Source organism: Teleopsis dalmanni, chromosome 1 (assembly GCF_002237135.1).
Source record: "Teleopsis dalmanni isolate 2A chromosome 1, ASM223713v2, whole genome shotgun sequence".
Lineage (NCBI taxonomy): Eukaryota > Metazoa > Arthropoda > Insecta > Diptera > Diopsidae > Teleopsis > Teleopsis dalmanni.
The window spans coordinates 134,170,302-134,235,095 of record NC_051846.1 but is presented as its reverse complement, the minus strand read 5'-3'; the positions used below and the strand labels follow the sequence as shown (position 1 = coordinate 134,235,095).

Genomic DNA, 64,794 nt, shown 5'->3' with positions numbered 1-64,794 from the left:
AATAAACAAAGTGTTATATCTGTATAATTAGATATTTATTTATTCAAAAAACTCCAAGTTATTATTATTTCACAAGTTCCAAAATAACTGACAGAATTAAAAATGTTAAAATGTAAATGTTACTTTATCTGTCAACTGTCATCTTGGCAGAGTTGCCAACACCTCCCCTTTTGAGATTAAATCTCCAATGCGGTGATTCTAGGGTCTATAACGGTCAATAGGATGTCTAGTACGCCTTGGTCGGGTATACGGAACAACTGCCTCATTGTGCTTCTCAGTTTGAGGGATTGCAATCTCGGTTACTTTGTTGAAAGATTGATCTGGAGTCGAAACCATGTTGTTGTTAGTTATTTCGACCACATCTTTAGGTGTTGTTTCGTAGAGGCCAAATGCATCAACTAAACACTTTTCGTTGGCGATATCTTCGGAAGTACATATTTCTAAAGATAACTCATTTTCTTGATCTTTTCGGTCACCGCACTTGTTTTTAAACTTGGCATTTGGGTCTGGTAAAGACACCAGCGTTGGTTTAATTAAGTCAAGTTTAATACGGATATTTCTTTTTAGTAAAACTTCAGCTGGCGATTTACTGTCCTCATTTTGCTTATTCGGAGTTGATCGGTAAACTTGTAGAAATGTTTGAAGATTTTCAGCAGTTACCCCCTTCCCATTTAACTTTTTGAGTGCTCGCTTTAAAGTATCCACAAACCTTTCGGCTTGTCCATTTGACATGGGATAGTACGGACTGCTTCGTATATGACTAATGCCGTTTTCCGCTAAAAACTGTTGAAATTGGTGACTCACAAATTGAGTACCATTGTCTGAAACTATTGTCTTCGGTAACCCAAATCTAGCGAAAATTTCTTTCAAGCTGGAAATTGTTTGAGTTGCTGTTATAGATTTTGTTTGTATAATTTCTGGCCATTTTGAGAACGCATCGATTACGACCAAATAGTAGTATGAATCTATTGGTCCTGCATAATCAATATGGAGCCGTTCCCAAGAATCAGAAGGTTTTGGCCAAGGATGTAAAGTTGTTTTTGTGGGCATTTTAGCTGCTGCGGCACAATTTGAACAACTTTTCACCATTGCTTCAATATCGTAATCGATATTTGACCAATAAACGTAGTTCCGCGCGATGGCTTTAGTACGACCTATGCCTTGATGACCTCGGTGAATTTCTTTAAGAATGCGCTTTCGGAAAATTTGAGGTATAATAATGCGTTGTCCGAACATTAAACATCCGTCAACTATACATATGTCGTTTTTTCGGTTAAAGTAAGCTTTTAACTCACTGTTGTTGCAGTTTTATGGCCATCCTTCAGTTACATATTCGAGAATTTTAGCTAAAACCTTGTCCTTAGCTGTTTCGTAAGTAATCATTTTGCTGGTAAGCGGCAGCTTATCAAGTGAGTTATGTAAAATTTGTTTACTTTCAATTTCAAACTCTACTGCAGCGATGACATAGTCTTCTGAAGGATTGATTGTGTTATGTATGAGTCGTGATAAAACGTCTGCATACCCAAAACTGTTAGTTGAAATAAACTTTAATTCGAAGTCGTATGCAATCAGTTTAATTGCCCAACGTTGAAGTCTATTTGCTTGATGCACCTTAATTCCAGTTTTATCACCAAATATAGCTAGAAGAGGCTTATGATCTGTTTGAAGTTTGAATCTTCTCCCAAAAACCATTCTGTGAAATTTCGTAACCGCGAAAATAAGCGCAAGAGCTTCTTTTTCTATTTGGCTATATTGTTTTTCTGTGGGCGTTAGTGATCTGGATGCATGACATATTACTTTCATTGAACCGTCGTCAGCTTCATGAAAAATGCAAGCTCCGAGCCCATAGTTAGATGCATCTGCAGCGACTACTATGTTTTTTAGTGGATCGTAATGCGCTAATAATAACTCTGATGACAAAATTTGCTTGAAACCATCTAAACAGCGTTGATGAAGTTCCGTCCATTGCCACTGCTTGTTGTTTTGAAGTAGTTCGTCTAATGGTCCTCGGTATTTGCGCATGTGATTTATGAATTTTCCATAAAAATTGATAGCACCTAAAAGTGATCTAAGTTCGGATTGATTGGTTGGCGCAGGCATTGTCTTGATTGCTTCAATGTTTTTTGGATCTGGGCGAATGCCGTCTTTACTGACAATATATCCCAAGTAAGCAATTTCAGGAACTGAAAAATTGCATTTTGCGATCTTGAGTTTAAACCCGTATTGATAAATACGTTGTAGAACTTCATGTAAGTTGTTGTCATGCTCTTGTTGGTTTCTACCTGAGACAAAGATATCGTCGATGTAAGCAGCTGCGCAATCTAAGCCCGCAAGCATTTTATCCATAATTTGTTGGAAAATTGCCGGAAAAGTTTTAACGCCAAAAACCATACGCTTGTATTTGAATAAACCTAGATGCGTGTTTATTGTGAGAAGTTCTTGCGATTTGCTATCAACTTCGATTTGGAGAAAAGCGTCCGAAAGGTCTATATGACTAAATACTGTTGCATTGCTAATTTTTGCAAAAATATCCTCTGGAAGCGGTAGTGGATACTTGTAAGATTCAAGCGCGTCGTTAAGACCAGTTGAGAAATCAGCGCAAATACGAATGCTACCATTTGGCTTTTTGATAACTACGATTGGTGCGGCCCAGTCAGAGTAATTTATGGGTGCGATAATGTCGAGATCTTGAAGTCGCTTGATTTCTTCTTCAACCAAATGTTGAACTGCGTATGCTACCGGGCGCTTAGGTCGAAAAACAGGTTGACAGTTTGGTTTAATAATTAAATGTGCCTTAGTTTTATTACAAAGACCCATAGCATTATCGAAAAGTTCTGGAAATAATTTTTCCGGAAGAAATTTGCAATTTGACGACTTTATTGAAACATTACTTGCCTGTTTTGTTGTTGAAATTTGGCTACAAATAGCATTAAGCGTCATATCGCTAAGTTGAAAAGCAGTTATCCAGTCCAATCCGAATACGTTCAAATCGATCGTTGTAACGAAGCACGTAAGTGTTCTAATTGTGTCTTTTAACTGCACATCACATGTAAATTTTGCGTACAATGGTAAGTTTCCAGTTGCACTTTTAGCAGATTCTGGTTGTACTTCCATTGTATTTAAAATATTTAATTTGTCGAAATTAAATTTTGAAATGATAGTTATGTCCGATGCAGTATCAAATTGCAATTTGATTCGCACATTGTTGATTTTAACGTGGACATATTTACGCTGTGAAGCTGTGATGCTGTTCGTTGTGTATATACTGTTGGATCGTAGCTGTGAAAATGTTTTTGCTTTACCATTGCTATTATTTTTGTTGTTGTTATTGCATTTTGATTTTGATGAATTTTTCGCTTTGCAATAACCTTTTTTATGGCCTATGTTGTGACAGTCTTCGCATTTATAATTTTTGTATGGGCAGTCACGCACATAATGCATTGCTCCACAAAACCAGCATGGTGTTTTCGGTTTGTGATTGTTCTTAAGCTTATTTGCTTGTACTCGATTCACCTGATTTTCGCGTGATTTATTTTCTACCAGCGCTGTGTCGGATTTTAAATTAATAATACGCTGACACTCGTTTGTAAGTTTTTCCAAGTTGATGGTATCAGCTTCTGTGTCCAGTTTGGTCAATATTCGGGTTCTTATTTCGAAGTCTGCTTCCGATTTCAGCCCCAATACGAACATTAAACATTTGAACTGGTCCAGTGACAGGCTATTCAATTTAAAATTTTCACATTGTTTATTAACCTCGGCTGCGTACGTAGTATAGTCGGTATCTGGTGGTTTGGTTAACTGTAAGCAGCTATAGCGTAAGCTGAATTGTGACTTTTGGAGTCCAAACAGTTGTTTTAATTTCTCCACTGTTGTAGTGAAATTATATTCACGTGGATGCTTAGGCAAAATAAAGTCCATATATTTATTATGCACAGTTGTACTGAGTTTTCTTAATAGAAGCCTGACCTTCGCTGCGTCATCAAGTTTGCTACCATCTACTAAGAATAAATCTTCATACCTCGTATACCACGTTTCAAATGTTAAGTTATTTTCTGGATCATAAACAAATTCCGTGAGACTCGATGCTAAAATCTCCATTGTTTGCTCCGGTTTTTCTGTGTTCGGAACTGCTTTCATTTGCAAACACTCCTTGAAAAGTTCACGCATTGCTTCCGTGTCTTTCGCACGTTGGTTTTGCATTTCTTGGAAAAATAACTTGAATTCTTGTGGATTCATTTTTTTTTGTGTACATATATTTTTCATGTAATGCAAAAAAAAATATATATCCTCGTCGCCACTGTTATATCTGTATAATTTAGATATTTATTTATTCAAAAAAACTCCAAGTTATTATTATTTCACAAGTTCAAAATAACTGACAGAATTAAAATGTTAATTCTACTTTATCTGTCAACTGTCATCTTGGCAGAGTTGCCAACACTAACAAAGAATTTTAATCAACAATTATAAAGAATTTAATCAGAAATCACGCAAGTTCACTTATCACGCATTTCGGACAGGTTGCGACCAAAGATCACAAGGTTTTCGCCGCTTAAGGCGACGTGTTGGCTCTATTGACGCCAGTTCGTTAGCTTCATCATTCGGATGAGAGTACAGTCGATGCAGGTGCATTCTTGCATTTCGCTGTATTTCTTCCACCACCGTATTTATCCCTAGATCACGATGCAGATCAGAGTTCCTTACGTACCATGGTGCATTTGCCACACCCCTTAATATAACGTTTTGGAATTTTTGTATGGTTTCAACATGTGTGCTGCTAGCGCATCCCCAGAGCTGAATACCATATGTCCAAATTGGTTTCAATATTTGTTTGTAAATTAAAAGCTTGTTATGAAGTGACAGTTTCGACTTCTTTCCAATAAGCCATTTGATTGATCTGTATTTTATATTCAGCTCATCTCTCTTTTTTTTACATGTTCATTCCATCTCAGCTTTGCATCCAATGTCATACCGAGGTACTTAGCCGTATTAGAATGTGGAATTTGTATTCCATCAATGTAGAGGGGCATAAATCTGATATTTCGGTTTGTAAAGTTGACGTGAACTGATTTATAGTGGTTAAGTTTTATTTTCCACTTTTCAGCCCAAGCGATAATGTCATTGACAGAAAACTGCAGACGCCTGGCTGCTGTTAGTTCATCATCTACAATTGCTTGAACAGCTGTATCGTCAGCGAACGTCGCTGTAAACGTCGCTGAGCTCGTTGGCAAATCATGTGTGTATATTAAATATAACAAAGGACCAAGTACACTGCCTTGGGGTACCCCAGCGTTGATTTTTTGGAGTTCACTGTAATCGTTTCCATGCTTAACACGGAAGTAACGATTGGTCAAATGAGAAGAAACCATATCGAAATACTCCAACGGAAAAATGTCTCTTATTTTTGTTAGTAGACCTGTATGCCAAACTTTGTCGAAAGCCTGGAATACGTCTAAGAATACTGCTGAACATACTTTCTTTTCCTCAAGGGCAGTTTCGATTACGTTTGTGATTCTGTGGACTTGATCAATGGTCGAGTGATTACACCTGAATCCAAATTGATGCATAGGTATGGTCTGCTGTTGTTCAAGTAAAGGCAACATCCGTTTGAGCATAATTTTTTTAAATACTTTTGAAAGCACAGGTAGGAGAGCTGTTGGCCTATAGAGCTAACCTCGTTTGCATCTTTCCCCGGTTTAAGGACCATAATAATTTCTGAGACCTTCCACAGCACAGGGAGATATTTCAATCGTAGAACAGCATTGAAGATGTTAGTAACTTTAACTATGCAGTTAGCTGGGATTTCTCTAAGAATTTCTGCAGTTATGAGATCATATCCTGGTGTTTTTTTTAGCTTAAGTTCGTTCTTTATTATCATCATTACTTCAAGCTCGCTAGTTGGCGGCAAATTGTTTATGCTATTAGTACCCAGAAAACAAGTTTCAACACTATTCTCACTACCAGAAATAGAGAATAGTTTTGTTAAATGTTCAGAAAAAAGTTCAGCTTTTTCTTTATCACTATTGGCCCATTGGCTAGTGAAGGTCTTTATTGGTGCGTTATGAGAGGCTGGACGTTTTATATTTCGAGTGCATTTCCACAAGGAGTAATCTGTGCTGCGATCATTGGTCAAATCAGACAAGTATGAATGGAATTGTTTATTTTTAAAGCGCTTGATCTCAGAGGTAAGTTCTTTAGTCAGCCTATTTAAATTAGCTTTAACTGCTGGGGATCTCGAATATTGCCACTTTTTCCTTATTTTACGTTTTTTTTGTAGTAGTTCTAATATGGCCATTGGATATCTATGCGGACAGTTTGATTTCTTCCATATAGGAGTGCTTAACCACGCGGCTTGTTGAAGCTTTCTTGTAAGGTCTGTAATTTCGAACTCCACATCGCCTTCACCGGAAATTTCAGTCGAAGCCGAAATATTATTAGAAAGGAATGTTCTAAAGTAATTCCAGTCAGTTGACTTATTGACAATTTTAGTCGTCACGTTGTTAACAATAGGAGAGCCATATGTAGTAAGGTATACCGGGGAGTGGTCAGAGTTAAGTTCGGTTCCGTCTTCTATTTTAAGATTGTATGTCGAGACTTGCTTTATGATGAAGAAATCAAGGAGGTCTGGTATTTTTACAGTATCAGTTTTTACAGTATCAGCCAATACGTAGGGTTTCTAAATGACATGCATTCACAGCCAGTTTGTTGTATAGCTTTTAGAAGTTCTCTCCCCTTGGTTATGATTAGACGAGAACCCCAGTGCGTATGCTTTGCATTGAAGTCACTGCCCATGATGAAGCGGTGTTTGTGCATTTCAATAAGCTGTTTGTACTGCTCTGTTTTAATTTTGTGCCTTGGCGGGCTGTAGACAGAAGTAATTTGTAATTTACATTGCAGATCAAGCGTAATGGTTATCGCCGGAAATTCTTCTTTGGAGATTATTTTGGATACGAAATACTTAAGAGATTTCCGAATTAAGATTCCACTTCCTCCTCGAGCGCAATTACTGGGATGTACTACGTGATGAAACTTGTAGTTTTAGAATTTTAGGTATGAATGATGTGTGAAATGCGTTTCAGTAATAAGGCAAACATCTATTTCTCTGGCTGCTAAAACAAGTTCAAGCTCTCTAAAATGTTTGAGTAAACCATTAGAGTTCCAAAGCATTATTTTTTGTAAACTTGACATTATTAATTAAGTTATCTTTTTTTGTTCTAACTTAGTAAGCCTCTTATCTAACATTTTATAGTAGCTTTCTTGTAGAGTTAATTTTTCTAATATTTGGTTAAGAATTTTATGATTTTCATCAGGCTGGGCGTTGGATCGCACCATTTCAGCGTACGTTGGATTGTTTTTGTTAGTAGGTTTTAAGTTTTTGTTTATTAAATCAGATGGTTTATTATTATGTTGATTTTTGGTTACTTTATTTCGCTGGAGATTTCCATTCTTCTCTTGAATTATTTTATTTCTTTGTTTTTGGAGCTCCTTAGCCACTACACAACCTCTGTAATTGGCCGGATGTTCTTCTCCGCAGTTGCAGCATTTAGGTTGTTGCTGATCAGGCTTTTTGCATTCTATTGTCTTATGGTTGCCGACACATTTAACACATCGGGCTATTTTGCCACAATAGTTTTGAGTGTGACCATATTCTTGACATGTTTTACATTGTGGTATTTGTCTCGACCGCTTTATTGTTTCTATTTTAATTACACAATTCAATACAGTTTTGATTTCGTGTATTTTCTTAATATCTTCGGACGCATCAAATGTGAGCATAAACATGTCGAGTGGCTCTTTTGAGAAGGGCTTCCACTTATTTATCGCATTTAGAATGTTCAATCCTTTATCTTGCACATCAGTTACAATCTCAGACGGGTCACATGACTTTGGAAGGTGTTTAGCTATTACTTTTATCGGACGCAGTTGTTTATTTTCATAAGAATACCAAGCAATTTTTTGCGTAGATAGTGCTTTTGTTATTGATCTGTAGTCATTAACCTCAGATGTACTGATTTTGTACAAAGTACTATTTAAAAGTTTGATAGAAAATTCTTCTTTACAGTTGTTTTTAGCAATGAGAAGGAGATCTGAGTAGTTCATTCCTTCTGAGACCATAATTGGCGGTGGACGTGATGATTTTTGGTCTGCTGAGGCATTCTTAATTACATAAACTGATGCCATATTTTTGTCCTTGGAAGGAGATATGGAGTCAGGAGAGCGATCAGGTTTTCTCTTCTTAGCGGGCCTTTTCTTAAAGATCCACTCCGTTTCTTCCGCAAGTTCACCTTCATCAGTTTCGTATACAATTTGATTGTGCACATTCTCAGACTTTTGGGTAACAGGTAATGGAGAACCTTTAAGCAACTCATTTTCTTTTTTAAGAACTTCTATCTCATTTCTAAGTTGAAGACATACCTGCTCCATATTGTTTATTTTTTCTATATATTTAGATATAGCACTACTTTCGGCTTTCTCTTTAAATTTTGATACTTTTCCTTCACCATTAAGTGGAGGTTGCTGCGGATTCATATTAGATTAAGTTCTTTGCGTAATTTTTGTTAGTTGATATATATATAAAAAGAAAATAACTTACAACTACGCTATTAGAGCTGACAAATTGAATTACACAATATTATTTTTTTACACGATGTAAAGCCAAAAATTGTGCACTAGGTTAGTAGTTTTGCAACACTATGCTGTCTATATCAGCTGATTGTATATGTGTAATAAAATATCAAATAACAAATATTAGGTGAATGTTATTTTTTGTTTTATGTTTTTGATTTTCCGTTCGGAATATTATAAAAAAAATCTAATCAATTAATAAAATAACACCGCGGGCGCGATATTTCCGCACTTTCGGCAAGTTCTTTAACTAATTATGATATTATATTATATTTTTTGGTACTTTCGTATTTAATGACAAGTCTTTTACTAGGTTTCACTTCGAAAAAACACGGAGCGCACCACGAACGCGACTTACTTTTTCAAACACAAAATACCGATCCTCACTCTTGGATAAAGTTCTAGACACCATTGTTATAGGCTTACCATTTTGAGATAATACTGCTCCCAAAGCAACAGACGAAGCATCAGTTGTTAACTCAAAAGCCTTGCTATAATCGGGATGTTGAAGGAGAACATCTTCTGACGCTAAAATGTTTTTTAATCTTTCAAATGCATCCCTGGCTTCACAATCAAATGTTATTTTAGTTTGTTTTGAATATCTCGTACCTATGTGACCATTTTCACCACTTAGATATTTTGTTAGGGGTTTAGCTAGTCTGGCATAGTCCCTAATAAATTTTCTATAATATCCAGACAAACCCAAAAACGAGCGTAGCGCTCTCAATATCGTAAGCATTTTATAGTTAAGAACACTCTTAACTTTTTCTGGACATACTTTAATGCCCTCTTCAGTAACAACAAAACTCAGAAACTCTACGGTGTTTTAAAGAATTTTGATTTTTCTGAAGAAACTCGCATTCCCGCTTGTTCAAGTTTTTTTAATATCCTATCCACATGTTCGATATGCAGTTTTTCATTAGGTGAATAAATAATTATGTCATCCATGTAAACGTGACATATTTTTCCTATATCTTCTCGCAGGATATCATCTATTGCTCTTTGGAATATACTAGGATCATTCTTTAGCCCAAATGGCAAGCGACAAAATTCATATTTGCCATTATTAACACTAAATGCCGTCTTTTGGCTATCGTTTTCCGCGAGGATAATCTGGTGAAAGCCAGATTTTAAATCTAATGTCGTAAATATCTTTGATTTCCCTAAGTTCGCGAATATAACTGAGGTGTCTGGTATCGGGTATCGGGTATCTATTCGATATAGTTTTTTCATGAAGTTTTCTGAAATCAATCACCATTCTTTGTTTTTGCTTGCCATCATTATCGAGGCCTTTTTTGCTAACAACATGAATAGGTGAGTTATATGGAGAACATGACTTCTGAATTATGCCATCTTCTAATAAGGATTTAATTTCTTTTTTTATAAATTCAGTGGCTGACATGGGGTATGGATAACCCCTGGTATAAATAGGAACATCAGTAAGCAATTTAATTGTTGCTTTAACATTTGTATTATAAGGCAAAGTCTGATTAGGGTCTGCAAAAGCATTATTTTTATTTGGAATTATATCGTCTAATGCGGGTATCAATTGATTGGGAAAGGAATTTTGTTTATCTGTATTGAATTTACTTGTTCGCACGTTAAATGGTTAAGTATATCTTTTCCTTTTTGGTGGAAAAGAACACCATTTTTTGTGTCAATTTTTCCTTTCATTGCTTTGGGGAAATCATAGCCAATGATTCAGTCAAAACTACTTACGGCTGGTACTATGTAAAAAATTGTGGTTTTGCCAAAAATATTTATCTCGCAAAATTTAGTAATCTTATTTGTTCCATTGATAGATTTAACAAGGAAAGGAACATCAAGAAGTCTAATACCCTTAAGAAAATTGTGATTTTTAAAATAATTTTTCGAAGTTCCCGTGTCAATCAATATGCGAAGCTCCTTGCCATCTAGATTTCGTCGCGCAATAAATGGCAGGAGCGAGTTTACCCCAAAAAATTAACATCATCTGAAATTTCACCATAAGGGTGGTAATCTACATGAGCAGAATTCTGCTGATCTGCCATAGCATTAATTTTCTGTAATTTTTGGACTGGTGAACGATTTGAGTTATTATTATTATTATTGCCGTTTCTGTATGTGATTGCCTGAGTAATTTATCTGTGGTTGTGTCATATCCAGGGTCCACCTCCATAGGTGTTGGTATGTTACCTTGGTAATTAAGTGTATTTTGTTGTGCTGTCTGAGATTCGTTATATCGGGAATTAATTTGTCTGTTAGGCCAATAATTTTTCTGATAGTTGGGGTGGGGGCTACGCTGAGCCACTTCCCGAAAATTCCTAACTCTAACATTTTTAGCAACAGCAAACGCATGAAGACACGAAATGAAGACACGAAGTGCATTTTCTCTTGCTCGGTCATTAAGCGCACTAATCAAGTATTACTACCATATTGTTTATCATTATATTTTTATTTATTATTAAAGTTAATTGCTTATCCACCACTTCATAATATTCGATAATAGTCATGCGTCCTTGTCGACGAACACTCAGCTCATTTTCTAGGACATGCAGTGGACGCTTGTCTGAATATCTTTGATCGAGCCTTGCTATTATTGCCTCGAAATCTAGTATCGTACTAAAGGCACTGAGGGCCGTATTTGCCGTACCTGCAATTTTATTTCTAAGAATCCTTATGGCCACATAATAGCATTCTGATCTTTCAGTGTAATAATTCATGGCGAAATGTGCCGCTTCTCTCCATGCAGGATATTCTACTGGATTACTCTTAAAGATTTGCAAAGACTTTATTAAGTCTAAATATGTGTGTAAATTTGCTACACCTTCTCTTATTGTAGCCGGCATGAGCGGCTCTATTGCTGCGGGTTGAAGTGACCAAATTGTATTGTCAGGTCGCTAATCTGCCTAGACAACTCTTTCCTAGATACCTCTAGCGCGGCCTCTACCAAACTCATTACTTTATTCCTATCCATGTTATTTATTTTATTTAACAAATATTTTAAACAAATTAATTTGTATTAAATATTACGTTAACACTTTGCGAGCACTATTTCACAAAATTTTAATGTAATGGAACGTTATTTTACAAAATTTTAATATTCTAATATCTATTTTATTATTATTTTTATAATTTATTTTTCTTAGTATTAGCACTTATCAGAAATACAAATAAGCTTACGTTAGTCCAAAACCTTTTGCGTTGTTCATCTCAGTTTAACATTGTTGTTCTTCACAGTGAGTAAGTTGATCCCACGATGGCTACGCTCGCCGTACGTGAAGCCTTCTTTCACTTAATGTTTCACTTCAATATTTTTTTATTGTTGCGCACTATGTTGCGCTAAATTCTTATTTAGTTACTAATAAGTTTTTGTTAATTAGATTTTTTTTAATTGGTTTTAGTTTTTTGTTTTAAATTTACTTAATGTTTTAATTTTTTTTTATTTTATTGCGTTTCACGTCGCGCTAAATTTCTATTCAGTTTTTTTATTTACTTTGTTTTTTTTTATTGTTGCCTTAATATCACGTTGGGCGCCAGTTATTTGTATTCGATTCGCGGAGCGTTTTAAAATAAAAGACGTTTCGCTTTCGGTTGAGAACTAAATCTAAATTTCTTTATTGAATATTTTATTAATATTTGAAGCAATTTAGTTTCCAAGCGTTTACTACAGCGCTATTTAAACACTGTATCCATAATGGCCACCAGCCCTTTTTGCTTCTATTCTTGATACGATAGTTAGCAACTCCAGTGTCATATAAATCAACGCCGCCCATATATCGGTTCTACCTGTTGATAACTTGAGGCTACGGGACACCAACCTTTTTTTTCTCTGTGCTATAGTGTTGCACATTTACTATGGGTTCAACGGAATCATACAGTATATTGCAATGAATACTCAAAATTGCTCAATAATTCCTTTACAACAAATGCACCGACTTCCAAATGTTTGTTGTGTTTACCAGTTGCACTGGAATATGGCAGAAACTGGAAGATTTGCCGACTCTCCAAAGAAAGTGTTCATAACTTATAACTGAAACGTATTGGTTTTACAAGTTCCAATGTGAATAGTTGCGACTCAGGCATTTCTACAAGACCAACATAATCTTGTGCATTTGATTCGTATACAACTTCAATAGTACCTAAATACCATCTCACAATTAGACACGCGGAATTCATAAAAGGAGAACAAAATTTTAAAGTCGCATGTAATGTTTGTTGATATTTCATCATCGTCAATGATTTCATTGTCCGATTCACCAGCATCATTATCAGGTGGCAAACATTATTATTCAATAGGTAGTGGATTGTCACTTGGTACTAATGAGTCATCTCCGCTCCAATTGTCAATAATATGCTATAGTTTCTGATTTCTTGGATAACTTAAGCGCGGTATTATTATTTTATTTACAGTAAAAAATTGAAGACAGAACTTTTGGCAAGAACAAATGTAAGCCCTATATAAAACAATCAAACTCAGACTAACTCAACCAGCAATTAAATATCAAAATAGACTTATTACTAGCATGCATAGTAAAAAACACAAGTTTAAGTAGATCAGAAGAGTATGATATTTATTAGAGCGATTACTCTCATTTTATTTCATTACTTAACGACTTAAATTTAAATTGCGTTGTTTCATCATAATAGTATTATGGGACCCAGCGTGTGGTTCACCACACGTTTCTTTTTGCCGGCGTCTGGTGGCACGTAACTGTTACTAAGGCGCCGGCAAAAATTACGAAAACTACGAAATATTTGTAAATTTGTGAACACATCTTATAACAAATATATTAGTTTTTATTTCTGTTTATTTTAATTTTTAATTGATTAAAAAAAGCATTTTTTTGGACACTTTTTATTTTTGACCTGGTAAACTCATGAACAGTTGAAAACTGTTCGAAATATGTATTTTTACATTATTAAGATATCAAACTAAGTAACAAAAATAAAAAAAATTGAATTAATTACTTTTATATATTTTTAAATAATTTTCAAAGTTCAAAGTTAAAGCCGTAACAAAAATAAAAAAAATTGAATTAATTACTTTTATATATTTTTAAATAATTTTCAAAGTTAGCCGTGTGGTGTACCACACGGAGGTACGAAATGGGTTAATCTCACTCTTTTTAAATACATGAATTTTGTAACGACACTTTTGGGTGACGTTCAAAAATCTTTAGTTTTTGCTGGGGTACCCTCAGCCGTCGTCCAGAGTCGAGACAATATATTTATATTTTTGCTGAGACGTAGTTTTAGAAGAAAAGAACGTTGATTATATATATTAATTATATATATTTTATTTACTTCATAAAAGAAACTTATTATAACAAAGTGTAATTAAATAATTGCTGAATAAGCTATTCAGCATATGATAAATTATAATTCAATTAAAGTATTCCTTTTGTTTAATAACTAAAGAAAAAAATGTGCATCACCGTTGACGACGGGCACACAGAAATTATTACTGCTGTGGGTGACTATGACCTTAATGTAGATTAACGTTTTCTGCTCACTGTATTACTCGTTGACGAGGTTTTTTTTTTACTTTTAGCTTCGGTTCGTTTTCTCAAAAGACTCCTGGCAGGACAGCGTGATGTCCTGGGTTCCCCTCCTCTGTTGTAAAAAAAAAACCGGTTACTCTGTGCTGTGGAAAATAATCATTTGGCCGAATGAGCCAGGTTAAAACAAAAAATTCAAAAGTAAAACATATGACAAGGATAATTTCTAACTACATTTAGCTGAAGGAGCCAGGTTTTGGCAAAATGTGCCAGAAGACCAATAGGCCAGTGTACTTGTCTTTGTATAAGTGAAAATTTAAGTCCTTGGTAAAATTTACCAGAAGGCCGAATGAGCCAGAGTACTTGCTTCTTCACTAGTCAAAAACCAAGTCCTCTATCATATCAAATGTTTCTTCTTTTATACCGAACATACCGGAGCTTTTTGGTGTAGCGCACCGGTATTAATTGCTGTTGTTAACTTCGCCGTAAAGTTGAACTTTTTGTGTTATATTTTGTGCTTCTTGTGTCTTTTCATGTTTGCATGTTTTTCCTCTTCTTTTTATTTCGCCGCGGTTTTGTTTACTTACTACGCGTAGTTCCGAGTGTGTTTGTAATTACCAATTTTTAATTAGCACTTTATTATTTAAAATAAAGTATTTTAATCATTTAAAACAAGGTACATTAGATATATATTATGAATTATATATATTTAGTATTAATCAAAACCAAATGTGATAAAAATATTTCATAAAAATAAAAAACTGGTGTTGGCGTGTTTTGTTGATTTGTTATTGTCGGAGTTTGTTTTGTTTTTACGTGTATAAAGAAATAAAACCTGTGCAAAAATGAGTGTTAAATTGTTTTGTATTTTATTTATTTCTTAAATACATTTATAAATAAATAAATGTGTTTTCTGTAATAATTGTTTATTTGTTGTTGTGTTTAGAATTCCAGTACAAGTTTTCCATTCATAAATTGTAGCAAGAAATTCATTTTTTTTCCGCATATTTAAGATTTTGTACATTTTGTGCATCGATGCCCGCGGCACGCTGGAACCGAGGATCGCAGGTAATGTCCATGTGATTTATAAATAAATATTTTTATTCAATTCCATATTTTTTTAGATAAATTCATTGCAGTTTTCGTTACGTGAGTGTTTTTATTTTTACTATGTGTAGAGATAGTGGTTAGGTGACACTCAGATTTTCTGTTTCGCTTGTTCTTGTTATATGTAACATAGAAATTTACTGTGTAAATTTGTGTCGTTACAATTTTAATTAAAAGAGGTAAACTCGTCAAAAAGATGTATAGCTTTTATGAAGCCCAAAATGTCGGCAGTTGAGGATCTCCTAATGTTTGAAAGGGGGAACAGCTCTCCTCCCAGTGACCTCCTCCTGGCCCAGATCAAGGCTGGGCAGTCACAGAGAATGTGACTGGAAGTCTCGTCTGCTTCTTAGCAGAGTCGACACTCAATTTCTTCGGGCAGACCTATTTTATTAAGGTGATATTAAGGTAAATTCAAAAAAAAACAAAATATAAAAAAAGTAAAAAAATATATGCCCTTAGAGATAAGGGCTTTAGAAGTGAATAAATCAAAAAAATTTCAATCAAAATAAATAATAATTTATAATACTCAAAATTATTCATATTAAACTTAAAATAAATTTTTAATTCTAATTAATAAATTCTTAAACCATTAAATAAAAGGCAAATTCAAACTTTTTTTGTGAAATTTTCGGAAAGGTCTTATTTTAAGTTAAAAATATTCCCTGCAAAATTAAATTTTTTTTTTGAAAAGTAGTTTTCCGGAAAAGTGCCGTGTGGTCAACCACATGCTGGGACCCATAGCACATTTTTCTCTCTTCGATAGTACAAACATTTTTATATGTGTTTTGTTCGCAAATATGGTATTTAGTTACTTTTATGGTGAAGTAGGTATCATTGTAAGTTAAATAAAGTACACGTTAGTATAAAATTCAATGTTTTATGGTTTTCAAATATTTATTAATCAAAAAATATATTTGAAATATTCCATATGTATTATATTATGTAAAAAGAAATATGCTTACTTGCGTCATTGTCTACGATCAATGTAATATTGTTTATTTTCGTAGCAAATTCTAAGCAATTTTCTACATGACCATTTAAATGGTACTTTCAATATATAAAAACTGTGGCTTTTGATGTACGAACAATACAGTGGTGACGATTTTGTGTTTTTATGGAAGCGTGAGTACCGGTTATACGTGGTAAATTTCCCGGAAGATAAACATCTTCTGCTGCACTGTGACTTTCCTTTTTTAAATCATCGTAAGCTATAACTTCTGTAATAAATATTGAGTTCTCTGATGCAAGAAGAAGATTTCTGGCAATGAAATTCTTGAAGTTTAACTGAGGCATCGGTTTTATGTTGGTGGAAGCAGCGACAAAGCTACTTGGTTTCCAAGCGTTTACTACAGCGCTATCTAAACACTGTACCTATAATGACCACCAGCCCTTTTTGCTTCTATTCCCGATACGATAGTTGTTACTAGTAGCTGTTGATAACTTGAGGCTGCGGGACACCAACCTTTTTTTTCTCTCTGCTATTGCGTTGCACATTTACTAAGGACTTAACCGAATCATACAGTATATTGCAATGGATACTCAAAATTGCTCAATAATTCCTTTACAACAAATGCACCGACTTCCAAATGTTTGTTGTGTTTACCAGTTGCACTGGAGAATGGCAGAAACTGGAAGATATACCCACTATCCAAAGAAAGTGTTCATAACTTATAACTGAAACGTATTGGTTTTATAAGTTCCAATGTGAATAGTTGCGACTCAGGCATTTCTACAAGACCAACATAATCTTGTGCATTTGATTCGTATACAACTTCAATAGTACCTAAATACCATCTCACAATTAGACACGCGGAATTCATAAAAGGAGAACAAAATTTTAAAGTCGCATGTAATGTTTGTTGATATTTCATCATCGTCAATGATTTCATTGTCCGATTCACCAGCATCATTATCAGGTGGCAAACATTATTATTCAATAGGTAGTGGATTGTCACTTGGTACTAATGAGTCATCTCCGCTCCAATTGTCAATAATATGCTATAGTTTCTGATTTCTTGGATAACTTAAGCGCGGTATTATTATTTTATTTACAGTAAAAAATTGAAGACAGAACTTTTGGCAAGAACAAATGTAAGCCCTATATAAAACAATCAAACTCAGACTAACTCAACCAGCAATTAAATATCAAAATAGACTTATTACTAGCATGCATAGTAAAAAACACAAGTTTAAGTAGATCAGAAGAGTATGATATTTATTAGAGCGATTACTCTCATTTTATTTCATTACTTAACGACTTAAATTTAAATTGCGTTGTTTCATCATAATAGTATTATGGGACCCAGCGTGTGGTTCACCACACGTTTCTTTTTGCCGGCGTCTGGTGGCACGTAACTGTTACTAAGGCGCCGGCAAAAATTACGAAAACTACGAAATATTTGTAAATTTGTGAACACATCTTATAACAAATATATTAGTTTTTATTTCTGTTTATTTTAATTTTTAATTGATTAAAAAAAGCATTTTTTTGGACACTTTTTATTTTTGACCTGGTAAACTCATGAACAGTTGAAAACTGTTCGAAATATGTATTTTTACATTATTAAGATATCAAACTAAGTAACAAAAATAAAAAAAATTGAATTAATTACTTTTATATATTTTTAAATAATTTTCAAAGTTCAAAGTTAAAGCCGTAACAAAAATAAAAAAAATTGAATTAATTACTTTTATATATTTTTAAATAATTTTCAAAGTTAGCCGTGTGGTGTACCACACGGAGGTACGAAATGGGTTAATCTCACTCTTTTTAAATACATGAATTTTGTAACGACACTTTTGGGTGACGTTCAAAAATCTTTAGTTTTTGCTGGGGTACCCTCAGCCGTCGTCCAGAGTCGAGACAATATATTTATATTTTTGCTGAGACGTAGTTTTAGAAGAAAAGAACGTTGATTATATATATTAATTATATATATTTTATTTACTTCATAAAAGAAACTTATTATAACAAAGTGTAATTAAATAATTGCTGAATAAGCTATTCAGCATATGATAAATTATAATTCAATTAAAGTATTCCTTTTGTTTAATAACTAAAGAAAAAAATGTGCATCACCGTTGACGACGGGCACACAGAAATTATTACTGCTGTGGGTGACTATGACCTTAATGTAGATTAACGTTTTCTGCTCACTGTATTACTCGTTGACGAGGTTTTTTTTTTACTTTTAGCTTCGGTTCGTTTTCTCAAAAGACTCCTGGCAGGACAGCGTGATGTCCTGGGTTCCCCTCCTCTGTTGTAAAAAAAAAACCGGTTACTCTGTGCTGTGGAAAATAATCATTTGGCCGAATGAGCCAGGTTAAAACAAAAAATTCAAAAGTAAAACATATGACAAGGATAATTTCTAACTACATTTAGCTGAAGGAGCCAGGTTTTGGCAAAATGTGCCAGAAGACCAATAGGCCAGTGTACTTGTCTTTGTATAAGTGAAAATTTAAGTCCTTGGTAAAATTTACCAGAAGGCCGAATGAGCCAGAGTACTTGCTTCTTCACTAGTCAAAAACCAAGTCCTCTATCATATCAAATGTTTCTTCTTTTATACCGAACATACCGGAGCTTTTTGGTGTAGCGCACCGGTATTAATTGCTGTTGTTAACTTCGCCGTAAAGTTGAACTTTTTGTGTTATATTTTGTGCTTCTTGTGTCTTTTCATGTTTGCATGTTTTTCCTCTTCTTTTTATTTCGCCGCGGTTTTGTTTACTTACTACGCGTAGTTCCGAGTGTGTTTGTAATTACCAATTTTTAATTAGCACTTTATTATTTAAAATAAAGTATTTTAATCATTTAAAACAAGGTACATTAGATATATATTATGAATTATATATATTTAATATTAATCAAAACCAAATGTGATAAAAATATTTCATAAAAATAAAAAACTGGTGTTGGCGTGTTTTGTTGATTTGTTATTGTCGGAGTTTGTTTTGTTTTTACGTGTATAAAGAAATAAAACCTGTGCAAAAATGAGTGTTAAATTGTTTTGTATTTTATTTATTTCTTAAATACATTTATAAATAAATAAATGTGTTTTCTGTAATAATTGTTTATTTGTTGTTGTGTTTAGAATTCCAGTACAAGTTTTCCATTCATAAATTGTAGCAAGAAATTCATTTTTTTTCCGCATATTTAAGATTTTGTACATTTTGTGCATCGATGCCCGCGGCACGCTGGAACCGAGGATCGCAGGTAATGTCCATGTGATTTATAAATAAATATTTTTATTCAATTCCATATTTTTTTAGATAAATTCATTGCAGTTTTCGTTACGTGAGTGTTTTTATTTTTACTATGTGTAGAGATAGTGGTTAGGTGACACTCAGATTTTCTGTTTCGCTTGTTCTTGTTATATGTAACATAGAAATTTACTGTGTAAATTTGTGTCGTTACAATTTTAATTAAAAGAGGTAAACTCGTCAAAAAGATGTATAGCTTTTATGAAGCCCAAAATGTCGGCAGTTGAGGATCTCCTAATGTTTGAAAGGGGGAACAGCTCTCCTCCCAGTGACCTCCTCCTGGCCCAGATCAAGGCTGGGCAGTCACAGAGAATGTGACTGGAAGTCTCGTCTGCTTCTTAGCAGAGTCGACACTCAATTTCTTCGGGCAGACCTATTTTATTAAGGTGATATTAAGGTAAATTCAAAAAAAAACAAAATATAAAAAAAGTAAAAAAATATATGCCCTTAGAGATAAGGGCTTTAGAAGTGAATAAATCAAAAAAATTTCAATCAAAATAAATAATAATTTATAATACTCAAAATTATTCATATTAAACTTAAAATAAATTTTTAATTCTAATTAATAAATTCTTAAACCATTAAATACAAGGCAAATTCAAACTTTTTTTGTGAAATTTTCGGAAAGGTCTTATTTTAAGTTAAAAATATTCCCTGCAAAATTAAATTTTTTTTTTGAAAAGTAGTTTTCCGGAAAAGTGCCGTGTGGTCAACCACATGCTGGGACCCATAGCACATTTTTCTCTCTTCGATAGTACAAACATTTTTATATGTGTTTTGTTCGCAAATATGGTATTTAGTTACTTTTATGGTGAAGTAGGTATCATTGTAAGTTAAATAAAGTACACGTTAGTATAAAATTCAATGTTTTATGGTTTTCAAATATTTATTAATCAAAAAATATATTTGAAATATTCCATATGTATTATATTATGTAAAAAGAAATATGCTTACTTGCGTCATTGTCTACGATCAATGTAATATTGTTTATTTTCGTAGCAAATTCTAAGCAATTTTCTACATGACCATTTAAATGGTACTTTCAATATATAAAAACTGTGGCTTTTGATGTACGAACAATACAGTGGTGACGATTTTGTGTTTTTATGGAAGCGTGAGTACCGGTTATACGTGGTAAATTTCCCGGAAGATAAACATCTTCTGCTGCACTGTGACTTTCCTTTTTTAAATCATCGTAAGCTATAACTTCTGTAATAAATATTGAGTTCTCTGATGCAAGAAGAAGATTTCTGGCAATGAAATTCTTGAAGTTTAACTGAGGCATCGGTTTTATGTTGGTGGAAGCAGCGACAAAGCTACTTGGTTTCCAAGCGTTTACTACAGCGCTATCTAAACACTGTACCTATAATGACCACCAGCCCTTTTTGCTTCTATTCCCGATACGATAGTTGTTACTAGTAGCTGTTGATAACTTGAGGCTGCGGGACACCAACCTTTTTTTTCTCTCTGCTATTGCGTTGCACATTTACTAAGGACTTAACCGAATCATACAGTATATTGCAATGGATACTCAAAATTGCTCAATAATTCCTTTACAACAAATGCACCGACTTCCAAATGTTTGTTGTGTTTACCAGTTGCACTGGAGAATGGCAGAAACTGGAAGATATACCCACTATCCAAAGAAAGGGTTCATAGCTTATAACTGAAACGTATTGGTTTTACAAGTTCCAATGTGAATAGTTGCGACTCAGGCATTTCTACAAGACCACCATAATCTTGTGCATTTGATTCGTATACAACTTCAATAGTACCAAAATACCATCTCACAATTACACACGCGGAATTCAAAAAAGGAGAATGAAATTTTAAAGTTGCATGTAATATTTGTTGATATTTCATCATTGTCAATGATTGCATTGTCCGATTCACCAGCATCATTATCAGGTGGCAAACATTATTATTCAATAGGTAGTGGATTGTCACTTAGTACTAATGAGTCATCTCCGCTCCAATTGTCAATAATATGCTATAGTTTCTGATTTCTTGGATAACTTAAGCGCGGCATTATTATTTTATTTACAGTAAAAAATTGACGACAGAACTTTTGGCAAGAACAAATGTAAGCCCTATATAAAACAATCAAACTCAGACTAACTCAACCAGCAATTAAATATCAAAATAGACTTATTACTAGCATGCATAGCAAAAAACACAAGTTTAAGTAGATCTGAAGAGTATGATATTTATTAGAGAGATTACTCTCATTTTATTTCATTACTTAACGACTTAAATTTAAATTGCGTTGTTTCATCATAATAGTATTATGGGATCCAGCGTGTGGTTCACCACACGTTTCTTTTTGCCGGCGTTTGGTGGCACGTAACTGTTACTAAGGCGCTGGCAAAAATTACGAAAATTATATTTGTAAATTTGTGAACGCATATTATAACAAATATATTAGTTTTTATTTCTGTTTATTTTAATATTCATTTAATTAAAAAAAACATTCTTTTGGACACTTTTTATTTCGGACCACGTAAACTCGTGAACAAATGAGATCTGTTCGAAATATGTATTTTTATATTATTAAGATATCAAACTAAGTAACAAAAATAAAAAACATTGAATTAATTACCTTTACATATTTTTAAATAGTTTTCAAAGTTAGCCGTGTGGTGTACCACACGGAGGTACGAAATGGGTTAAGGATATTCAGGCCATACTGCAAAATATCCTTTAAACTAGTAGCATATTTTCCAGTAACTGTTAATGCAATGTCGTCCGTATATGCAACTGTCCCACATCCCGCTCTTCCCAGTTTTTGTAACAGTTCATTCACCGCTATATTCCAGAGGAGGGGAAAGAGTACGCCCCCTTGGGGGGTACCTCTATTGATCCGTCTGTATGTTGCTGATACACCCATTTGTGCTTCAATAATTCTGCCAGTTAGTAACTGACCGATAAAGCTGATGAACGCATCCTCAACACCTAGACGCGTGAGTGAGCTAGCTATTGCACTGGGAAGAATATTGTTAAAAGCTTCTTCAATATCTATGAAAGCTACTATACAAAATTCCTTTAATTTAAGAGCTTCTTCAATAGTACAGGTAAGGGCATGGAGTGCTATCTCTGTGGATTTACCCTTAGTGTAGGCGTGTTGTGTCGGTGATCAAAGATTGGGATCTATAACGCGCCTTATTTCAAAGTCTATAATTCTTTCTAAAGCTTTTAGCATGAAAGATGAAAGACTTATTGGACGGAGTTCATTAGGGTTACTATGAGAGGTTTTACATTGAGTTGGAACATAATTAAAAATGAGACAATATTTAAAAATGGTCAGAAGCCAGTTGTGTATTTGATCCCAAGAGTTTTGCAGCTCAATAGGATGAATACTATCCGGTCCTGGTGATTTGTATGGCTTAAAGCTAAAAATGGACCATTCTAAAATTTGTAGGTTTAACTTTATAGAGTTTACCGATGCGTAGTTTAAACATTCTGAGGATTCCGCCGAAGCGAAAAATCTTGAGAAATGGGTATCTAGTAATAAATCTAGTGACTCCCTACTGTTATTTCAACTCAGGGACAGATAGATTTTTAGATAGGATTTTGCGTAGTCTAGAGGTTTCAGAGTCCCTACTAAACTCTTGACAATATGATTGCCAACTGGTCCTCTTAGACTTACGTAGTTCTTTCTTATAGTTCTGCAGAGAGATCTTGTATTCAGACCAGTCACTCTCATTTCTGTTTAGCTTTGCCCTATTAAAAAATCTCCTGCATTCTTTCCTCAACTGACATAAGTTTCTATTCCACCAGGGTGGGTTGCACTTCCTACTAGGTCGAGTAGAAGGACAGGTAAGGTTAAAAGCTTCATTAAGTATTGAGGTAAGATCTCCTTTCTGCTCGTCCAGATCATTTATATTCTCTGGGGGGTACAGAGAAGTGTTTGTCAACAACGCATTTATAGATGATTCGTACTTTGTCCAGTTTGTATTCTTGACATTTCTGAAAGTTTCTAAACTGGGAGTACTTAATTTCTTGAAGTCTATAGAATATTCTAAAATCATATGGTCTGAAAAGGAGTGTCTAGTAAACACTTTCCATTTTCTGATAGACCCATGAATTTTGGCAGTAGTCACTGTGATATCTAGAACTTCCCGCCTGTTTTTGGAAGCAAAAGTGGGCCTATTATTGTCATTACACATAAAGAGATTATTACTAAAAATAAAATCGAAAAGTAACTCACCACGTTCATTCGTGTTTGAGCTGCCCCATATTTAATGGTGAGCATTTGCGTCGCAACCCAAAATGATATCTGCACCAAGTCTCCTAGCGTCAATTGTCAGCTGTGTCAGGCTATTTGATGATAATTCTTCGTGATCATGAGCTATATATGCAGATACCGCCCATATCTGGCCACAAGGTCCCTCAATACCTACTGCGGTTAGGTCTTTGTCACTATACTGCGAAAGCATGAGAGCGTTATATGCTTTATTTATTAATATGCAGAATCTAGGGTTACCCTTGTTTACCGCATATATTAAGTCAAAGTTTTTAGTCCTGAGTCCGCATACAAGATCCTTGAAAACCCGTGGCTCTTGCACCAGGACTATATCAGCCTCGTTGTTGCTTAGGCATTGCAGCAAGCTGGCTGACGCAGCCTTGCAATGGTGCAGGTTAATTTGTAGTACCCGCATCATGGTTTGTTTTGAAAGTGGTAGTGTCCACCACTGTTACAGCAAGCGCGCTATCTTCCTCAGATTCATTTCCAGAGTTCAAAAGTTCTTCATCACGCGCTATCATCAAAAAGATAGCGCGTGCCAATACTCTCCTCAGATGTAATCGAGGGAGTTGAGGAGGACATAGTCACGTCCATATTCGGTGAAACAGAAGTGGCAGGCAGTATTTCTACTGGGCCCACTGAGTTAGCGGTAGCAGGTACCAAGTCGCCCGCTTCCATTATGGTATCAACAGTCCCTTGCAGTGCTGTTGGACCCGTATCATTAGGTAAGGATTGCTCCTCGTCCTTTTTATATACCCTCATTGTGATGGCTGAGAGACCGTAGTTAATAACACCATTTAATTTCGCCAAAGTGGCCAAGGATGCTTTGTCAATCACAAAACAGACCAATCTTTATTTACCCTTGACTTCCTCTAGCTTAGTAATCTTCCACGTTGATGTGTTTAACTGTCGGTTTCCTAACCGAATAAGTTCCAGAATCCGCTGAGGATCGGACTGATGGGCTGGTATCCAGGAACGCGCTATTGGTCGACTAGGGATTTCCTCCTTAGTAACAACCTTAAGTTTGGCACTTGGCCATGCCTCACCAATTCTGGAAATGGCTTTGCGAAAAAGATCAACAGAACGCTGATCTGCGCAGGCGATAAGTTTCACATGGCCTTGATGCCATCAACTATCGCGACACGTGGGACCGTCTCCGGGAAAGTCCTCCAGGAGGTCGAGATAAATGTCAAGGAGCTTGATCTCAATTAGGTCCCACTTAGCAGGTATGATTGTGCCATCTGGGTCATTTTCATCAATGACTTCCATTATTAAAAAACCCTTCAGCATCTCGTTAAAGGATTTTGCATTTGTGGCGTTGCCACGAAATTTTACCTTTTTGGCATCGGGTTTTGAAGCTGACTCATCCAATGAGCGCTGTCGCTTCGTAGCAGGTTCCTGCTTGTCCTTTGAGGTACCGAGGACCTGCTTAGCCCAGGCAATCCTGGCCTTCATAGATTCGGATGTAACCAAAATATTGCCGTATCTTTCGAGCAGTCTAGTCGCCGCTCGGCGTTCCTTGTAACTCCTCTTCCCTGGACCGCCTGACCGAATTAGTGGCCCGGATAGCGTCGATACATTTTGTTTATTACTTGGAGGCACCTTTTTATTACCACTAGAAGTCGCGGTAGGTACCTTATTTGGCCACTTAGTGTCCGAAGATTTGGAGCTCTGTATAGCCGAGCTCTCCGCTACAGAATTAATAGATTCATTAGTTTTTGGTTCATTCATATTAAAAACCCACGAGTAGCGGAGAAGGAAAGGCCCACGCGGGCAGAGATCCGCAATACCCGGATAAGGCTAAATTGTAACCGGAGGGCTCCAGTTATCCGAAGCTCTCCGTTTAAAAACACACTGACGTAGTGCTATTCATCTCACCGGCACAGGTCGAATAACACCGGAGATTACGAGTTTTATCGGGTTTTCCTCTCTAGATCCATGATGTTCTGTTATGCCGACATGATAGCCAACATGAAAAACAGGTTCACCTCGGGAAGGATGTGATGAGATATCACGCATCATGGTCTTAATATAGCATAGGTTAAAGGTATTTACCTACCGTATTACGCATGGCCATATACCGTTCAAGCAAGAACACGAACCCTAGACACGAACCCTAGAACACGAACCTCACAACCTTTTCTTGAACATATACAACATACATCCTATGCAATCATCATGGATAAACAGTGTTAAAACGAGCTCATTTCTTCCCATCACTTTATAAATATATACGACATATACCCTATACAAACATCATGGATCAGTCTTTATAACAGCTAATACCTCACCATCTCTTCTTGAACATATACAACATATACCCTTTACAAGCATCGTGTGTACTCAGTGTTTATACCAGCTCATACCTTCCCATCTCTTTCTGAATATATACCCTATACAAGCATCATACTTTCCCATCTCTTAATGAACACATATAACATATACCCTATACAAGCACCATGGGTACCCTGTGTTTACATCAGCTCGTACATTCCCAACTTTCCATGAACATAAACCCTATAAAATAGTCTTAGATACTCAGTAATTCTATCGGCTTATAATACCACATCTCTCCATGAATATATACAACATATACCCTATACAAGCATCAAGGATACTCAAAACTTTTTTTAGCTCATACGTGCTCAGTTCTTCACGAACATATATTCCATACAAGCACCATGGATACTCAGCGTTTATAACAGCTATAACGTGCACAAATCTCTATGAACATATACCCTGTAGAATCATCATGGATAATCAGTATATGTCAGCTCATGCTTTCCAATCTCTTCATGAACATATACAACATATACCCTATACAAGCATCATTGACTCTCAGTGTTTATATCAGATCGAACTTTCACATCTTTTCATGAAAATGTACCCGATAAAAGCATCATGGATACTTAGTGTTTATATCAGATCATAATTCCCCACCTCTCCATAAACATGTACAACATATACACTATACAAGCATCACAGATATTCAGTGTTTATATCAGTTCAAACCTTCCCATCTCTGAAGAGCATCATTGATAATCAGTGTTTATAACCGCTCATACTTTCCCATCTCTTTATGAACATAAACCCTATACAAGCATCATAGATACTTAGTGTTTAAATTAGCTCATACTTTCCCATCTCTTCATGAACATATTCAGCATATACCATATACAAGCACCATGTATATTTAGTGTTTATATCAGCCCATGCGTGCTCATTTCTTCATGAATATTTTCCCCATACAAGCATCATGGATAGTCAGTGTTTAATCAGCTCAAACCTTCCCATCTCTTTATGAATATATACAACATATACCCTATATAAGCATCATGGATAATCAGTGCTTAAATCTGCTTATGCCTTCCCATCTCTTTATAAACATATACCCCATCCAAGTACCATTGATAATCAGTGTTTATAACAGCTCATACGTGATCAACTTTTTATGAACATATACCCTATGTCTCGTACATTCCCATCTCTCTATGAACATATACTCTATAAAAGCATCATGGATACTCAGTGCTTATATCAGCTCATAATGCCCCATCTCTCCATGAACATATACAACATATACCCTATACAAGCACCATGGATACTTAGTGTTTATATCTGCTCGTACATTCCCATCTTTTCGCGAACACATCCCCCATACAAGCATCATAGATGCCCTGTGTTTGTATCAGCTCGTACATTCCCATCTTTTCATGAGCATATACTCTATAAAAGCATCATGGACACTCAGTGTTTATATCAGCTCATAATTCCCCATCTCCCAATGAACGTTGTAATAACTTTTTTTGTTGCGTTCAAAAAAAATGTTTCGCTGGGGTATCCTCAGCTGTTGTCCAGAGTCGTCACAATAATTTTATATTCGCGGAACGAGTTTCGAAAAAGAAAGATATTGTTTTCCAGTTTTATTTTTAACTTTCTTTATTTATTATTTAAATAACGGTGAAAATAGAGAATGAAGCTTAACAAATGAACAAAGAAATAATATGTGATGAATAAAAAAATTTAAAATATGTGTTGCTATTGTTAGATATTTTCCTCAAAGATGTTTGTAGATGTTGTTCGTCGTGAAGCCTGTAAACCCACTTCGCTTTGGAACGACCGCCATGGATTCGGTAACTAAATGCCGTAGACCCTTGGTGAATTTCTTGGATTCTTGGATGGTTCGCTTCTGGGCACCTAGTAGGGAATCAGAATTATCGTTCCAATATATATTTAATTATTTTAAATCCTTTGGCGTAATACCTCCCCAGGATTGTAAGTAATTAACTATATTGTCTTTATCGATATATATAAGTGTCATGAAAGTATATATATCCTTTAAATTTAACGATTTATTCTACCTTCCAATATATATTTAATTATATTAAATCCTTTGTCGTAATACCTCCGCAGGATTGCAAGTAATTAAGAATATTGTCTTTATTGATATATATAAGTGTCATGAAAATATATATATATTCTAAATTTTGATTTCCTTGGCATAATACCACCCAGACGAATATTGAAGAACTCGTCCCCTTCAACAATTGTGCCGTCTTAAATATCCATCCGCCGGAGCTTTCTTCTAACGTATTTTTAAATTTTCCGTTGGTTTACCTGCTGAGTTTTGCCGTGTAAACCGCTGTGCTGCTGATTTTTGGCCGTGTAGCCGCTGCGCTTTTGTGTTTTGTTTTGACAGTTTTTTTTTTCATTAATAAATTTGAAATTGTTTTTTTAAAAGTATTTTAAAAAATAAAGTGTAAGTGATAAATATATTCAAAAAAAAATGAATGTGAAAAAAAATATAAGTGTATAAAACTTAAGTGTAATTAATTAAAAGAATTTCAGTGATTTTGTATTAAGCCGGTACTGATGTTAATTTGTTTTGGTGGTAGTTTTGTTTAAATTGAAATATTTACAAAAGAAATAAATTAAATATTACTTTCCATGTACTACCGTACCAATTAATAGACTCTAGTTATTTCAGTTATTATCCAAATAGAAAACCAGAAGAAAACTATGACGAAGTGCTGCTTGTGATGGGTTTTTGTTTGTAAAAAAAAACGTAATCAGTGAACGTTTAGTTGTTGCATATTTGTTTATTAAAACTATATTTGTTAAATAGATGTGTTTATTCATCGTGTTGTAATTCAAATTTTATAATAAATTAACAAAATTTACTTTTTTTCTTATAACATGTTCACGGTGTTATGTTCTTTTTTCTCTCTTCAGGGTTTCTTTTCAGTCTAGATAACAATGTCCGTGGCTCATCAGGCTGGAGGATCACAGGTAATGTCCGTACAATTTAAGGCCAAATATGCTTTGATAAATTTTATATTTTCCAGGTAATTCCAACATTGTTTGATTCGGGTGAGTGTTTTATTGTGACGTGTGTAGGTGTGGTGTTTTATAGCGACGATCAAACACTGTTTTTCTCTTCGTCTTGTAACATGTGCGGCAGAAATTTGATATAAAAATTAGTTTCGTCACAACACATACAACATATACCCAATACAAGCACCATGGATACTTAGTGTTTATATCTGCTCGTATATTCCCATCTTTTCGTGAATACATCTCCTATACAAGCATCATGGAAACTCAGTGTTTATATCAGCTCATGCCATCCCAATTCTTTTTAAACATATATCCTATCATCGTACATTCCCATCTCTTCATGAACATTCGCAATATATAACCTTAACAAGCATCGTGGATACTCAGTGTTTATATCAGCTCATAACTTCCCATCACTTCATGAATATATACCATGTACAAGCATCATGGATAATCAGTGTTTACATCAGCTCATACCTCACCATCTCTTTAACAACATATACCCTATACAAGCATCATGGATAATCAGTGTTAATAAGAGCTCATAACTCACCATCTCTTCTTGAATACATACAACATATACCCTATACGAGCATCATGGATAGTCAGTGTTTATATCAGCTCATACCTTCCCATCTCTTTATAAACATATGCACTATACAATTATCATGGAAAATAAGCTCATACGTATATATCAGCTCATACGTTCTCAACTTTTTATATGCCCTATACATCGTATATTCTCATCTCTTCATGAACATATGCAATATATACCCTATACAAGCATCATGGAGACTCAGTGTTTATACTAGCACATAGCTTCCATCACTTCATGAATACATACAGCATATACCCTATACAAGCATCATGGATTCTCAGTGCTTATAGTAGCTCATGACTGCTAATTTCTTCATGAACATATTCCCCATACAAGCATTATAGATAATCCGTGTTTATATCAGCTCATACCTCACCATCTTTTTATGAATATATACAACATATACCCTAAACAAGCATCATGGATAATCAGTGTTTACAACATCTCATACCTTATTATCTCTTCTTCAACATATACAACATATACCCTATACAAGCATAATGGATAATCAGTGTTTATAACATGTTATTCCTCACCATCTCTTCTTGAACATATACAACATATACCCTATAAAAGCATCATAGATAATCGGTGTTTATATCAGCTCATTCCTTCCTATCTCCTTATGAATATATACAACATATACCCTATACAAGCATCATGGATTCTCAGTGCTTATATTAGCTCATGCGTGCTCATTTCTTCATGAACATATGCAGTATATTCCCCATACAAACATCATGGATAATCAGCTCGTGTCTTCCCATCGCTTTATGCATATATTGGCATTCTTTATGCATTCTTTTACATCTCGGACACCTTCTTGACCTCATGATCTCCGATTTGGCTGAAATGAACTATGAAAATATAAATAGTGGGTGTGATACATAATTGGTCTATCCGAAGGGGTCCCGACTTACTTCTCAAACGCTACAAAATGTATGAGTACTGTTGCTAAAAAACTTACTTCAGAGAAATGAATCTTAGAAGACCCAAATCCAAAAAGCCACCGCTAGGAAAATATGTAACCAATAGAATTTAAAATTTTTACGAATGTGTAGAAAACAGTCAAGTAATGCCTGGGAAAAAAAATCTGCGTATCCTTACAAATTGACGGAAAAAGAACACAAATGCGAAAACGGTCCATTCTAAACAATTTGAAGGAGTTGCATACTCTTTTCAAACTCAACCATCCAGACCTGTAATGTAGTTTTCAAAATTTGCATCGTTACAACCACAACATTGCGTTCTTGCAGGAGCAAGTAGCACATATTCAGTTTGTGAATGCTCCATACACGAGAACGTGAAATTAATAATAAATGGAGTGAATATAAAAGCACTGACTGCATGCAGTAGAAAGCCGATAAATAACTATAAAGATTGCCTACCGCGCATGATTTGCAATTCTTCACGCGCAGAATGTTTTCTAGGAACCGGCGCCAAATGTCCTGGAACTGAAAATATCAATGAACAACTTCTGGAGATATTTGATGACAACATGATTGACACCGTTAAATACAAACAATGGGTTCGTGAAGAGAGAAGCACATTAAAAACTTTGACATAACAAATGGACGAATATTTGCAATCCTTAACAGATGGTTTAGACAAATTGCTGTTGCATTCCTTTATCGTTAAAAAAGATGCAGAGTTTTTAAATGATAAGAAAAACAACTTAGCAAAAACTGAATGCATAATTTTGTGTGATTTTTCCGAAAATTATGCTTTTGTTGTTCAAAACTCTGTTCAAGGTATTCACTGGAATAATAATCAGGCAACAATTCATCCGTTTACAATATACCACCGTGATGAAAATAAAAAATACAAATAAAAAATTTTGTGCATCTGACTATTTACATCACTACACAATTGCTGTACATTTGTTCCAAAAATAAGAGATCAAATTCATAAAAAAAATTAGTACGGATATCAAGAAAATTATTTATTTTTCTGATGGATCCAGTTCACAATATAAAAATAAAAAAAATTTTATTAATTTAACTCATCACAAAGCGGACTTTGCTTTGGAAGCAGAATGGTACTTTTTTCCAACGTCACAACGCAAAGGTCCATGCGACGGCTTAGCTGGAACCTTAAAGAGGAATGCTGCAAGAGCTATCCTTCAACGAATAAATAATCCAATCCAAACACCAAAGGAACTATTTAACTGGGCTAAGGAATGTTTACCAAATATTGTGTGCCATTTCTCAACGTTAAAAGACTATGAAGTAAAAGAAAATAAGATTAAACACCGATTTGAAGCAGCTACATCAATTAAAGGCACATTAAAATATCACTGCCTTATTCCAAATTCCAAAAAAGTATTAATGGCAAACATATTTTCTTCTTCAGACATTACAGATTATGTATCAATAATGAAATGAGAATTAATAAAATCAATGTAAAAACCATAAAAAAAAATATTTTGTTTTTAGCTCTGTGAGGATCAAATTTAATATACAAATTTAAATCCCACTAACTAAGTGGACAATAAAATCAATCAATAGAATTGTGGTACAAAATAGCACTTTGCTTACTTGAAATGTTTCTTGTCGCTTGCAATGGATAAAATTTAGGGTGCAAAATAGCATTTTGCTTACTTGAAATGTTTCTTGTCACTTGCAAATTTGTATAAAAGGAAGCAAAATTATGGGTTGCGTACTATTTGTGATTTAACACTATTGCAGGCCGTACATTACCGACTCTCGGGCTTGTCCAGCACTCTCATCGGATACAACACTTTAACAATTCAACGCCTGAAGAATCTAACGCTTCCGGTTTTCGTTTTGTCCAACGCCTCAACAGTCTAACGCTTCCGGTTTTCTGTTTTGTCCAACGACTTCAGCAGTTCAACGTTTTTGTTTGTTCAACGCCTCAACAATCAAACGCTTTCGGTTTTCTGTTTGTCCAACGCCTCAACAATCAAACGCTTCCGGTTTTCCAGCGCTCTCAACAATCCAACGCTTTGGTTTTAGTTCATCTATAACTTATAAAATCCTCATTAATTTTAATAAACATCATAAAAATACGAAACACTGTGTCCTGTTCTTATTCAAAAATTCTTTTAACGTACCCCTGGTATACTCGCTGAGTTATACCCCGGCTATAGATAGGGCCGGAAAAGGTCGTTACAGCGAGCGAAAAGCTTCCTCAAATCGACCCACAGCGCAGATCGAGACACCTAGTGTGGAAGATCGTAACACCATCCCACAAGTAAAAGACTTTGAAAGTATTTCTAAAATCATGGATCAGGTTCGTAAATGGGCAGTACGTTTCGATGGCCAGTCTAACACTATGGACTTTGTTGAAAGACTTGAGCAGTTGGCAGAAGTGTACCAGATTCCGGTAGACATGCTACCTAAAGCAATGCCCTAATTATTGACGGAACGAGCGTTAGCATGGTACCGAAATAATAACCAAAGGTGGTCGTGTTGGACGTTTTTCAAGGGAGACTTGTTGGAATTTTTCCTGCCCACTCACTACTTGGAAAGATTAGAAGATGACATATGCTGCAGGAAGCAAATGCCGAACGAATGCTTCAAGGATTTTGTACTAGGGCTACAGGAACTCATGCGTCAAGCCAGATACCCACCAGGAAAGCAGTTGGAACGCATATACAAAAATGGTCTACCAGATTACCAACTACACATTAAACGGCGCGAATTTTCCACACTATCCGAACTGCTTCAACTGGCCGAAGAATTCGAAAATCTCCAATCCACAAAGAACGGATTGTGGTCACACGGAATGTAAGGGGACCTCGTGAATATGGTATACCACAGCTCACAGAAAAGATCATCGTCCACCTCGCATGTAAAAAGTGTAGTGAACCAGGACACTTTGCATATACGTGCGAAAGGCCACAGGTACTATTCTGCTGGGTTTGTGGCACGCGAGGAATCAGGACTAAGGAATGTTGGAAACAAAATGGTAAAGTAAGCAACCAGGGAAACCAACAAGAGGCTGTTCTAAAACGGGGACAGGCAGCCTCCCAGGGAGCACAAGTTCCCCAATAACCAATTTATCATACAACCAACACACGATATCGGCGGCGGTTACCATTGGAACAGTAGCAGTAACGGCTACTATCGACACAGGCGCATCTAGGAGCATCATAGCTGAAAGTTTTCTCAGGGACCAACACAGTTTTGGGAGAGTCACACCCAGAAGCATGGTAGTCTTACTGGCTGATGGTACCACGCAACACATTTCTCAGGTATTGGAAAGCCAAGTCACCTTCGGGGATAGGTCCTTCGATCTCTCACTACTCGTCATGGAAAAATCAATTGACAACGTGATTCTTGGTATGGATTTCCTCGCGCAAGCATAGACTACTCTGCGGATCGCAAATTCATCAGTCACAATTGATCTTCCTGTACAACAGCAGCGTCACACAACCTTGTTACATACAACTGAGATACTCAACGATGTTACTCCCAGAATGCAATCTAAGCAACAACAACAGCAAGTTAGTCGACATCAACAGTAGCAGAGTAATCAACAGCAACAGCAGCATGTTAACCAACAACAATTATGGAGCCGCACCGTTCCGAGCCCAATAACGAAGGAGCGGTCATCAACAGATACAGCTATCGAAGAATTTCTAAATGTGGAGCTGGAACTATTTAAATCCATAACAAGCAAAAGCAACGTGACTCATCATAGTATAACCATGAAGGATGACCACCCAGTAAAACAGCGCTACTACCCAAGGAACCCAGCCATGCAGGCGATTATAAACGAAGAAATCGACGAGCTCCTCCGAACGGGGTGCATTGAACCCTCAAGTAGCCCTTACAGTGCACTGATCGTACTGGTCAAGAAGAAAAATGGTCGATGGAGGTTATGCGTCGACTATAAGCAGCTTAATGCAAAATCCATCCCGGACGCGTATCCATTGCCAAGGATTAACCACATCTTGGACCATCTAAGAGAAGCTAAAGTAATAAGCAGCCGGGACCTTAAAAACGGATACTGTCAAATACCAATGCATCCGGATAGCAAAAAATTCACTGCGTTTACGGTGTCAGGACGGGGCTTGTTCCAATGGACGGTGATGCCCTTCGGGTTACACTCCGCTCCGGCAACTTTTCAACGCGTCTTAGACTCGGTTATTGGGCCTGAGATGGAACCATTCGCTTTCGCCTATCTAGACGATATAATTGTTGTAAGCCGCAGTAAAGAAGAACATCGGACACATTTAGAGCTGGTATTCAAAAAATTACGAAAAGCCCAACTAAAGATAAATCCGGAGAAATATCGGCGGTACGACAGTTGGAGCCACCAAAGATCCTGAAAGAGCTAAACCCCTTTCTGGGAATGACTTCTTGGTATCGACGCTTCGTGAAAGATTTCTCAACAATCGTGCATTCTTTAACGTCATTGTTACGAAAGGGCAGGCATTGGCGATGGCAGGAGGAGCAGCAGAAAACGTTCGATGAACTAAAAAAGAGGTTAATCGAGGCCCCTATCCTACAATGCCCCGACTTCTCCAAACCTTTTTGTCTACAGACCGATGCTAGTGACTATGGACTAGGTGCCATATTGACGCAGCAACATAAAGAAGAAGAAAGGGTGATAGCTTACGCCAGCCGACGGCTAATTAATGCAGAAATGAACTATGCGCCTACAGAAAAGGAATGCCTAGCCATTGTCTGGGGCATCCGTAAAATGCGGCCGTATCTGGAAGGGTACAAATTCACCGTTATCACTGACCATCTATCTCTAAAGTGGCTGAACTCTATCGACAACCCAACGGGGCACATCGCAAGATGGGCGCGCGAACTCCAGCAGTTTAACTTCACAATAGAATACCGCAGGGGTAAGTACAATGTGGTAGCCGATGCTTTGTCGAGGCAATCCCAAGATCAGATAGCATTAGCACGAACATCTACGACGGCAGCGAAACCTGATTGGGTAACACAACGAATGGAAGCGGTTAAGCAGAAGCCACAGAAATATCCAGACTATGTTATCGAAAACCAGAATCTATACCGACACATTCCGAATTACTCTCAAGATGACGACATAAAACCATGGAAACTATGCGTCCCCTCACATTTAAGACAACAGATCCTCCGCGAAAACCATGATGAACCGACGGCCGGTCATTTCGGAATCCGCAAGACAAAACAACGGGTGGCTAACAGCTACTACTGCCCTGGAATGTTTAGAGATGTGCGAAAATTTGTTCTAAGTTGCAATTCTTGTCAACGATTTAAACCCAGCCAACAGCTTGCTGCCGGACATATGCTGACTCAGCTCGCCGAGGAAACATGGGTCATGGTGTGCGCAGACTTTATGGGACCTTTACCCAGATCTAAACGAGGAAATAATACACTCCTGGTTTTCATCGATAAATTCACAAAGTGGGTGGAACTTATACCTTTGCGCAGCGCGACGAATAGTGGCGAGGTTCGGTATACCAAACATATTCATCACGGACAATGGGACCCAATTCACAAGTCGTAGCACGTAGATTCTTCACGCAGTTAGGAGTCAAACAGCAGTTCACCGCCCCATACACGCCACAGGAAAACCCAACAGAGAGAACCAATCGCACGATTAAAACCTTAGCCAGTCAACTCACCGAAAGGGTTCAGCGAGACTGGGACGAGTATATACCAGAAATAACCCTGGCAATCAATTCATCGGTATCAGAGACGACAGGATTTACGCCAGCTTATTTGAACCACGGCTGCGAACCAAGACTCCCAAACAACGTGTACGATAGGCTGACACCGGGTAGCGGAAATATCATACAAGACCCTAGTGACAAGGCAACGAAACTAAAAGAAATTATAACTTTAGTCAAACAGAACACTCGTTGTGCAGCCGCAGAGCAAGCCAGACATTACAATCTCCGACGTCGGAATTGGAAACCAACGGTGGAAGACAGCGTTCTACTTAAGCAACACACACTCTCGAAAGCAACCGACCACGTGGCAGCTAAATTGTCACCTAAGTTTAGTGGACCATACAACGTAAAAGCATTTAAGTCCCCAGTGATTGTAGTACTCACAAGCACAGACCACAAGGGGACCAGAACGGCACACATCAGTGAAATAAAGCCACACATTAAAAGCTGTCAAGTAAAATACTACACCGACACGCTCTTACCCCATGCTCCCCAGCCTAATAAACACAAGCGGTAAGAAATAGGGGCGACTAATTTGGTGTTTCTTTTACTTCGATTACAGCACACATCAATAATTCCCACATCAACGCGCAAAATTGACTAAGATGCGTATTCAAGGAACCGAACATGCGAATGGCGAGACATATCCTACTGGCGACCCCACTCCACCGAAGACCACAGCAAGCCTGGACTCTAAGGAAAACTGTGCCATGTATTGCCGCGAACTCTTTGGTAGCGATTCCGAAGAAGAATGGCCGTTACTACTGAGAAGTTTAGCTACAGCAGGTCAAAGTGAACGGCCGATCGTGCAATCAAAAGCCGAACTAAAACCACAACCAGTTCCAAAGCAACCGGCAATAAATCAACCACTAATCCGACCAACGAAAGGTACTGGTAGCGCTCTTACCTTCGGGAAAGTAGGGAGGGAGTGTGAGGATCAAATTTAATATACAAATTTAAACCCCACTAACTAAGTGGACAATAAAATTAATCAATAGAATTGTGGTGCAAAATAGCACTTTGCTTACTTGAAATGTTTCGTGTCACTTGCAATGGGTAAAATTTAGGGTGCAAAATACCACTTTGCTTACTTGAAATGTTTCTTGTCGCTTGCAATGGATAAAATTTAGGGTGCAAAATAGCATTTTGCTTACTCGAAATGTTTCTTGTCGCTTGCAAATTTGTATAAAAGGAAGCAAAATTATGGGTTGCGTGCTATTTGTGATTTAACACCATTGCAGGCCGTACCTTACCGACTCTCCGGCTTGTCCAGCACTCTCATCGGATACAACACTTCAACAATTCAACGCCTCAAGAATCAAACGCTTCCGGTTTTCGTTTTGTCCAACGCCTCAACAGTCTAACGCTTCCGGTTTTCTGTTTTGTCCAACGACTTCAGCAGTTCAACGTTTTTGTTTGTTCAACGCCTCAACAATCTAACGCTTTCGGTTTTCTGTTTGTCCAACGCCTCAACAATCAAACGCTTCCGGTTTTCCAGCGCTCTCAACAATCCAACGCTTTGGTTTTAGTTCATCTATAACTTATAAAATCCTCATTAATTTTAATAAACATCATAAAAATACGAAACACAGTGTCTCCTGTTCTTATTCAAAAATTCTTTAAACGTACCCCTGGTATACTCGCTGAGTTATACCCCGGCTGTACGATCACACCAAAATGTATGATCACACGCTGAATCAAAGGTTGAAATCAACTGTTTGCAAGTACTGAACTCTTAAATCCAGTAGTTATGTTGACTTATTTGAACACGAGAACCACTGAGCACTTGAACCCAGTGATTTGAAGATTGTCCTAAATTATCCTAATTACTGAACACTTGAATCCAGTAGTCAGGTGCTTATATGGTGTAAATTTAGCACTTGTACCAAATCTACAAGCTATTAGAACGAACAAAAAAGAATCGATAACGAATGTGGCTTCGCATCAATTGAATTGTCAAAAATTCAATTGTGCCTTTTATTTAAAATTGATAATTAATTTGCAACAAATAAATTAACTAAAATAACCTTGACCATGCATGCCAAACAATGAACTTATTGCAAACTGCAAGAGTGCATTTTCTTGCAGACGAAATTTGACGCTTTTGTTTTCATGTGCCAACAGAAGCGTGTGACGTATTTTGGGCATTGCATTGACAACGTTATTTTTTACACCAAATATATTTAACACAATTATTACAATACAAATAAAAATAACAAATTATTCATACAAGATTAATGACAACAAAATATTCATATATAATAATATAACATAATATAAACAAATATTCAACATTCTCCCCCGCGTTGAACAACCGTTCAACAATATGAGCCTCTAGCTGACAGGTAGTCAGTCCGACTATATGTTGATAAGGAATTCTCGTGACTGTCGACGTGGCATGGGTATAGGTGTCGTGCGGGTGGCTTCTTCATCGGATGGAATTTCAACATGTTTTTTCTGCAATTTCTTCTTCATCATGATTATGATTAATATCAGCCCTATAACGAGTGCAGCGTAAGCTATGGTGAAGCTGTGGTACTTGTGTGACTGAAATTGATTTGGAAGATCATTTATCTGGTATGACTGTAACACCTTCTGCAATACTGTGAGTTCTTTAAGCTGTTGATCGTATTGGTTGTTGCGTACCGTTGACAGTGTACTGTTGCCGCTGTAAGCATCTGATGTCTTCATAGGGGGTTGTAGCCTTAATTCGGAGATTGTACCAAGACTACTGTATAAATATCTTGCCGTGCTTGCAATTATTTGTTGTCCTTGCACGGAAACAAAGTTGTGTTTAAGCACGCAGTCTGGATCGATCGTCAATAATCCTGAACCTTTTAGATTTAGTGGAATGATTTCCTTATTACATACTGCAGTTGCTCGTGAAGATGTTGATGTCGCATAAATCCATTGATTTTTGTGATTCAATGGAATCCAGGTCAGCTTGTTGATAGTGTGTTTCAACCGACAATTTGGTATTGTGTTGTAGTTGAATAGGTTGACCTCACACGCACATACTTCGGAACCAAAATTGTATCGTATGCGGACGTTGGTGCAAAGAAATTCCTCTTCCTTAATGGTCTCACAAAGACTTAATTCGGATTTTATAAGAGGAAAATATTGATCATGCTGCGTATTAATAGCCAAAATAGAACTGCAGGAGTCAATTACCGTCATGGAGTCATTTACCCAGTTCGGGATTGGAATTAGCTGAAACAATTCAAATCGTTCATGTTCAATCAAGGATAATGTTATACTAAAAACTGCATGCTGCTGTGTGATTCCACCTTTAACCTTCATTACTCTGTTAAGGGATATTAACTCATCTTCTGGCATCGGTAATTCTAATGATGGTGATAAATGAAGTTTGATTTGATTAGCTTCCTTTTGTAATTGTGTTGGTGTCAATAACAATAAGATGCTCTAACTGAGTATCAGTTAGAGCATCTATAATGGCAGATTGTATCTTCTGTAGATTATGTGCTACCAGTGTTAATTGAATGGCTCCTGCATTGAAAACTTGATTGAGCCGTAATTGATTTACCTCTCTATTTGTATCTTTTATTGAATTTATCAATGCCTTTATTTCATTGTCAATGTGGTCAAAACCTTCTTGAACTGCTATTTTATCTTTCTTCATTATGTTGATTGTTGAATCGACAATTGATGTCTGATTCTTAAATAGCGTCAATAATTGTATTTCATTTTGTTTCACTTCTGTAATTATATTTGACATTCCTTTGGCATATTCTGAATCTAATACTCCAAACAGTGAATGTGCAATATTGCCTACAAGGTCAATTGCTCCTCTTTTGAAGAGATGATCATGAAGTAATTTACCATCGAGTTGTAGTTCGGATTCAATATGTTTAAAGTGATTAACTGTATTCGCACATGATGCGTTTGGTTTCATTTGTTGACAAGCTTGATGTAACGACATTATTCCTGTGTTTAGAGCTGCTGCTTCCGTCCAATAAAGACTTAAAACATAATAAACTAGTAGATTCCATTCAGTGGTTGATATGGCAGTTGTGCCCAGATTTTCAAAGTGAATACCCAAATTTGTGCCAAACCTTTTATTGTCAATTGGAGATCCTATTACTATTGGCAATATCAGTAATAATGTAAGTAATACAGAACAGTACAAATTGGTAGGCAGTTTTCTACGCTTTGTCTTGGGCTCTTCATACGATTCTTTTTTATCTTCAATAATCACGTTTCAGGAGGTACTTCGTGATCAGCTTCAGTCATTGTTGGTTGATCATCTGTATTTACAGGCAGTATAGCTAATCGATGAATTGGGCGTTTAAAAATGCCTGCCGATGTTTTAACATCAGCTACTCGGATATGTCCATCTGTACCCTTGTACACATGTACAATTCGTCCCAAGGGCCACTGCATCACTGGGACGTTATCTTCTTTGATTATAACCATGTCCCCTAACTGTATGTTGGCAGATTGTGTTTTCCATTTGTTACGTTGTTGCAATTCCATCAAATATTCGTTAGACCAGCGTTTCCAGAAATTATGTTTTAATTGGGAAACTAGGTTGTAAGAGCTTCTCCAATTAATAAGTGTCCTGGAGTTAATGCTGTCAAATCAGTTGGATCATTGGACATTGGAGTCAATGGTCGTGAATTTAATATCGCTTCAATTTCCACCACTACTGTTTCGAGTTCTTCATACGTCAATGATGCTGTTGAAACGCTGCGTAGTAACAAATATTTTGCGGACTTTACGGATGCTTCCCATAAACCGCCAAAGTGTGGAGCCCCTGGTGGAATAAAATGAAAGTTTATTCCTGTGGTACTGCAGGCAGAGATTATTGCTTCTTGTCCTTCATTAGAATAAATGCTTTCATCTAATTCTGCTAACTGGTTTTTGGCGCCTACGAAGTTTGTTGCGTTATCACTGTAAATATTCAAACAACGCCCTCGTCGACTTATAAATCGTTTTAATGCTCCAATGAAAGCATTTGTTGATAAGTCGGTCACTAACTCGAGATGTACCGCCTTTGTAGAAAAGCAACAAAAGACAGCAATATATGCCTTTGTTGGCTTTTTGCCTCTCACCTTGTAGTGGATCCAAAATGGTCCGCAATAATCTACACCAGCATTAATGAAAGGTCTTGCAGGAATTATTCTTGATTCTGGTAAATTGCCCATAATTTGTTGGCATAATTGCGGACGTGCTTTGTTGCATCGAATGCATCGCTGAACTGTTGCTCGGGCTGTTGATTTACCTTTAATCGGCCAAAAACGTTGTCTTAGTATACTCAATAGTGCCTGCGGGCCACAGTGTTTGTTTTCTTCATGGAACATCACGAATAATAATTTTGCCAATGGATCATTGTATGGGATCAGCATTGTGTGTTTAGAATCGTATGGTAATGATGAGGCTTCTAAGCGTCCTCCTACTCTAAGAACATTTGCATTATCAATGAATTGAGATAAACTACTGATTGAACTAGATTAATCAGCATGGGCTTGTTTCTTCAGTTGTTTGATTTCTTCATGAAAATCATTACCCTGAATGTGACATATTATAGTTATTAATGCTGCATCCAATTCGTTGGCACTAAGTGCTGTATGTGTGGCACGTGACTCCTTTGATTTTCTTGCTTTGTTAGTGAATCTAAGAACATATGCTACTATCCTTTGTAACGTCTTTAAAGAATTCTTGTGCTGAATCCTGTATATGAAATCTGCGTCATTGCATTTAGTTGCTACAGCTACAACCTTCTTCTTCTCCAGATCAACTGGAACTTGTAATGATGATGAAAACCTTGGTGGCCATACTTCCTGCCTTCCATGCAAAAACCAAACTGCACATGTTGACAACGCCCTCGGTGACAGTCCTCTTGATAACACATCAGCTGGGTTGTCCTTTGACCTAACATGTCGCCACTGTTCTGACAGAGTTAAAGTTTGAATTCTTGCCACCCTGTTAGCTACAAATGTTTGAAATGACGAGGACTGTGAGTTGATCCAAGACAACACAATTTCTGAATCAGTCCACAAAAATACCGGCTGGTCCTTCTCTTGAAGATCGCTTTTCACTCTTGCTGAGAGTTCCGCTGCTAAGACTGCCGCACATAGTTCTAGTCGCGGTAGCGTTTGTTTTTTGAGTGGTGCTACTCTTGACTTTGCACATAATAGTCGCACTATTATTCTACCATCTTTTAAAATTGCTCTGACATATGCTGCAGCACCAAATGCCTTTTCAGATGCGTCAGCAAAAATATGTAGCTGTGTTGATGATGGAACCTCGCCTCTGAAGATATGTCTTGCCACCTGAAGATTTTCAAGAGTACTTAAGTTTTCTCTAAATGTTGACCATGTTGTACAAAGATCTGTAGGAAGTGGTTCATCCCAAGATAATTTCAACTGCCATAAGTGTTGTATGAAAATCTTTGCTTTCACTATTACTGGAGCTACTAACCCAAGTGGGTCGAACAGTCTAGCTAAATCAGAACTAACGACTCTCTTCGTGATTATTCCTTCAGTAACCATTTTGACCTTAATTCCAAATAAATCCGCCTTGGGCAACCAAAATAATCCCAGCGTTTTGATTGACTCGTTATTATCATTAGTAAAATCTAGATTTACTTCTTGATCATCTTGAGAAATGTTTTTCAAAAGTTGAGGATGGTTTGCACTCCATTTCCGTAGATAAAACTGATGCTTCTTTAAAATATGGATTAATTGCCTTTGAGCTTCAATAGCCGTAATTAAACTATCTGATCCACCGAGCCCATCGTCAACGTAGAAATTGTCACACAGGATTTGAGCTCCTAATGGATAATTCACCTTGTTTTCTGATGCTATCTTTTGCAGACATCTTGTTGCTAGGTAAGGAGCTGCTCGAGTCCCATATGTAATTGTGTTTAGCTGATAATAACGAATCGTTGAATTTGGACTGCTTCTCCAAATGATAAGTTGATAGCGTCGATCTTCAGGATTTATCAAAACTTGACGATACATTTTCTCGATATCTGTGGTAAAAACAAACCGTGGTCGCCTAAAACGGAGCAGAATTGAAAAGAGTTCACTGTGAACTGTCGGTCCGTTATACATTAAATCATTCAACGAGTATCCAGATGTAGTTTTGGCTGATGCGTCAAACACCACTCGAAGTTTAGTAGTTGTACTATCTGGTTTTAGTACACAATGATGAGGAATGAAATATCTTGGAGTCAACATGGAATCCAAGTTTACTTCAGTCATGTGATCCAATCGCTCATACTCTTCCATAAACTGGACATATTGTTTCCGCAAAACATCATTTTTTGCTAGTCGTCGTTCAAGACTGATGAACCTTCTCCAAGCTGTTTCTTGAGATTCCCCTAACGTCAATGAGTTTTCCAGAAACGGCAACCTTACCACAAAACGTCCTTCTTTATTTGTATGGACGTTCTGAACAAAATGAGATTCGCATAATTTTTCTTCTTTGAATAATGTCCTTTCTGTTGTATTCACCTCATCTATTCGCCATAATCGTTCTATTTGATCTTCTAACGATGAATTATTATCAACAGCCTTTTTTGGCGGTGGGGTGGAGGCTGTTGATGGTTGTAGCTGTAGTAACTCAAAGCAATGACGCAGATTTCATACACAGGATTCAGCATAAGAATTAATTTAAGTCGTTACAAAAGATAGTAGCATATGTTCTTAGATTCACTAACAACGCAAGAAAATCAAAGGAGTCACGTGCCACACATATAGTACTTAGTGCCAACGAATTTGATGCAGCATTAATAACTATAATATGTCACATTCAGGGTAATGATTTTCATGAAGAAATCAAACAACTGAAGAAACAAGCCCATGCTGATTAATCTAGTTCAATCAGTAGTTTATCTCCATTCATTGATAATGCAAATGTTCTTAGAGTAGGAGGACGCTTAGAAGCCTCATCATTACCATACGATTCTAAACACCCAATGCTGATCCCATACAATGATCCATTGGCAAAATTATTATTCGTGATGTTCCATGAAGAAAACAAACACTGTGGCCCGCAGGCACTATTGAGTATACTAAGACAACGTTTTTGGCCGATTAAAGGTAAATCAACAGCCTCCACCCCACCGCCAAAAACTGCACATAAAACGTTTGATGTGTCTGTATTTGATGCAACCTTGCCACTGACAATCCAGCCAAGTGTAGAGTTTTGCAAGACTGGAAGTCCAGGAGCAAGCGTGATTTTACCCTTTTTTAACAGACTGAAATAGAACTCCGCACCGAGTAAAATATCAATTTTCCCTTGTTGGAAAAATGTTGGATCTGCTAACTGAATGCTGTTCGGGACCTTCCATTTGGAAATATCGTAGCTGCAACTTGGTTGAGGTGGAACTATATTTGGAAGCACAAACGCATCGACTTCTGTAGTAAACCTTGAGTTAAGTGATTGCAATTTGATGTTAACTCGCTGCGTTGAATTTTTTTGCACCTTTCCTATACCTTTTATGCACAACAACGATTTTGTTTTTGATATATTGAGCCTTTTGACAAGACGCTCAGAGACTATGTTCACTTGCGAACCAGAGTCTAGTAATGCTCGGACTTCACTTGTATTTCCATTAGATGCAATTATTTTGACTCTTGCAGTTGGCAAGAGAACATAATCACGATGACCTGTGGATGTGTTTGCTGTCGCTGTGGTAACTGCGGTGTTGTACCCACTTGAGCTAAGTTGAATGTTCTGTTTTGTAACTTCCAAATGTAGCAACGTGTTTTGCTTTTTATTACATTTGGTACAACTTCTTGATGAACATTTGTTCACCACATGATCATTTCTGAAACAGTTAAAACAGAGCTGTTGATTTTTCACCCAATCCAATCGTTGAGATGGTGAAAATTGCAAAAATTTACGGCAATGATACAGTGGGTGCCTGTCTACATTGCACAGTTTGCAAGTGTTGTTTCCTTTAGAAACTGTTACAGCCGATGACACTGAGTTATTTCGATTTGCTTTAGTTTTTATAGCCACCTTATCTTTTTGTTCTACAACTTCCATCAGTTGAAACTGTAGTTCTAAAAAGGCTAAAAACTCCTGAATGTTTTGTATCTCTTTTGGTTTTGCCAGAGATTGCTCATATCTAATGAGCATCGTCCGATCGAGTTTTTTAATTAGTACCTGTAACAAAATTGGGTCCCAAAATGTCGTTTGAACGCCAAGATTGTTTAGTGCTAATAGACACTCTTTCGTTGTGTCATGTAAATTTTTAACTGCTGCCACAGTTGATGTGCCTGATGGCTGATTTAGAAGTTCATCGATTAATGTGGACGCCAAGACCCTTTTATTATTATAACGGTCTTGCAGTAATGTCCAAGCTGCCGAATAATTGTCCTCCGTTATGCTGAAATGACTTATCAATTTTTCAGCTTCACCTGTCACATGTGATTTCAAGTACCACATTTTTTGAGCAGCTGGTAGTTGCTGATTGTCTACCATTTGTGTAAACAAGTCAAAAAATTGCCTCCATTTTAAGTAATTCCCATTAAAAGTTGGGATTGTTACCTTTGGCAATGGCAGTGAGGACCGCATGTTTGGTTCTGCTACTGTTGCTTGTTTCTGTTGTAATTGATCCAATTTTATGGACAACTCTATCAAACATTGTTGTACCAAATCTTCATTTTGGTAATACTCATCTTGATTGAATCCTGACATCAGTGGATTTTCAAAGTTCTCTACAAGCTCTCTACAAATCTTTTTAAAGCTGCCATTCGAGCGGATATTTTTCTTATCAAACCATTTGTCGTAGCCACTAGTTGCGGCTGTGATGCCATTTGGTTACTAACATCTCACCAAAGTTGTCTGCTGCTTTGATTGTTGCCATCGTTATTCTGAAGTTTTTGCCAAATGTGCTTAAGAATGTTCTTCGAATGCTGAATGCTGAAACTTAACCGCTGACTGTTGATTGTTGACTGTTGCTGCGTCAAACCAGTCCTGTGCTGCTGTCCGTTTCACGGGGTCACCAAAATGTACGATCACACCAAAATGTATGATCACACGCTGAATCAAAGGTTGAAATCAACTGTTTGCAAGTACTGAACTCTTAAATCCAGTACTTATGTTGACTTATTTGAACACGAGAACCACTGAGCACTTGAACCCAGTGATTTGAAGATTGTCCTAAATTATCCTGATTACTGAACACTTGAATCCAGTAGTCAGGTGCTTATATGGTGTAAATTTAGCACTTGTACCAAATCTACAATCTATTAGAACGAACAAAAAAGAATCGATAACGAATGTGGCTTCGCATCAATTGAATTGTCAAAAATTCAATTGTGCCTTTTATTTAAAATTGATAATTAATTTACAACAAATAAATTAACTAAAATAACCTTGACCATACATGCCAAACAATGAACTTATGTGCCAACAGAAGCGTATGACGTATTTTGGGCATTGCATTGACAACGTTATTTTTTACACCAAATATATTTAACACAATTATTACAATACAAATAAAAATAACAAATTATTCATACAAGATTAATGACAACAAAATATTCATATATGTATAATAATATAACATAATATAAACAAATATTCAACACCGGCTATAGATAGGGCCGGAAAAGGTCGTTACAACTCCTTAAAGTTTCTTTTCTATAACATTTCTTACCTGTGCAGAGTATTTTTCCAACTGTTGCAAAATAACACTTCACCGAAAAAGGTAGGTGTGATTATGCGCTGCAGTTTTCTAGGTAGATCGGCTTGTATGAAACTAATCAACTTTTTAATTCACCTATATAAGAAAAAAGTTTATTAAACGGTTTAACTATATTAAAATTCATAATTTAAAAACAGAAATGATGCGGAACTAATTTAAAATGTTATGTTTTATGTATACATTTATTTTAGAAATAAAAAGTAAAAGTTTTTGTATAGTTTTCGTTTCAAAATTGATTTCATGGTACTTTGGTGCGTATGAGTAACGTGAAGGACACCTGATTAATTAATTTTTTTTAATTACTTCTAAAATGAATATCACAGTGGAAATATTTATTTTTGAAGTAGAATTTATACCATATATTAATTTGATTCAAAAATAAAAAAAAAAAAATTTGTGTGAAATATTCCTTTTTTTTTTTACTGAAAAATCGTGTGTATGTGTTTGGTGTGATATGAAGGATAAAAAAATTTTTAAAAGTACTTCTAATTACAATATCGTCCTGAAATTTTTGGGTTTTATGTAGAATTTTATTACTAATCGAAATCAAAAATATTATATAAGAATATATGTAGTATATTCTTTGAAAATTCATTCAATGAAAATGTAGTACGCATGTGCATGATGTGTTTTGCGGGAGAAAAAAAAATATTAAAAAATCTCAAAAAATAATAGCATCCTAAAAATTTCGTAGTAAAATTTAAAACTGAAATTTAAAATATAAGAAATGGAATCCCAGGGGATATATTTTAAGGCGCAAATGGTCCGTTATGACTATGAAATGATACCCTTCGACATATTGTCGCATTTTTCTGACACCACACACGATTGCCAGACATTCCTTCTCCATCGTGGTGTAAGTCTTCTCTGCGGGGTGGAGTATGTGACTGGCGTAAGCAATGACCTTTTCTTCTCCAGCTACCTTCTGTCTAAAACATAGAAATATAAAGACATGTAATTTGCCTCTGTTAAAATAATCATGAATTCTGAAAAGGTACAGGCAATGGGAAAAACATGTCTGTTCAAACATATACACAATCGAACTTATTATTTTATGTATGATCAATGCTATTTTGTTAGTGAAGTCAGTAATCAAACCAATAGCGAATATGTTGTATTTTGCTTGGACAAAATCATATAGAAAAAACTCTAATATCAGAGTAAATGCACACATAGCTTCTAGTTCATGCGTATGTAAGTTTCTTGGTAAATTTTTTCCACTCTTCTTTTTATTGCACACTTACTAAATATATATATGCATGGGTAGGTGAGACAATATTTTTGAATGTGATGCTTGGATTTTGTTTGTGTGCTTCTTTTTTTCTTAAAATATATGACTGGCTTCCTGTGCATAAAATACACAAGTCTTCCAAATTATTTAAAACTTGATTTTTGCTGAAATTTTATACTAGCTTCATACTAAAATATGATATTTGCCTATGACATGATGGAAAACACCGGAGTAGCGCAACCACAGTTGTTATTAGTGTAAATGCTGTTAATATGTTTGGCTGTCAAGACTCAGCTATCCCATACAGTAACAATAGTTTCATGAAGAATATTTATAAACACCATATTATATGTTAAGGTAGAAATTAAGTAATAAATAAATTATTTCACATTGTTAAATTGTGTCATTCAATTTATATTTTAAGCAATTTAGCAATTGTGAAATAATTTATTTTGAATATTTATGTTAAGCTGAGGCAACAACTTAACTGGAGCAACGGTGAAATATGCAACGTTGCATTATGCATTATTAACAGTGTTCCAATTAATTTGTTGCTGAGGTATAATTATTATTAATAAAATTATTGCACAAAAATTGTATAAAAGAGATTGAAACAATAAAGAAAGTAATCAATCAATAAAAACTATTCTTTGATTCTTGTCGAAAACATGATTCTGCTTTATATAGAGTAAGTTTCAAGTGCTTAATCTATAACCAATAAGCAATATTCAATAAGTTAAAGTGCTTATTGAATATTATAAGGATTAAGGTATTTCAAATATACATTATACAATAATTGATTATTTTTTATATATTAAGTTTTTATTATTATATTCTTATATCAAATACAATAGCATTATTAACTAAATTTTATTACTTAAATTATATAGTTGTATTCTAACTATAAACCTTAGATAACTAATTATACTTTAACCTAAATTAACTAGAACTATTAACTATATTAATTACATATTATAACTATTTAAAATAAAATTACTTATATAAGGGTGAATAATATTATTAATTGTTAATTTTTCTAATCATTCATAAATATTATTAGACTAATATTTTTACATAAATATAAATTTTCACAATTTTTTTAATTTATTTTTAAATTTTGAATTATCTTGGCTACTTTTTAGTAGCCACTTTGAGTTCTTATATAATAGAACTTTTATTAAGAAGTCCAACAAAATTTTAAATAATTAACTAAAATAACCTTGACCATGCATGCCAAACAATGAACTTATGTGCCAACAGAAGCGTATGACGTATTTTGGGCATTGCATTGACAACGTTATTTTTTACACCAAATATATTTAACACAATTATTACAATACAAATAAAAATAACAAATTATTCATACAAAATTAATGACAACAAAATATTCATATATAATAATATAACATAATATAAACAAATATTCAACACCGGCTATAGATAGGGCCGGAAAAGGTCGTTACAACTCCTTAAAGTTTCTTTCCTATAACATTTCTTACCTGTGCAGAGTATTTTTCCAACTGTTGCAAAATAACACTTCACCGAAAAAGGTAGGTGTGATTATGCGCTGCAGTTTTCTAGGTAGATCGGCTTGTATGAAACTAATCAACTTTTTAATTCACCTATATAAGAAAAAAGTTTATTAAACGGTTTAACTATATTAAAATTCATAATTTAAAAACAGAAATGATGCGGAACTAATTTAAAATGTTATGTTTTATGTATACATTTATTTTAGAAATAAAAAGTAAAAGTTTTTGTATAGTTTTCGTTTCAAAATTGATTTCATGGTACTTTGGTGCGTATGAGTAACGTGAAGGACACCTGATTAATTAATTTTTTTTAATTACTTCTAAAATGAATATCACAGTGGAAATATTTATTTTTGAAGTAGAATTTATACCATATATTAATTTGATTCAAAAATAAAAAAAAAAAAATTTGTGTGAAATATTCCTTTTTTTTTTTACTGAAAAATCGTGTGTATGTGTTTGGTGTGATATGAAGGATAAAAAAATTTTTAAAAGTACTTCTAATTACAATATCGTCCTGAAATTTTTGGGTTTTATGTAGAATTTTATTACTAATCGAAATCAAAAATATTATATAAGAATATATGTAGTATATTCTTTGAAAATTCATTCAATGAAAATGTAGTACGCATGTGCATGATGTGTTTTGCGGGAGAAAAAAAAATATTAAAAAATCTCAAAAAATAATAGCATCCTAAAAATTTCGTAGTAAAATTTAAAACTGAAATTTAAAATATAAGAAATGGAATCCCAGGGGATATATTTTTATTAAGAAGTCCAACAAAATTTTAAATAATTTGGAAGACTTGTGTATTTCATGCACAGGAAGCCAGTCATATATTTTAAGAAAAAAAGAAGCACACAAACAAAATCCAAGCATCACATTCAAAAATATTGTCTCACCTACCCATGCATATATATATTTAGTAAGTGTGCAATAAAAAGAAGAGTGGAAAAAATTTACCAAGAAACTTACATACGCATGAACTAGAAGCTATGTGTACATTTGCTCTGATATTAGAGTTTTTTCTATATGATTTTGACCAAGCAAAATACAACATATTCGCTATTAGTTTGATTGCTGACTTCACTAACAAAATAGCATTGATCATACATAAAATAATAAGTTCGATTGTGTATATGTTTGAACACATGTTTTTCCCATTGCGTGTACCTTTTCAGAATTCATGATTATTTTAACAGAGGCAAATTACATGTCTTTATATTTCTATGTTTTTGCTTCTGTGTTAAGACGGCGCCTAGACCATAATTACTGGCATCTGTCTGCAATATAAATTCTTCATTGAAATTGAGACAGGCCAAGATTGGAGCGCTCGTTAATTTTCCTTTCAATGTGTAGCATGCGGTTTGTTCTTCCGACTTCCACTGCCATCGCTTTTCCTTCCTAAGCAAAGGTTGTATAATGCTCGAGAATTTTGGTATAAATCGACGGTACCATGAGGCAATCCTAATGCAGCGTCTTAATTCGCTGATGTTTTTTGGTGCCGAGAGATCTCCAATGGCAGCAATTTTGTCAGGGTCAGTATGGATGCCTTTTGGTGTCATCAGCTGGCGCAGATATTTGATTTCTTTCGCAAAAAACTGACATTTCTTGACATTCATTTCTTGACATTGATGGAATACTTCCTTTAGACTTGCTATATGCTCCTCCAGTATACGACCGATGACTATAATGTCGTCTAGGTAAGCGAACGCATGTGGTTCCATGTCTGGCCCAATTACGGTATCTAACGCCCTCTGAAAGGTCGCTAGCGCCGAATGTAATCCAAATGGCATCACGTGCCATTGGTATAGTCCGCGTCCTGGCACCGTGAACGCGAATTATTTTTTGCATTGCAAGATTCTTTGGGTAGTATCGTTGTTTGATTGGTTTCTCATCTTTTATAGTGATGACATGGGAGGTGATATCTGACAATCCATCTATTGCGTCGAAGGCTCCTATAGTTGAACGTCCCTGCTCGGGCGCCACTTGTGATGAACCTCTTTACGTGGGGCTGTCTACAACTTGAGTATGATTCTCCGAATCAATAACTGCTGATATTCTTGCTATGCCAAGTTAATTTAGAAACAAATCCTTTCTTCTTTAATTCAATTCTTATATTTGTATTTTTTCAGTTTTTCTAATTACAATAACTGTGTGATCTATGGTTACAATATTTATTTATTTTCGCAGGGCAATACTAAAACGTAGTCAGATCATATAACGCGATCAATAGTTACAATATTTATATATATTCGCAGGGCAATATTTAGTACAGTGGGTTCATAGATTTTTAAAGCGATTGTACGAGCACATTTTCGTTATATATATACCTGTGGAGCGATAACAAGGTGTGCTGTAATTACAACATTAATTTATTTTCCGCTGGGCAATACTAAATCGAAGTAAGATCATATAACGCGATCAGTAGTCACAATATTTATCAAATGCGCTTTGTCCAGTATTCAAAATCAATTTCACAGGAAGAAAAATAAATATGTATATTTTAATATTTTTACCAACTTTTATTGGTTACCATTTTTCATTAAGTACCCTCCGCTCTTGTTTTTGGGTCGTTACAAGCTTTTCTATTGCTACGTACTATTTTACTGCATGCGCGTGCAATGCACATGCTAATTAGTACAGTGTAAAATAATAAATGTTAAAAAAATGTGAAAACAAAAAAAAATGTTTGCGTTACTATTAAAAAACTAATATGAAAAATGTGATCCATATATGATATGTGATATGGAACCAGCCGGTGAGGCGCCCACTCATCTTATCTTAGGGACAAGTTTAAACCAAAAACAAAAAGTCATATGGTGTACGGAGGCTACACGGAGCGCTCTTGGACAGCGTGGGACAAACTAGGTAATGTCGTGAATTTTATTCCTCCTCTTATTAATCAACATGTTTCCCTCTGTACTCATAGGCTTATTTAACACACTAAATATTTATTTTGAAGAACCTTTTCAACGTACATCGTAAATAATAAAAATAAAAGATTAAAATTTTTGAAAAAATTATAAACACATAAATTACAAAATTATTGAAAATATTATCTTATTTAGCTGAGGTTGCAAGGATGGCAATTTGCATTTAATTTCCACCTACATAATAAAAAAACACCGCAGACACTACATTTATTCGCAAACGGATAATGAAGAAAAACGAAAACAAAATAGCGAAATGGTAGCATAGATATTATTAAAATATTCGTCGCAAGAGAAATCCAAAGAGAAGAGCGAAGAAAGCAAAGTGCACATGCTGGGTACCGCACACAAGATAAAAGAAAAAATCAACAAAACGGCAAAATAAACAAGAACTTACTTGAGACAAGCTGTAAACAAAAATGATACGCTATGAAAAAGCGAGGTCGGTTGGGTATTTAGGATGCGCTATTTTGTTCAGACGGGAACTTGAGAAATAATCACTGAGGCACATACACCTAGAGATCACAAATCTGTATTAGGGTCATTCTTCTACAAACCGGACGGATTTTGGCAAAAAATGACCTCATGAGTTCCTTTCATAAAATAAGACGATCCTTATCTCGGGAAAAAATTTTGTGATTTTTTTCCTAGGAGATATGGACCCATGGGGTTTTAAAAATTGGCATAGTAGACACATTTTCAAATGGCTATATCTCAAGTTCTATAAAAGGTAGAAACTTTACAGCGTTTTAAAGATAATTGATTGAACTTTTATAAAATTGTTTAAACAATTAAAATTGTTAATATTTAAATACTAATATTAACCGTTAAATTTCAAAAAAAAATTTTTCTCAAAAGTAGTTTTTAAATTTTCATTTTTTATATTTTATTTAAATTCAGTGTTAAATTTTACTACGAAATAAAAAGTTTCAGCAAACCATTATTTTTTGAAATATTTTAATATTTTTTTTTCTCCCGCAAAACACATCAAGCGCATGCGTACTACATTTTCATTGAATGTATTTTCAAAGAATTCACTACATATATTCTTATATAATATTTTTGATTTCGATTAATAATAAAATTCTACATAAAACCAAAAAATTTCAGGACGATATTGTAATTAGAAGTACTTTTAAAAATTTATTTATCTTTCATATCACACCAAACACATACACACGATTTTTCAGTAAAAAAAAAAAGGCATATGTCACAAAAATTTTGTTTTTTAGTTTTGATTTAAATTAATATATAAATTCTACTTCAAAAATAAATATTTCGACTGAAATATTCATTTTAGAAGTAATTAAAAAAAATTAATTAATCAGGTGTCCTTCACGTTACTTATACGCACCAAAGTACCATGAAATCAATTTTCGAACGAAAACTATACAAAAACTTTTACTTTTTATTTCTAAAATAAATGTATACATAAAACATAACATTTTAAATTAGTTCCGCATCATTTCTGTTTTTAAATTATGAATTTTAATATAGTTAAACCATTTAATAAACTTTTTTCTTATATAGGTGAATTAAAAAGTTGATTAGTTTCATACAAGCCGATCTACCTAGAAAACTGCAGCGCATAATCACACCTACCTTTTTCGGTGAAGTGTTATTTTGCAACAGTTGGAAAAATACTCTGCACAGGTAAGAAATGTTATAGGAAAGAAACTTTAAGGAGTTGTAACGACCTTTTCCGGCCCTATCTATAGCCGGGGTATAACTCAGCGAGTATACCAGGGGTACGTTTAAAGAATTTTTGAATAAGAACAGGAGACACTGTGTTTCGTATTTTTATGATGTTTATTAAAATTAATGAGGATTTTATAAGTTATAGATGAACTAAAACCAAAGCGTTGGATTGTTGAGAGCGCTGGAAAACCGGAAGCGTTTGATTGTTGAGGCGTTGGACAAACAGAAAACCGAAAGCGTTAGATTGTTGAGGCGTTGAACAAACAAAAACGTTGAACTGCTGAAGTCGTTGGACAAAACAGAAAACCGGAAGCGTTAGACTGTTGAGGCGTTGGACAAAACGAAAACCGGAAGCGTTTGATTCTTGAGGCGTTGAATTGTTGAAGTGTTGTATCCGATGAGAGTGCTGGACAAGCCGGAGAGTCGGTAAGGTACGGCCTGCAATGGTGTTAAATCACAAATAGCACGCAACCCATAATTTTGCTTCCTTTTATACAAATTTGCAAGCGACAAGAAACATTTCGAGTAAGCAAAATGCTATTTTGCACCCTAAATTTTATCCATTGCAAGCGACAAGAAACATTTCAAGTAAGCAAAGTGGTATTTTGCACCCTAAATTTTACCCATTGCAAGTGACACGAAACATTTCAAGTAAGCAAAGTGCTATTTTGCACCACAATTCTATTGATTAATTTTATTGTCCACTTAGTTAGTGGGGTTTAAATTTGTATATTAAATTTGATCCTCACACTCCCTCCCTACTTTCCCGAAGGTAAGAGCGCTACCAGTACCTTTCGTTGGTCGGATTAGTGGTTGATTTATTGCCGGTTGCTTTGGAACTGGTTGTGGTTTTAGTTCGGCTTTTGATTGCACGATCGGCCGTTCACTTTGACCTGCTGTAGCTAAACTTCTCAGTAGTAACGGCCATTCTTCTTCGGAATCGCTACCAAAGAGTTCGCGGCAATACATGGCACAGTTTTCCTTAGAGTCCAGGCTTGCTGTGGTCTTCGGTGGAGTGGGGTCGCCAGTAGGATATGTCTCGCCATTCGCATGTTCGGTTCCTTGAATACGCATCTTAGTCAATTTTGCGCGTTGATGTGGGAATTATTGATGTGTGCTGTAATCGAAGTAAAAGAAACACCAAATTAGTCGCCCCTATTTCTTACCGCTTGTGTTTATTAGGCTGGGGAGCATGGGGTAAGAGCGTGTCGGTGTAGTATTTTACTTGACAGCTTTTAATGTGTGGCTTTATTTCACTGATGTGTGCCGTTCTGGTCCCCTTGTGGTCTGTGCTTGTGAGTACTACAATCACTGGGGACTTAAATGCTTTTACGTTGTATGGTCCACTAAACTTAGGTGACAATTTAGCTGCCACGTGGTCGGTTGCTTTCGAGAGTGTGTGTTGCTTAAGTAGAACGCTGTCTTCCACCGTTGGCTTCCAATTCCGACGTCGGAGATTGTAATGTCTGGCTTGCTCTGCGGCTGCACAACGAGTGTTCTGTTTGACTAAAGTTATAATTTCTTTTAGTTTCATTGCCTTGTCACTAGGGTCTTGTATGATATTTCCGCTACCCGGTGTCAGCCTATCGTACACGTTGTTTGGGAGTCTTGGTTCGCAGCCGTGGTTCAAATAAGCTGGCGTAAATCCTGTCGTCTCTGATACCGATGAATTGATTGCCAGGGTTATTTCTGGTATATACTCGTCCCAGTCTCGCTGAACCCTTTCGGTGAGTTGACTGGCAAAGGTTTTAATCGTGCGATTGGTTCTCTCTGTTGGGTTTTCCTGTGGCGTGTATGGGGCGGTGAACTGCTGTTTGACTCCTAATTGCGTGAAGAATCTACGTGCTACGACTTGTGAATTGAGTCCCATTATCCGTGATGAATATGTTTGGTATACCGAACCTCGCCACTATTCGTCGCGCTGCGCAAAGGTATAAGTTCCACCCACTTTGTGAATTTATCGATGAAAACCAGGAGTATATTATTTCCTCGTTTAGATCTGGGTAAAGGTCCCATAAAGTCTGCGCACACCATGACCCATGTTTCCTCGGCGAGCTGAGTCAGCATATGTCCGGCAGCAAGCTGTTGGCTGGGTTTAAATCGTTGACAAGAATTGCAACTTAGAACAAATTTTCGCACATCTCTAAACATTCCAGGGCAGTAGTAGCTGTTAGCCACCCGTTGTTTTGTCTTGCGGATTCCGAAATGACCGGCCGTCGGTTCATCATGGTTTTTGGGAGGATCTTGTTGTCTTAAATGTGAGGGGACGCATAGTTTCCATGGTTTTATGTCGTCATCTTGGGAGTAATTCGGAATGTGCCGGTATAGATTCTGGTTTTCGATAACGTAGTCTGGATATTTCTGTGGCTTCTGCTTAACCGCTTTCATTCGTTGTGTTACCCAATCAGGTTTCGCTATCGTCATAGATGTTCGTGCTAATGCTATCTAGTCTTGGGGTTGCCGTGACAAAGCTGTTGTCTTAAATGTGAGGGGACGCATAGTTTCCATGGTTTTATGTCGTCATCTTGGGAGTAATTCGGAATGTGCCGGTATAGATTCTGGTTTTCGATAACGTAGTCTGGATATTTCTGTGGCTTCTGCTTAACCGCTTTCATTCGTTGTGTTACCCAATCTGGTTTCGCTGTCGTCATAGATGTTCGTGCTAATGCTATCTGGTCTTCGGGTTGCCGTGACAAAGCATCGGCTACTACATTGTATTTATCCCTGCGGTATTCTATTGTGAAGTTGAACTGCTAGAGTTTGAGCGCCTATCTTGCAATGCTCCCCGTTGGGTTGTCGATAGAATTCAGCCACTTTAGAGATAAATGGTCAGTGATAACGGTGAATTTGTACCCTTTCAGATACGGCCGCATTTTACGGATGCCCCAGACAATGGCTAGGCATTCCTTTTCTGTAGGCGCATAATTCTTTTCTGCATTATTCATCCGTCGCCTGGCGTAAGCTATCACCGTTTCTTCTTCTTTTTGTTGGTGCTTCAATATGGCACCTAGTCCATAGCCACTAGCATCGGTCTGTAGACAAAAAGGTTTGGAGAAGTCGGGGCATTGTAGGATAGGGGCATCGGTTAACCTCTTTTTTAGTTCATCGAACGCTTTCTGTTGCTCCTCCTGCCATCGCCAATGCCTGCCCTTTCGTAACAATAACGTTAGAGGATGCACGACTGTTGAGAAATCTTTCACAAAGCGTCGATACCAATAAGTCATTCCCAGAAAGCGTCTTAGCTCTCTCAGGGTCTTTGGTGGCTCCAACTGTCATACCGCCGATATTTTATCTGGATCGGTGTGTATTCCTTCTTGGCTGACTATGTGTTCTAAGTATTTTATTGTTGTTTTAAAGAATTCGCATTTCTCCGGATTTATCTTTAGTCGGGCTTGTCGTAATTTCTTGAATACCAGTTCTAGATGTGTCCAATTTTCTTCTTTACTGCGGCTTACAACAATTATATCGTCTCGATAGGTGAAAGCGAATGGTTCCATCTCAGGCTTGATAGCAGAGTCTAAGGCGCTTTGGAAAGTTGCCGGGGCGGAGTGTGACCCGAAGGGCATTACCGTCCATTGGAACAAGCCACTTCCTGGCACCGTAAACGCAGTAAATTTTTTGCTATCCGGATGCATTGGTATTTGCCAGTATCCGTTTTAAAGGTCCAGGCTGCTTATTACTTTAGCGTCTCTTAGATGGTCCAAGATGTGGTTAATCCTTTGCAATAGATACGCGTCCGGGATGGATTTTGCATTTAGCTACCTATAGTCGACGCATAACCTCCATCGACCATTTTTCTTCTTGACCAGTACGATCGGTGCACTGTAAGGGCTACTTGAGGGTTCAATGCACCCCGTTCGAAGGAGCTGTATTTCCACTTTTGGAAATTCTTCGATAGCTGTATCTCTTGATGACCGCTCCTTCGTTATTGGGCTCGAAACTGTGCGGCTCCATAATTGTTGTTGGTTAACATGCTGCTATTGCTGTTGATTACTCTGCTGCTGTTGATGTCGATTAACCTGCTGTTGTTGTTGCTTAGATTGCATTCTGGGAGTGACATCGTTGAGTATCTTAGTTGTATGTAACAAGGTTGTGTAACGCTGCTGTTGTACAGGAAGATCAATCGTGACTGATGAATTTGCGATTCGCAGAGTCGTCTGTGCCTGTACGAGGAAATTCATACCAAGAATCACGTTGTCAATTGATTTGTTCATGACGAGTAGTGATAGATCGAAGGACCTTTCCCCCAAGGTGACTAGGCTTTCCAATACGTGTGAAATGTGTTGTGTGGTACCATCAGCCAGTAAGATTACCATGCTTCTGGGTGTGACTCTCCCAAAACTGTGTTGGTCCCTGAGAAAACTTTCAGCTATGATGCTTCTAGATGCACCTGTGTCGATAGTGGCCGTTACTTCTGCTGTTCCAATGGTAACCGCCGCCGATATCGTATGTTAGTTGTATGATAAATTGGTTATTGGGGAACTTGTGCTGCCTGGGAGGCTGTCTGTCCCCGTTTTAGAACAGCCTCTTGTTGGTTTCCCTTGTTCCTTACTTTACCATTTTGTTTGTAGCATTCCTTGGTCCTGACTCCTCGCGTGCCACAAACCCAGCAGAATAGTACATGTGGCCTTTTGCACGTATATGCAAAGTGTCCTGGTTCACTACACCTTTTACATGCGAGGTGGACGTTAATATTTTCTGTGAACTGTGGTGTACCATGTTCACGAGGTTCCCTTAAATTCCGTGTGACCACAATCCGTTCTTTGTGGATCAGTTGTTGGAGATTTTCGAATTCTTCGGCCAGTTGAAGCAGTTCGGATGGTGTGGAAAATTCACGCCGTTTAATGTGTAGTTGGTAATCTGGTAGACCATTTTTGTGTATGCGTTCCAGCTGTTTTCCTGGTGGGTATCTGGCTTGACGCATGAGTTCCTGTAGACCTAGTACAAAATCCTTAAAGCATTCCTTCGGCATTTGCTTCCTGCAGCGTATGTCATCTTCTAATCTTTCCAAGTAGTGAGGGGGCAGGAAAAAGTCCAACAAGTCTCCCTTGAAAGACGTCTAACATGACCACCTTTGGTTATTATTTTTTGATTATTATTTTGGTACTATGCCAACGCTCGTTCCGTCAATAATTCAAGCATTGCTTTAGGTAACATGTCTAGTGGAATCTGGAACATTTCTGCCAACTCCTCAAGTCTTTCAACAAAGTCCATAGTGTTAGACTGGCTATCGAAACATACTGCCCTTTTACGAACCTGATCCATGATTTTAGCAATACTTTCAAAGTCTTTTACTTGTGGGATGGTGTTACGATCTTCCCCACTAGGTGTCTCGATCTGTGCTGTGGATCAATTTGAGGAAGCTTTACGCTCGCATTTTTGTTCCGTTTCATTTGTCTTTGGCATGTCTGCTTTCTTCTGCTTATGATACTGTTGAATGCTATTTGTAGCTGCTGTAGACATGATTATAAATCACAGTATCAGTGTTCCTGGACCCTTTTGATTAACGGTACCTGCTCGGGCGCCAACTGTAACGACCTTTTCCGGCCCTATCTATAGCCGGGGTATAACTCAGCGAGTATACCAGGGGTACGTTAAAAGAATTTTAAACAAGAATAGAAGACACTGTGTTTCGTATTTTTAGGATGATGTTTATTAAAATTAATGAGAATTTTTAAAGTTACAGATGAACTAAAACCAAAGCGTTGATTGCTGGAGGCGTTGTATCCGATGAGAGCGTTGGATAAAACAGAAGCGTTGGATTGTTGAGGCGTTGGACAAAACAGAAGCGTTGAATTGCTGAGGCGTTGGACAAACCCAGGAGTCGGTAAGGTACGGCCTGCAATTGTGTCAAATTCCAAATAGCTCTAATAGTAAACGGTGGAACTGATGCGTACTCTTGCCAGCTATAGCCAGGCAAAGGTCCCTGCCACTGGTGCTATGCCTGAGCACGCTCGTCAACAATTGCCAAACGCTCGTATCTTCTGCACGTCTCCTAACAGTGTTCGTGGCTCGTCATCCGCTCCTCCATCAGCTTTGGCCAGATAGTAGTCCCGGTGACTGGTTGGGCTTTCCATCAGCAATGGCCAAGTGGCTAAGCTATCCCTCGTCAGCAACGGCCAAACGGAAGGTAACTCAACCAATGTCAACTGGCTCAACCAACCTCAACTGTCCACCTGATGACCGTCAGCAAAGGCCAAACGTGCCATCATGTGTCCAGGTCAATTGAATTGAGCTATTAATATTCCTCACACGACTTACCTGCAATGGTGTCAAATCACAAATAGAACGAAAGCCATAATTTGGCTTCCTTTTATACAAAATTTACAGGCGACAAGAAACATTTCGAGTAAGCAAGGGGCTATTTTGCACCCTAAATTTTACCCATTGCAAGCGACAAGAAACGTTACGAGTAAGCACGGTGCTATTTTGCACCACAATTCTATTTATTGGTTTTCATAGCAGAAATAAGTGAGTGAACTACGTGAATTCTATTGTTCTATTGTTTTTATTGTCCACTTAGTTAGTGGGGTTTAAATTTGAATGTTAAATTTGATCCTTACAAGGTACATGTCAGGAATACGCACTATCAGGTGTTATCTTCAACAAGGACAAGGTGAAATGGGCGATGAGCTCATTTCAACCATTAAAGGCGCCATCAAGGTGGCGATGGTATCTTTCCTGCTTTATTGTAAAATTGCACAGATATCATTCTGGACCCATTAATCAAACTCTTTAGAGCTTGTTTTACTATGGGTTATATCTCTCACTCCTGGAGAGGAGTGAACGTGATCTTTATTTCCAAATTGGGTAATAAACCCATGGACCAGCCAAGGTCCTACAGACCCATTAATCTTACGTCTTTCTTATTAAAAACTGTTGAAAGGCTAATTGATCTACACATACGGAATAAAATGGAACAAACGGTTCCTCTCCACTCTACACAATATACTTATTCAAAAGGCAAATCTACGGAGGTCGCGCTTTTTCATTTGGTCAGCAAAATTCAAAGCACCTTTCAATCTAAAGAACGGGTGTATAAGAGAAGGCCCAAGCATCAACCCAAAAAAAGCTGTAATTGTACCAATTTCCAGAAGGTACAAATTAAATATTGGGTCCCTAAATATTAAAGATACGGCTATCGAATGCTCCGATGAAGTCGCTACATTTAGGGGTCACCCTAGATAAGCGTCTTAACTGGAACACTCACCTGGATAATATAATAGGCAAAGCCACCCGCATCATGTGGACATATAGGAACTCATATGGTGCAACCTGTGGCCTAAGTCTTAGAGGTAAGAGGTCGAGGTAACCGTCAGACAAAAGAGCTGGTGCACCCCTGTACTTATAATAAGATGTCCTTCTTCAGCAGAACAGAGTTGAGATTGCTGGTGGAATATCTAACGGGTCACCACGGACTACGTTACCACCTTATCAAAATGGGTCTCTCCAAAAAGATAGAGTGTAGACTCTGCTTAGAAGCAGAGAAGACATTCAGCCACATTCCAAGTGGCTACCCTTGATCTAGTCCAGGAGGAGGTCACTATGTTGGGAACTACTCTCACCTTCCGACATTAGGAGGTCCTCAACGGCCGACATTTTGGCCTTTATTCGAAAGGCAAAATGTCTTCTGTTCGGTTAGGGTCTGTTGTAGCACAAACGATCAATCATGGTCGCAGTGCTCTGCTCATGTGGAAGCTAGGACCCCGTTCAATCTTATCTTATCTTAAGTATATTTCTTCTCCACTGGAACACGTAGCACAAAAAACAACCTCGCTATAGTTAAGAAAATAGTTAAAGAAACAAATATATATATATATCTTTTCATATAAACACGATTTCGAATAAAAAGTTAGCATAAAGTAAATAAAATAATTATAGTCTACTTTTAAACCCTTCTGTAAAATAATTGTTCTTGTGGCCGTAGCACTAACCAAATAGTTCATATATTATTTAACAATGACATTAAGTTTTTATTAATAATTTTACATGTTACTTTTATGGTTTATTTATCATGTAAATATATTAACCCCTTTTCTTTGGTGCTTAAGTGAACAAACTTTATAAATCAAAGTAACTTAACTTGTAATGAACCCCTTAATGTGGAAATGTTCATAGCTGAGATAGTTCAGCCGTATCCAAGGCATTTACAAGAAAACTTGTTATTTTCCTAACTCGACTCCGACTCGCTTTGCGAATTGCCAATCGCGTTCCTAAAGTCTTAGATTTAAGTATAAACAACCACTTTATTTCATTTCTTTGGTTTTATTTCTATTAAACTTCAGTATTCCTAAATATACATAATGTGATTATTTGACATTATTTAACCTAATTATTAAAATAGCAAGTATATACATATAAAAGAAAACAGGTTTTAAATACACTAATGAACGCAGCTCGGTTTTCAAACGTAATCAATATCACTTCTCATACTCGTGTCGATTTCCAAATATAATTAATGTCGAAAGTACAAAAACATATTTTAGATAACATACAACAATAGCTGTGTTTCAGCAAACATGATCCGCTCAATTTTACATGCAAAACAAAAACAATGGGGTGAACCAGCAATTGATCTGGTTCACTTTCTGATTCAATGTGGAATGTATGTAAAAGATAAAAGTGGAACGTATTTTAATGCAAATAAGGTTGGCAATGCGATGCACGGTGCAGTAAAATTTTAAACAAATCTACATTTATATTTATTTACTATTGATTTTATTTATTTATTATTTATTTTATGTACTTATTTAATTAATATGTCATTATTATTTATTTCTTTGTTTAAAGTAACGTTCTAATTATCAATGTAATTAAAATTATTACTTTAATAATTTACGTTTTATTATTATTGAAAAAGTGTTGTTTGATAATTTATTAATATCAATTAATTTGAAATGAATATATAAAAATTAAGTTGAATACATTTATTTAATTAAAACAGAACAATACATAAGAAACCAGGCTCTCCAACATATACGTTTATAAAAAAATCATTTTCATCGCAAACTGCCTGCAAGATTAAGCCATAGTCATGCTTTCTTTTGAAATAAGCCTATTTGCTATGGTTTGGTGCATTTATTTTTAGATGTGTACTGTCTTTGCAACCAATTACGAACGGGAATTTTTTTGAAGTTTCCACTTTTGCATTATTAGCAAGTGCGTATTTTATAAATTAGTGTCTAATTGATATACGCTAAACACTAGTTCTTTTAATTATTCTCCATACAGAAGCACTTGGTATGCCACAACAAATACCAAATTCGCAAAAAGTATTCATATTTGCCATATACAACAAAAATATATAAAATTCTTTCATTGCTCTCGTCCGATTGTGATCATCACGGCTATTTTGTATTCGCTGATTGGAATTTATTAACAAATCTATTAAAATATGAATCATAATTAATATATAGCAATTGTATTTTTTATGCGCAAATACCAATCAAATAATCTTTAACGGAACAATTATTGATCGTTTCCACAAAACTTCCACTATATCTATGCTGATACACTTCATCCCTTGAGCTTAATACCATACACTTGAACTAGTAAAAAGGGAATGGAAGAGTCAGTTTCGCTCGATGATTCTAATAACATATGCAATTTTCATTTATTAACTATAGAATTAAATTTAAGTTTTTAAGTGAATACTTCAGACATTTCAACAGATTTTATTTATTTTCTATTTTTTAGATTTTTTGTATTCAAAATTTTCTCACTTTTTTTTTTAGCGCCAAAATTATTCACACAAATCAAAAAATTTTGTACACAAACCCAACTGTCATATTTCATGCGTTGCCAATTATTTTCAAACGTGATCCGTATCGTTTCAGCAAAGATGATTCAGATCATTGAGCGGATCATGTTTGCTGAAACGCAGCTATTAGCTGTGTAATATGACAGTTAGGTTTGTGTACAAAATTTTTTGATTTATGTGAATAATTTTGGCGCTACAAAAATAAGTGAGAAAATTTTGAATACAAAAATCTAAAATATGGAAAATAAATAAAATCTGTTGAAATGTCTGAAGTATGAAATATAAATTTTTATTTAGTATTTACTTAAAAACTTAAATTTAATTCTATAGTAAATAAATGGAAATTGCAGATTTTATTAGAATTATCGAGCAAAACTGACTCCTCCATGTCCAAATGCATTAAGCTCAAGGGATGAAGTGCATTAGCATGGATATAGTGGAAATTTTATGGAAACGATCAATAATTGTACCGTTAAAGATTATTTGATTGGTATTTGCGCATAAAAAATACAATTGCTATATATTAATTATGTTTCATATTTTAATAGATTTGTTAATATTTGTTTTGGCATACCAAAAGCTTCTGTATGGAGAATAATTGAAAGAACTAGTGTTTAGCTTATATCAATTGCAAAATATCCGTTCATGATTGACAGCACACATGTTAAAAT

The 64,794-nt window shown here is 36.0% G+C and overlaps 4 protein-coding genes across 4 annotated transcripts; all 4 read right to left on the bottom strand.

Annotated features, from left to right (window-relative positions):
• Nucleotides 1-198: 198 nt before the first annotated feature.
• On the bottom strand, nucleotides 199-1,236 carry LOC119666224 (uncharacterized protein K02A2.6-like). Its single transcript, XM_038075507.1, has one exon. It carries the CDS (start codon nucleotides 1,234-1,236, stop codon nucleotides 199-201), a length of 1,038 nt encoding a protein of 345 aa, XP_037931435.1.
• A 37,406-nt stretch (nucleotides 1,237-38,642) lies between these two features.
• LOC119666223 lies at nucleotides 38,643-39,584 on the bottom strand. Its single transcript, XM_038075506.1, has one exon. The coding sequence runs from the start codon at nucleotides 39,582-39,584 to the stop codon at nucleotides 38,643-38,645; it is 942 nt and encodes a 313-aa protein (XP_037931434.1).
• A 1,244-nt stretch (nucleotides 39,585-40,828) lies between these two features.
• Nucleotides 40,829-41,650, bottom strand: LOC119666222. The gene has a single exon (XM_038075505.1). It carries the CDS (start codon nucleotides 41,648-41,650, stop codon nucleotides 40,829-40,831), a length of 822 nt encoding a protein of 273 aa, XP_037931433.1.
• Nucleotides 41,651-41,755: 105 nt separating this feature from the next.
• On the bottom strand, nucleotides 41,756-43,510 carry LOC119666221. Its single transcript, XM_038075504.1, has one exon. The coding sequence runs from the start codon at nucleotides 43,508-43,510 to the stop codon at nucleotides 41,756-41,758; it is 1,755 nt and encodes a 584-aa protein (XP_037931432.1).
• Between the last annotated feature and the right edge of the window lie 21,284 nt (nucleotides 43,511-64,794).

Excerpts from the sequence above, each read along its gene's own strand:
- LOC119666222 (XM_038075505.1), bottom strand. The coding sequence starts at position 41,650 with ATGCTGATCCCATACAATGATCCATTGGCAAAATTATTATTCGTGATG.
- LOC119666223 (XM_038075506.1), bottom strand. The coding sequence starts at position 39,584 with ATGAAGGTTAAAGGTGGAATCACACAGCAGCATGCAGTTTTTAGTATA.
- LOC119666224 (XM_038075507.1), bottom strand. The coding sequence starts at position 1,236 with ATGTTCGGACAACGCATTATTATACCTCAAATTTTCCGAAAGCGCATT.
- LOC119666221 (XM_038075504.1), bottom strand. The coding sequence starts at position 43,510 with ATGACTGAAGTAAACTTGGATTCCATGTTGACTCCAAGATATTTCATT.